Here is a 72,089-nt window from a genome sequence, read left to right on the forward strand (position 1 = left end):
GATCAACTTGGTTCAAGAGTCAATATCCTCATACAAAAAGTCTCTCCATCTTGGTGATTATTCATGATAGAAATAAAGTCATTTTTTCTTACCAATTTAATGCTCTCTTTTGCAACTCTTGTCCATGATTGTTTTTCAGTGTGTGAAAGCACTTTTTAGTTGGGGTAGATATGAACCCCATGTGGAATTAACATGTACTCATTACATTTTCTTGAGCTTGTTTCCTAAATATGTCCATTACAAGGCTTTGAACATGGGTCTCCATTAAGAGAACCCATGACTTTTATTAATTCACCCTACCCATTTTGACAACTTGTGTCCAAGATTTATTGATTCATTCTGTAATAATTGATTTGACAAATGTAATTAGAATTAGACCAAAACTAGTTGAATTGATCAGTTTGATTGTTTTCGAGGAGTTTTTGATCAAAATTGGCCATTCAAAACCAAAAATGACCAATTCCATACAACATATTGGTGCTCATGGGCTAACTAAGCTCACCTAAAAAAAGCCTAATCTAAAACCCTTAACATTGCATATTTGTGTGATGGTTTGGATATATATATATATATATATATCTAGTTTTTGGTGGACTAGTATTTACATCTATTTTTTCATTGATTCTAGTCTAATTTTAGTTTTTTGGGTCAACAAATTTTGATAACACTAGATTTGGCAAAGGGTCAAGCCTAATGAATCTAAGTTGTGGATTTAGTTAAGTTTTAAACCCTCAAATTTGATGGTCATAATGTCAACTAAAAATGGTAAATAATTTTGTAAAGTTTTTAAAGAGTGCTTCACATTTGCTTTAGCTTTGTATATCCGTGGTATTTTAAAGGTTTCTATGCTTATTGAGAAATGGAACCAATTTCAAAAAACAATAAGGGAGAACAAAGACAAAATGATCTAGCAAGAAATAAGCTTGATATAATGAGATAATTGCAACTACCTGTCCTATCTTTATTACTGGTTGAGATCCTTAACTAAGATGGGAGATGTTATCACTACAAACCATATTAAATTTTAATCCATTAAAACTTAAGAAATATGGTCAATGAAATAAGAAAGGTAAAGTCAATTCATATTCTAAATATTTAAAATTATGGTTCATGAAGCATGGACCTATTTATGAAGCCATGTTATCTTGGCTTTAACCTACATATTTAGTCTTTGCCACAGGTCCTTATATGGGTTAATGAATAAAATAACATCCTCCCCTTGAAACTTTGGGGTTTCCAAAATCTACAAACCATTTGAGATGCTTTAGGTAAGTTCATTAGGAGTTCCAAAATTGATAACTTGGATACAACACTTGTTTCTAGATTTGTAATTTATGTTGATCTCAGTGAAGGATTTGGTGACCAAATTCCGTTTGAGAGTGGATATTATAGTGAACACAAATCCTAAACTACAAACGCATTTCCTTTCCATGCATAACATATTTTGATCATGGACATGCAACAAATTCATGTCTAAAGGCATATTTTTCATAAAATACAAGACAAAAAATAGGAATCCCATGGAAAAAAGGCTCAAAGATGGATCACCGTTGGGTTGAAATCACACAAGACCTTAGAGGAACCTACACCTACAACTTTGTATAACACTCTCATTCCATATCTATGGGATGTGACATATATGTTGATATGGTCAAGACTTTGGAGTGAATTCTTTTCCAATTGGTTCACTACAAGAAGACTCCTTTAAGAAGGTGAAGAAATGAATGAGTTTAAGACAAGGATCTAAATATTGTGGGTCCATTATATGAGCTAAGGAAATTTCTTGTGATAAAAACTCAAATAATACCCAATCACTTGGTTATCAGACAAGAACACTGAACAATCAAGGGAAAAATCACAAAAATGAATTCAAGTCAAGACATGGCCTCTAAGATAGAAATCAACTATTAATTATATATATGTAGGCATATTATATGTCTAGTATTATACATCAAATATATGAATCCACTTGAAGACCTCATACTGAACTTGAAGGATCACCAAATTTATATCTTTTGTAATTTTTCTTTCTTTCTTTTTTCCTTTTGCTTTTCATCTCTTTTCTTTATAATTTTCCCAAAGGTTGCAAAACACATTTTAACTTAGTGATAAACCATGAATGAGGACAACCACCTTTCGTTATTATCCATGAAAGTGGGATGACTCATCACCATTATTCATGGAAAACCACACCACCTAAAATAACTTGTTGATGGTATGTAGGGGAGAAACATTTCACTCTTTCTAGAAGTTGTTGGTTCTTGGGCAATGTCACCACTCAAACTCTTTCCTAGAAAAAGTACTAATCTTAGTGGAAGAGCCTAGGAACACTTTCAAACAAGACACCCATTGTCACTTTAGTGGCCTTGTTCTAGTCTTTATACCAAGGAGTCCTAGCCTAGGTGGGAAATCATAAAGTCAAATATCAGCCAAATCTTGAGTGTGGAACATGGAAGCCTTAGCTTAAATACCAAAATTCAATTAATCAAATCAACTCACTTAACAAAGGTGTGAATATTGCAAATTAACAAGTTAGAAAAATTAAATATGTTGTTTTCATAGTAGGTTACATATCTAGTAGTTTGGTTTAAATTACATACATAGTGGAACAATCCTAACATTAAAATAACTCTACTGCATATGATATGAGGTGTTGTCTTTCATGGTGATGTTTATGCATGTGAATTTTGTAATCTTGCAATGATATTGAAATAATAATTGATAGTTTACATTTGAATATCATTTTTTATTTGCTAAGCCATAGATAAATAATAGGTTTATGGTTAAATTTGGAATGAATATGGGCATTGGTTTAAAATAATTGGTTCACAATAATTTAGTTGTCATTGCTTGCTTTCATTATTACTTCAAGGAGTGTCATCATTTGGATCATCTTGGACTAAGAATTATAATCATTCTTTAAGCATTCTCATTGAATAAGTAATCTAGTTTTTCATGGATGAGCCTTCGAATCTAAACATTTAATTTGTTGCTACAAACACTACATTACATTGGGTTCTAGTGGGGGCTAGTGTTGCATTCACATTTTCTTTAGGAATCAATCTAGCACTTCATTATTTGGAATATCCGCACCTTTTTAAAAATGAGAAAATTTGATTAACTTAAGGATGAGTTTGTTAATTTGAGCTAAAGATCCCCCATTTCACACTCAATAACTTGGCTGAGATTTACCATAGGGTTCCCCCCCTGGGCTAGGAATCCTTGGTCTAAAGATTGAAGCAAGGCACCAAAATGATATTAGGTGGCTTTCTTGAGAATGCCCCTAGGCTCTTTCATTAAGGTTAGGACCTTTCCTTGTACACAAGAGTTTAAGTGGTAACTTTTGGCATCATTGTTGGGAACAAAGTGCATTCCCTTAATATTTGAAGTTGTAGCTTTAATTTTCCTTTTGGTGAGTAGACATTTCAAGGATTACTCACCTGACGACTCCATCAAAAGATAACTCAAGTAGGAATAGCTCAACAGGAAGATCCTACCAAACCCTCTACCATAGTTTCTCTAATATTGAAAAAGATTATAGGAGGAGATTGAAAGAGGTTTCTCAATCTTCCTCTCGCAACAATCCTATAAATCCAATTCATTTTATATTTCACATAAGGAAAGTCACTATGACTACCCAACCATGGGTTACAAATGTTTATAAGCCTCTTAACATGTTTAGAATCTGAACATGTCCCCATGATATTCCCAACAAGTATGACATATAACATCCTAAATTCTCAAGAAATAATGTCATTATAACTAAGGAGCATATCCCAAAATTTTATTTTTTCTCTTGGTGAACACTTAGTCCCTAATGACAATGAAGATGTAGTAATGAAGTTATCTTCATTTTCATTAAAAGAAAATATTATCTTGCTACACTAGTTTGGTTGCCAATAATTTAGGATTTAATAATAATTTCATTATGTATTCATCATATATAGTCAATAAGAAAATATGGAAACAAAATGTATTGTGTTGTTGGTGGAAACTTAGTCTTTGATGAGACTGAAGATGTGTTAATGAAGTGATTTTCATTATCCTTAGAGGAAAATGTTAAGTTTTGGAGCAATGGTTTGGTTGTTAATAACATTAGGACTTGGTAAGAATTTCATGATGCATTCATCAAGAGGCGGGTCATAATAAATAATAGTAGATTAATGCTTGTAAAATTGCATGAAATGAAGAAGAAATATATTGAAAGCCTAAAAGAATTTGAGATTTGAAAATTGTTAAGGTATTTTCCTAACATCATGAAACAAAGTAATGGAGTAGCCTTGCTACATTACATAAATGCCTTTGAGGGCCAATTTGGAGACAAGTATCCAACCACTTTGGAGAGGCTAAGGGGTATACAAGGGACCGAAGAGAACTAGCTATCTTCCAAAGTATAACCTTTCATCACATCAAGGGCATCTTCATCAAAGAATGTGTCAAAGAAGGGGGTAGTCAACACCACTGGACATACACTAATATGATGAAATATTTAGCATATGTTATAAAGTGAATGGAAGCTAGCTTTGATAAAAAAATTGAAACTCTCCAATAATAGAATCAAGCTATGCAAAACAATATCAATCAATTGGAAAGACAAAGTAGATTGCAACCTTGAGGAAATGTTATTTGGCATAAGTCTAGACAACCTCAACACAATTAAAGGGTCCCAACTCCTCTAAGTGGAAGTAATATTGTTCGTTAAGATGACCTTTGTTTGTGTAACCCTTGTGACTTTCCTCATAGTCAATATACTTGCTTATATGGTAAGGAAATTATGCAACATACGAGTGAGAGCAATAAACAAGCATCAAGTGATTGGGGAGATGGCCAAGCATAATTAATAATGTCCATATATTTTCAAATGATCAAGACAAGCTTAAACCAAAATACTCTTGCAATATATTTAGCACCTAAACCTTCCCAAGAGGAGATTAAAAGAAGGATCACAGAGAAGGATTGGGTGACTTGGAAAATAAGGGTTAAGAAAATGTAACAACAACCCTAATATTCCCAAGGTCAATGACCTCAAAGTTCCCAAAGTTAAAAAATATGTAAGGAAATTCAGCCAACAAGGAATCGATATGGTTACTCAATATCAAAAGTGTATAACAATGCAAGTATGGAGACCAACATTGATTTAGATGCTTACCTTGCTAAGTCTTATATTAATGTTCCTTTCCTTGAGCTCATAAAATTGTAACAACCCCAAGTTGATTTTTTAAATAAAATATAGGACCAAAGTCATGGGAAACGTATTCTAAGCTGAATGTTGGGAAAAACATAATGATGGGTATCACTAGTGATTAATTAGTGGAAAAGGCATTAGAAAAGGCAAAGTGGAAATAATTGGCATTTTATTTATTAAATAAAGGAAAATATGAGAAAAGGAAGGTGAAGAGACATAGATTTGCATGAGGGGGAAATTGAAGGGAAAATTAAGGAAAATGAAGAAAATAGAGGCCTCGATGATGAAAAGGCTTTTGTGGATAAGTTCACAATATTTTGTCAATTCAGTTTTGGAGTTCTCTTTCATTTTTGTCATTCTCTCACACTCTTGCACACTTAGAGAAATCTTAGAGCATTCTTGGAGCATGCTTGGAGTACTCTAGCATTCACTTAGATTTGGAGAAAGAAGTAAGGGAAAGTAGGAAAGCGCAAGGGAACAATTGGATAAGAAACTACAGTTGGTTTGCTTTGCAGGTAACAGGTTGCATGTGTGATTTCCTTACTGATTTCTAGATGCATGGCATATGCATGTGATTTTATGGTTATTTGTTTTCATTGGAATGGATATTTTCCCCGGGTGACAACGATTTTAGCCTTGCCTTTCCATTTCCTAGATAGCCATGATTTTGTGGGTTTTCCCATAAGATTATTTTCTTATTGGTGCTCATGTTCCTTATGGTTGTGGGTTGGAGAAAACACTCTAGAAGCCCTGGAACAACTTGGTTTGAGTTACTAGTCATGGATCCTAATTGGAACAAATGCTTGGTGGATTGTGTTACTAGTCCTTGGAGTCGGGTTGGAAAAATGCTCTAGAGCCCTGGAAGGTTGTGGGTTGAGTTACTAGTTCCTGTCTCCTCAGATAACTTGGATAGAGACCGGTCTGGTTGGTGTTGGTGATGTCCAACTGTGGAGGTGGAATCATTATGGTTGAGGGTCGAGGTGGTTTAGCCTTTGGAAGCCCTGGTTTGGTTTTGTTTTGGTTTATTCCATGAGATCCCACATTCGTGCTTGGAATATGGCGTGGGGGTGATTGGCTGAAAGAGGGATTTGGTTTCGCCCAATCTATGGTTAGGTAGTACATGGAAATCCTTGACTTGGTTGGTATTTTCATAAGTTAATATGAGACATTTCCTTATTGTGATCTATGAGAATTTGTAGTGATTATGGTGGTGATATTATGGTTGAGATTCCATGGTCTCTACGTTGGTTATTTTCTAGTTATATGTTGGTTATATGATGTGTCTTATATATGGCTCTTGTCATGGATTGTTTAGTTATTGATCGGTTGATGAATGTATGGACTAATAAGTGTTGTTGCATCTATGTGGAGAGGTCATAAGGCCTTCTTGTTGATTCTCATACTATTATGATTAGATATGAATTCATGACCTACACCTTACATGTTTTCCATGTGTTTTACGAAATGTTTGTTATGAACTAGGCATGTCCTCGGTCAATTCTTGTTCAAGTTTTGTACGAAAATATTTGTTATTATCTCATTTATTATTCTGAGAAGTTACAGGAAATTAGGCAGTGGTTTGGAGGCTGGCCTGGAAAAGTGGCTCAAATCTCAGGACGCACCCTCTGAACTGGATATTTTGGGTTATAACACATCGAGGCAGTGTTGTGCATATGATTGGAGGCATATAACCATACCTTGGCCTTGTCATGCATGCAGTTTTGGGCTTATGGTAGTGAAAAAGAGTCCCATCTCAAGTTTGGTCATCTGGGGTGGTCCTTTGGCCCTTGAGTGTCTTGTATCCTTGAGGGATGTTGTGAGTTGTCAATTTGTCGCCCCCTCTTCCATACATAAAGCTTGGAGGTCGGGTCATGTCATAGTAACTCTTTGTCTCATGTTTACCCTAGCAGACTGGCTAAACTGGGTAAATGTGGTAGGGGTGGTTACATGGTGGTATCAGAGCAAGGTTGCAACACTGGACCTCAAGGTAGATGTTTATCATACTTGCCTTTAGAAATATTACTCAATTGGGACTGCTATTACACACTCCCTTTCTCTTTACCTGCACCAACAACTAGACCTGGTACGGTAGCCCTGTATCTTTACTTAGGCTTTGCAGGCCTCGAGACCCCATCGGCTCGACTGTTAAGGAGAGGGAGAGGACCTACTATTTATTCCCCTCAAACTTTCAGGATGCGGAAGCAGGCTCGACCATAATCCCCCCCACCCAATAAGTAAATTGAACCCTTCGCTATGCTCTTTGAGGGGCAGGGTGAGGGATTTATCGCTCATCCATCATATGGATGAGGGTGAGCTTGTCGAACTCTCGACCTATGGGAGAGGTAACGAACGCTCGACTTTTAAGGCCGCCATTGCTCGACTGTTAAGGAGAGGGGAAATGCTCTTTCTTTATATACGTTACACCAGAAATGCCAATGAGGTTGTGGGCCGGGCATTGAATTGCCTCCACCTACCGGCTCCTTTCGCTGTATGCATCTCTAATTTTATATGTGTTTGACATGCATGCATGTTAGTTGTCAATGTGTTTACTGTTCACGCATTGTGATGGTCATTGTTGTGGTCTTGTATCGTCATGATGTTGAGGTTGAGATGATTGATATGTTAATTTCATTATATATATATATGTGTGTGTGTGTGTGTGCTAATATGGATTGACTGTGCAGACGAGATAGTGATGCATGAGTATCCAGCTCAGCAATTTCATTGTATTTTAGTAGACATAGGGGTCCTTGTGTTTTCAAGGAAGTTGGTTTCCTGAGTATTAAATTAATGTAATTTTAATGTTTTTAAGTAATTTTATGAGACATATTAAGAATAGGATTTAATTAATTATTGTGAGGCATATTTGTAAATGTTCTCGAATGTTGGAGAACATGAGAGAATTAAGATAGTTGAGAGATTGAGAGATTTGGGAATTAATTGTAAATCTTAGATTAGGAATTGGATTCATGGTTTGTGGAACTAGAGAGGATCCTTAGGGATTAGTTGAGTCAAAAGTGGACTTAGAGGATATTCATGATTTAGTTCAAAAGATTAAGTATCTGAACTGAAATGGGTTACAAAACTTTTTGTATAAATGTAAGCCTAAAAGGCATAGAGAGAGTTAGTTAGTTAGAGAGTAGTGAGTTAGTGAGAGAGTGAGAATTAGAGTTCATAGATTAGGTAGCGTTTGACTGTAAGCCTACGGGCAGAAAAGGAAAAAGGCCACTGATTAGAAAATCAGGCCAAGGAGAGAGAGAGAGACTCATTATGTAATTATTTGTTTATATATACACAAAGATTTTAATTCTAAATTGTGCAAGTGTGGATTGAGTAATTGAATTATAAATTGTGTGTGGATTAGAATAAATATGTGTAACATAGGTTTGCAGGTGTGCAAAACCAGAGACAAAATACAGAGAGGAGTGTTATGGGCTTGCACACAGACAGCATTAGAGAAAACCTTTAATGTTACAATGAAGGTATAATTGCAAGGTTTCCTAAAAACCTAAGGATTTATGAAGGAAGCGTAAGGTGCGAAGGAGTGAAGTAACGGAGCTGAAGATCGGGATTAGAACAGTTGAATACCATAAGCAAGAACAAATACACATGCAGAAAGCCAAATGGGCTATTACACAGTAAGAAACAAAAGGACGTAGCAGCAAAGTACAGTCGTTGGATCAGTCAGATAAACAAACGAGTGTGAGGGAGATAGACGGCTAGGATTAAGTCACGCAAAATAAAGTCAAGAGTGAATGGATCAGATTAAAACCACACATTAACCAAAGGATGGAGCGGTCTTTGCAAATGGTTAGCGGTATCTCGTGCGCCCTAAAAGCTGTAAATGGTATTCTACGATTTCACACAATTAACTTGAGGGGTTGACACGTAGCATGGGAAAACCACTTTTCTCATGCGCTCTCAATCTAATATCGGTTGTGCATGTAATCACGCAATATGATGAGATCACCGTTGGATTGAGGTAGGATAAATAAACAGTGGAGATTGGCCACGCTAGTTGGTGCAAGATATTGCACGATAACCGTCAGATTGAGGAATGAGATCGACGACGAAGATTTAATGCACCAAAGAGAGCATCAATATATGTGCAAAGGTTTGTGGAATGGAGGAAAGGTAAGGTTTAAGTGTGGTTTATGAAGTATTTCTATCATACGGAAATTATAATAGAAATAAGCGGGTTTTTAACTAGAGTCAAAAATCCATGGTATGGTTAATATGCGCGGGTAATAAGAATTAACCAAAGATTATGAAGGACTTAGAAGGTTCTGCTCAAAGGTTTATAAAGGTCCAGACTTCGGATAGTTAAAATAAAACGTTTCCGCATAGAGTTTATTGAAGGAGCATTAAACCTTGGTTTAAGAAGGTTTTACTAGGTAGGATTATTAAAATCCCTGAGACATAGTGTGACATGCAATTTTATTTGCATAATGTGGGTAGATGCGGCTTTTGCTGCGTCATTTTTGGTATCAGATCCGAACAAGGAAATTTTGCATGGAGGTATGTATACAGGCAAGAGGAGATCAGATTTTAAATCTGACAAACAGTAGGCACACAGAGATAAAGTATCGCAGAATTTGCAGACACAAAGAAACAACGAACAATCCATTCAAAGTGCAGGTGCATGGGAGAACAAGATCATGCAAAGATCTTGAAGGTGAGATGATATGTTTTTGTTTTAATTTGGTTTGAAGATTGTGGTTGCAGAATTCAGGTTGTGGAAAAAAGAAGGCATCTCGGAAAAAGAAAAGAAGTAGTAATGAAGGAAGCTAGTAAAAATTTCTGAGTGAAAGAAGAGGTGGCCAAAACCTAGTATTTCGTTTGTGATTGAAATACAAGAGGATAATTGTGTTCTTAAAAGGTGCAGATGAGTTGAAGCCTAGAAGGAGCAAAGAGAAGTGCTCAAAGAGGTTCAAGAGAATAGAGAACCAAGTGCTGGCCAAAAGACCAAGTACAAAGGAAATCTTGGTGAGGTAAGTGACAACAGGGAGGACTTGCTATTGTAGAGGCTTTAATACAGTTCATAGTAAGTGAGTGAGGAAATCATGAATATAGAGAAGGAGATTACTACTGATAGTCATAATAGAGATAACAAAGGTTATGAGGAATACCACAGTAGAAGAAAAGTGAAGAAGGAGGATTCCAAGGCAAATGGCCTACAAAGACAATTAAGTGAAGAAGAATATGAGAGGGAGAGGGCTGAGATTGCAGTTCATCTTGAGTTATTGATGGATATATTGCAGATGAATAAAGAAGACCAGAAGCGTGGTTGTGTCATGGGGAAGAAAGTAAAGTGGTAGAGGCTACAAGAGAAGAGAAATCAGCAGGTGAATATGTAGTTAGCAGAAGATCTTAAGAAGCTTGAACATGTAATGAATGTTCAATTGAAGTCTGAAGAACTCAGAGAAGCTGAGTTGAGAATGGAAGTTTCTATTTGTGAAGCAGAACAAGGTGAAGTTCTGGGTGAAGATGAAGATTGGAAATCTGTGAAAGATCTTATGAACCATTATGTGAATTCAAGACAACAAGAAGGTTACTTTGCTGAAGAAGGAATTATTGATGATTTTTTGAACTGTTGGAAAAATTTAGATCAACAGGAGGATATGAAACCTTGTATATTTGAATCTAATAATTTTGATGTGATTGCAGGTTTTGTAGAGGATGAGAAATCTTTTGAAGTTGTCAAAAGTATGGAAGAGTATCTTTTAGAAGATAAATACTCTAAAGTAAAGAATGATGGAGAATGTCTCTTGAATGAGAATAGGAGTGAATTATTGATGCAGAAAAATTTAGTAATACATTGATGTTTGAAGTTTTTTTTTCCCGGTGTTTCACGGGTACCCTTGGTCATTGGGTAGCCGCTACGTCCACAGTAATTCTGGGTAGATTGACCCCAAAGGGGGATCACATCCCCTCAGCCTATGTACTAACCTGACCCGAAGGGCTTTCACGTAGGATCGAACCTGTGACCTCGCATATGGAAGTTATTACAACACATGAATAATTTCTTGTGAAAGAAGGAGATGAGATTCAGTCTAAAGAGTTGATATGTGAAGCAGCAATTGAGACTGTTGAACCTTGTAATTTTCAAACTGATAAATTGTGTACAAATGCAATAATTATAAGTGATAATGAAATACTTATGAAGTTTCAAAGAGAAATTGAATTGTTGGAATATTTTCTAGAAAACTCAGAGTATGAAAGTGTGATTACAGAAGAAGGAGTTCACTACAGTGGACAAGAGAAGAAAGATATCATTGAATCAGATGGTGTGGAAGAGAGACTTGCTGACAGTTTTGAGAGTCCTTTGGAGAATTCTTTAAATAGGTTGAGTCAGCATATTGATGTGCTGATAGAGAAGGAAAAGTCAGAGCAGCAAACTGATGTGCTGATAGAGAAAGAAAAGTCAGAGCAGTATATTGAGTTGTTGCCAGAGAAATAAGAGGTAACGAGGCCTTATATTTTTAATTCTAATAATTGTTTTATGATTGCAGGATTTGATGAAAATGAGACAAACATGTTTCAAGTTGAAGAGTTAATTTTAGAATTGAAGAAGACTAGAAGTTGCCAGGTCGGACATGCTGATGAGGAAAAAGAAAAGCATGAAGATACTGTGCTTGAAGAAATAAAATTGACTGTTAGAATCAATGAAGGAAGTGAAGGAAAATTACTGAGGGTTGTCAAAGAAAAGAAAGGAAAAAATGTTGGAATTGATGAACAACATAGTGATGTATTTGAGAGGAATCAAGTACAAGGGGAATTGGAGGACCATTTATAGTTTGAAATTAAATTTGCATATATTGAACAAAGGTTGTTTGGAAAGTCACAAGAGGGTAAGGATGAAAGGGCGGTAGTAAGATGAGTGAACAGAGTACAAAAATAAATGTCAGAGTATGTACCAGCCCAAGGATGTGTTGAAGATAGAGATTGAAGAATTATGGTAATTAATGATGAAGCATTCCAGATGGAGGAGATTGACAACAACATGAAGAGTGATCAATCAGAATTTGAACCTGATTGACAAGGAGAGGAAAATGAAACAGAAGACAACAAACATATAGCAACAAAAAGGGAACAAAGCATTCAGACAACTACAAACTAAAGTTTGGGACCCTAGAGGTTTTCTATCAACATATGAGAACACATGATCTAGAGATCATGATTATTTTAACCTTGGGAGTCTGATGCAGGAGCATCCATCTCAGCAATTTCATTGTATTTTAGTTGACATAGGGGGTCTTGTGTTTTCAAGGAATTTGGTTTCCTGAGTATTAAATTAATGTAATTTTAATGTTTTTAGGTAATCTTACGAGAGATATTAAGAATAGGATTTAATTAAGTATTGTGAGGCATATTTGTAAATGTTCTCGAATGTTGGAGAACATGAGAGAATTAGGATAGTTGAGAGATTGAGAGATTTAGGAATTAATTGTAAATCTTAGATTAGGAATTGGTTTCATGGTTTGTGGAACTAGAGCGGATCGTTAGGGATTAGTTGAGTCAAAAGTGGACTTAGAGGATATTCAGGATTTAGTTCAAAAGATTAAGGATCTAAACCAAAATGGGTTACAGAACCTTTTGTATAAATGTAAGCCTAAAAGGCATAGAGAGAGTTAGTTAGTTAGAGAGTAGTGAGTTAGTAAGAGAGTGAGAATCAGAGTTCGGAGATTAGATAGGGTTTAACTATAAGCCTACGGGCAGGAAAGGAAAAAGGCCACTGATTAGAAAATCAAGCCAGGGAGAGAGAGAGAGAGACTTATTATGTAATTATTTGTTTATATATACACAGAGGTTTTAATTCTAAATTGTGCAAGTGTGGATTGAGTAATTGAACTATAAATTGTGTGTGGATTAGAATAAATATGTGTAACATAGGTTTGCAGGTGTGCAAAACCAGAGACGAAATACAGAGAGGAGTGTTATGGGCTTTCACACAGACAACATTAGAGAAAACATTTAATGTTACAGCAAAGGCATAACTGCAAGGTTTCCTAAAAACCTAAGGATTTACAAAGGAAGCGTAAGGTGCGAAGGAGTGAAGTAACAGAGCTGAAGATTGGGATCATAACAGTTGAAGACCATAAAGCGATAACAAATACACAGGCAAAAAGTCGAATGGGATATTACACAGTAAGAAACAAAAGGACGTAGCAGCAAAGCACAGTCGTTGGATCAGTCAAATCAACGAACGAGAGAGAGGGAGATAGAAGGCTAGGATTAAGTCGTGCAAAATAAAGTCAAGAGTGAATGGATTAGATTAAAACCACGTGTTAGCAAAAGGATGGAGCGGTCTTCGCAATGGTCAGTGGTATCTCGCGCCCCCTAAAAGTTGTAAATGGTGTTCTATGATTTCACGCAATTAACCTGAGGAGTTGACATGTAGCATGAGAAAGCCACTTTTCTCACACGCTCTCGATATAATATCGTGCATGTAATCACGTGATATGACGCGATCACCATTGGATTGAGGTGGGAGAAATAAATAGTGGAGATTGGTCAGCCTAGTTGGCACGAGTTATTGCTCGATAACCATTGGATTTAGGAATGAGATCGACTACGAAGATTTAATGTGCTAAAGAGAGCATCAATATATGTGCAAAGGTTTGTGGAATGGAGGAAAGGTAAGGTTTAAGTGTGGGTTGTGAAATATTTCTATTATACATAAATTATAATAGAAATAGGCGGGATTTTAACTAAAGCCAAAAATCCATGGTATGGTTAATATGCACGAGTAATAAGAATTATCCAAAGATTATGAAGGATTTATAAGGTTCCGCTCAAAGTTTTATAAAGGTTCAGACTTTGGATAGTTAAAATAAAGCATTTCCGCATAGAGTTTATTGAAAGAGCATTAAACCTTGGTTTAAGAAAGTTTTACTGGGTAGGAATATTAAAATTCCTGAGACATAGTGTGACATGCAATTTTATTTGCATAATGTGGGTAGATGTAGCTTTTCTTGCATCAGATGGCCTCCCGTGTACTTCACTGAGGTATGTTGTATTATGTTTATATTTGGTTATCGACATGGTACATTTGCAGGAAGTAGAAGATCAGAGATGACAAGAAAAATGGTGGATTACAGTTCACGTGACTCTCCTTATAGATCATATGAGTAGGAAAGAGGTGAGTACTCTCCTAACATATCAGATACCTTGACAAGTTTAAAGGCAAAGATCGTAAGTTGTAAGGAAGATAATGATAGGATCATTCAGTCACAAGAAATACTTGACAGGGCACATGAAAAGAAAGTAGAGGTCAATGCATTGATTCTTCAGAGTTTATCAAATTGCAGCAACAAGGACAACCATGGATCAATTATGGATAGGAGGAAAGGAATAATGGGGTGTATGGTAGTAGGTCTCATGGAGGACACATGTCAGACATGGATGACACAGTTAGAGGTGATAGATGGATTGATTGACCTGGCAGGAGAGGTAGTGGTTATGGGTTCTATTCTAGTTTAGGATTAGAGAGACATCATGGTCATCATCGTTATCACCATTACAAGAGGAATGAGAAGCAATACTTATCGGATGAGTTCAAGAAATCCAAGCCTCCTACCTTCGATGGAGAGATGAAGAAACCAGAATATGTAGAAGCATGGTTGCTTGAGATAAAGAAGTTTTTCAAGTTGCATGACTATACAGAGAATATGGAAGCTAAGATAGCCATTTTAAATCTCAAGGGGAAAGCAGACATCTGGTGGGAAGATGTAAAGCATGTTAGAGGCATCAAGATAGAGGATTTGAGTTGCAATTTGTTCAAAAGAATCTTCAGGAAGAAGTACTTGTCAGAGAGATATTATGACGGTAACACTAAGGATTTCTACGAGTTGAATATGGGATCTATGAAAAATGATGAGATCATGACTAAGTTTTTGGAGCTATTAAGGGATGTACCATATCTTAAGGATGAGAAGGCGAAGGTTAAAATATTCATTAGTGGATTATTGTTAGCATTTAAGGATTAGATTGAGTATGATGAGCCTTGGACATTGGAGGAAGTAATTGGGAAGTTGAAACATTGTTATCAGCACTGTAAGCATAAATCAGAGCCTAAGCAGGGCTGGAAGGGTAGTAATAAGACTATAGGAAAATGGGATAAGAAGCGAGGAAGACCTCAGTATGCAGTTAATAAGGAAAATGCAGTGTCGTACAAGAAATTCAATGCAATTGATAGAGGAGAGGGATTTCAATCTGAGGAGCAGAACAAGGGTGATGACATGATGCATTTGCAGTGTTGGACTTGTCGTGGAGATAATTGTAGGAGATATTGTCCATAGCATCAGGGTGGTAGACCTCATACTAATAGTGCTTAGGAGGCACAAATAGCTAAAGATATTGAATAAATTATTCCTCAAATTTATGGAACATTGGATGATAGGCAGGTTGATCACCAGCCATCTATTATTGAGATCGAAGGTAAACTTTGTGATCAAATTGTTTCTATTTTTATTGACCTTAGATATAACTAAATTTATATCAATCATGGCTCGATGGATAAGTTTTTCTTGAATAAATAAGTGCATGCAGAGTCTTGGTTGGTGCAGCTCATTGCAAGTACTAAGAAAAGAGTTCATCATTGAGTGAGATCTTGCGCATTTGAGTTGAACGGTATATCTACATCAACGTATCTAAATGTGCCTCTATTGGGATCATACAATATGTTGTTGGCTATGGATTGGTTGTATATTCACATGACTAAGGTAGATTACTATGATAAGGTTGTTGAGTGCCTATATGATGATGGAGAGAAGAGAATCTTGCAGGGTAAGAAGAAGCCTACATCAGTGAGAATGGTTACAACTATGCAGGAAAAGCAAAGTAGAAGGAAAGTGTGTGTATTGTTTGCAATTCATATTTCCAGTTACAAAGGGAAGGATGTTGAGGATGTTGAAGTATTTAAGAGGCACCCGATTTTGCAGTAGTTTCAAGATGTATTTCCAGCAGAGATTTCAGAGTTACCGCCTCATAGGGAATGGACTTTTCTATTGAGTTGATGTCAGGAGTAGCACCAACATCGAAGGCACCTTCAAGGATGAGCACTTTGAAATTAGAGGAATTGAAGTTGCAGCTTGAGGAAATGCTTGATAAGGGATAAATTAGGCAAAATGTGTCACCTTGGGGTGCACTAGTATTGTTTGTGAAGAAGAAGGATGGTAATCTCAGGTTGTGTATTGATTACAGGAAGTTGAATAAGGTGACGATCAAGAACATGTATCCTTTGTAATGGATTGATGGCATGTTTGATTATTTGAAGGGAGCAACCATGTTCTCAAAGATTGACTTGAGATTAGGATATCATCAGGTATGCATCAAAGAAGAGGACATCTACAAGACTGCATTTTGTACTGGGTATGGGAATTATGAGTTTGTAGTGGTTCCTTTTTGTATTAGTAATGCTCCAACCATTTTTATGTGTTTTATGAATAGTGTGTTGTGCCCTTATTTGGACAAGTTTGTGATAGTGTTCATTGATGATATATTGATATATTCTAAGAAAGAGGAAGAGCATGCAGAACATCTAGCAGCAATGTTAACATTGCTAAGAGAGAATCAATTGTATGCCAAGCTTAGTAAGTGTAGTTTCTTTAAAAAAAAATTTCATTACTTGGGACACGTTGTTTCCAAGGAATGTATAGCAATGGACAAGGAAAATATCAGAGTTATCATGGAATGGCCAACTCCTAGGAATGTGGATGAGGTCAAATCATTTATGGGACTAGCAAGTTATTATAGATGGTTCATCAGGAAATTCTCATTGCTTTCCTATCCTATTACATATTTGTAGTGAAAAGGGAAGAAGTTTGAATGGATTGAGGAGTGTTCAACTAGTTTTGAGAAGTTGAATAATTTGCTTACAAATGCTTCAGTTTTGAAGATTGCAGATCCTAAAAAAGAGTTTGTGGTATGTACAAATGCTTGCAAGAGAGGACTTGGTGGAGTCTCGATGTAGGAAGTACATGCAGTATTCTATAAGTCAAGGAAGATGAATGAGAACAAGTAGAACTACATGACTCATGATCTTGAGTTGGCAGTTATCATTCATGCATTAAAGATGTGCAAACTTTATCTTCTTAGCGGGAGGTTTGTCTTAATGAGTGATCACAGTGGGTTGAGGTACTTGTTTGACCAACCTAATTTGAATGTCAGGAAATCTAGATGGTTGGATACTCTCAATGAGTTTGATTTAGAGATTAGGTACATTAAGAGAAAAGAGAACACAGTTTCACATGCTCTTAGTAGAAGAGTGCAAGTGAATAACATTGCAGTAGTGAGTTCTTATGGGACAGACTTGTAGGAGCAGATCATGCAAGTAGGACAACATGATGACAAGTATCAGTAGTTGAAGCACATGTTACAATAGCAAGGTGAAGGAAATAGGGATGAGGAGTATCACCTCACAGCAAATGGCTTGGTCAGATTCAGGAACAAGATTTATGTACCAGATGACAATGAGCTCAAGAAGCTTATCTTGAGGGAGTTTCATGTTAAGTTGTATTTAGATCACTTGGGATATAAGAAGACATTGATAACAGTTAAGAAATTATATAATTGGATGAATTTGAAGAAAGAGGTGGTTGAGTTTGCTGCGAGATGTTTGTACTTTCAGTAGGTAAAAGAAAAGTGTAAGGATCTAGGTGGTTTATTACAGCGAATCTAATTCCAAAGTGGAAATGGGAGGTAATTTCCATGGATTTCAATACAGGTTTTTTCAATGACATTGAATCAGCATGAGTCCATGATGGTTGTGGTTGACAGGTTAAGTAAGTTATCTCATTTCATTACAGTTAAGTCTACATATTCAGCTAGTGAGGTAGCTCATATTTTCATTAGGGAGATAGTGAGATTACATGGTGTTCCTAAAAAGATTGTATTCGACAGAGATTCCAAGTTCACTTCCAGGTTTTGGAAAGAGTTATTTGCAGGCTTGGAGATAGAGTTGGCTTTCAGTCCAACTTGTCATTTGCAGATAAATGGACAAACAAAGATGGTCAACAGGATTCTTGAGGACATGTTGAGGATGTATGTCATGCATCAATATAGGAAGTGGAAGGAGTATCTACCACTGGTAGAGTTTTCTTATAAAAACAAGTATCAGGAGTCCTTGAAGATGAGTCCACTTGAGGTTACTTATGAGCAAAGTTGTAATACTCTTATCAACTGGAGTGATCCAGTGAATAGGGTGTTGATTGAACCACATATGTTGGCATAGATGGAACATGAAATGTGGGTTATTAAAAGGAATTTAAAGGAAGCACATGACAGGAAGAAGAGCTATGTAGATCAGCACAGGGTGTTTAAAGAGTTTCAAGTTGGGGAACATGTGTACTTGCACATCAAGCATAAGAGAATCTCCTTAAGGATCAGATTGTGTGCCAAGATGACACCTCGGTATTGCAAACCTTTCGAGATCCTTGAGAGGATTGAACTGGTGGCCTACCAACTTGCACTACCTTTGACAGTGAAAATCCATGATGTTTTCCATGTTTCATTTCTTAAGAAGTATGTACAAGATGTTGATCATGTGATTGATAGGTTTGTATTGTAGGTGGAACCAGAGGGAGAATTCCAGCCAGAATGACAATGCATATTGTAGTGGAAACAACTCATTCTTTGAAACCAAGCAATCGAGTAGGTTAAAGTGTAATGGAATCACTTTGGGCCTAATGAAGTTACATGGGAGATGGTTGATCAGATGTAGGCTATGTATCCTTCATTATTTGTTGGTTGGGAAAATGATTTTTTGGTATATGTGTATCTATATATGGATGGTGTTGTAGATGTTGCAATGAGATGTGGTATAAAGCTCCAATAAGCAGTATGATTATCATGTTTGTTATGTTGGTCATGGTTTGTAGTAGTTATTTATTGTAAATACTGAATCGAGCTATGTTATAAAGTTCCATGGGTAGTATGTTTTGTTTTCAACGGTTTGTTTTTCATAGGTGTCATAGAACACCGAGGACAGTGTTCTCCCAAGGGGGGTGGGTTTGTAACAACCCCTGGTTGATTTTTTATGTAAATAAAATATAAGACCAAGGTCATGGGACACATATTCCATGTTAAATGTTGGGAAAAACATAGTGATGGGTATCACTGGTGATTAATTAATGGATATGGAAATTGGCACATGCAAAGTGGCAATAATTGGAATTTTATTTATGAAATAAAAGAAAATAGGAGAAAAGGAAGGTGAAGAGACACATATTTGCATGAGAGGGAAATTGAAGGAAAAATGAAGAAAATAGAGGCCTCAATGATAAAAAGGATTTTGAGGATAATTTCACAACCTTTTGTCAGTTCATTTTTGGAGCTCTCTTTCATTTTCTCATTCTCTCACACTCTTTCAATCTTAGTGAAATCTTGGAGCATTCTTGGAGCATGCTTAGAGCACTCTAGTATTCACTTGTATTTGGAGAAATAAGGCAAGGGAAAGCATAAAAGTGCAAGGGAATAGTTGGATGAACAACTACAGATGGATTACTTTGCAGGTAACAGGTTGCATGTGTGATTTCCTTATTGATTTTTGGATGCATGGTATATGCATGTGATTTTCTAGTTATGTGTTGTCATTGGCATGGAGATTTTCCTGGAGTGACAATGGTTTTAGCCTTGACTTTCCATTTCCTGGATAGCCATGATGTTGTGGGTTTTTCCACTTGATTGTTTTTTTAGTGGTGCTCATGTTCCTTGCGGTTGTGGGTTGGAACAAAAGCTCCAGAAGCCCTGAAATAGCTTGGGTTGAGTTACTATTATTGGAGCCTAGGTTGGGACAAACACTTTGGAGCCCTTGGTGGGTTGAGTTACAAGTCCCTGGAACTAGGTTGGACAAATTCTCTAGATCCCTGGAAGGTTGTGGATTGAGATACTAGTTCCTGAAGCCCTAGAAGGTTGTGGGTTGAGTTACTAGTTCCTGGAGCCTTGGAAAACTTGTGTAGAGACTGAGCTGGTTGGTGTTGGTGATGGTTGACCATGGAGGTGTAATCACTATGGTTGAGGGTTGAGGTGGTTTAGCCTCTAGAATCCTTGTTTTGGTTTATTCCATGAGATCCCACATTCATGCTTGGAATATGACACTGTCGTGATTGGATGAAAGAGATATTTAGTTTAGCCCAATATATAGTCGGGTGGTACATGGAAGTCCCTAAATTGGTTGGTGTTTTCATATGTTAATATGAGACATTTCCTTATTGTGATCTATGAGCATTTATACTAATTATGTTGGCGATATTATGCTTGAGTTGCCATGGTCTATATGCTAGTTATTTTCTGGTTATATGTTGGTTATGTGATGTGTATTATCTATGGCTGTTGTCATGAATTGTTTAGTTATTGATCAGTTGATGAATGTATGGGATAATAACTTTTATTTCAATTATATGAAGATGGCATAGGGCCTTCTTTGTGATTCTCAAGTGAATCTCAAACTATTATGATTAGATATGCATTCATGACCTGTAGCTTAGATGTTTTCCATGTGTTTGATGAAATGTTTGTTATGAACTAGGCATGTCCTAGGCCAGTTCTTGTTCAAGTTTTGTATGAAAAGCTTTGTAATTATGTCATTTATCATTTTGAGAAGTTACAAGGAGTTTTGGGCAATGGTCTGGAGGTTGGCCTATAAAAGTGGCTCAGATCTCTCGACCTCACCACCTGAACAGGAGACTTTGGGCTATAACTACATGGAGGCAAAGTTGTGCATGTGTTTGGAGGTCTATAACCGTACCATAGCCTTTTCATGCATCCGGTTGTGGACTTAGGGTAGTGAAAAAGAGCCCCAACTCAGCGTTTGGTCACTTGGGGTGGTCCTTTAGCCCCTGAGTGTTTTGTAGTCTTGAGGGATGTTATGAGTTGTCAGTTTGTCGGCCCCACTTCCATAACTCGAGCTTGAAGGTCAAGTCATGTCATAGTAACTCTTCGTCTCATGTTTACCTTAGCAGGTTGGCGAAATTGGGTAAATGTGGGAGGGATTGTTACAAAAATCCCATGACACTATAATAAAGTTGAAATAGTTATGGTTTTGCCAAATAATAGTGATTATCCTTCTAAGGAACCCTATATAATATTGTAGACAACTAATCGAGAATAACCTAATGGTAAGTATGACCCTTTTTTCATATTGTTGGGAGTAAACCAATTGATATTGCACAATTTCATGTTGGATGTTAGGGAATCAACTAATGTTATGCCATTGGAGGTCTTGAAGCAGTTAGGTGTCACAACTACTAAAAATTACTTAAATTTCAATTCCATGGATATAAGAGAGGTCAAAGTGGAGGATGTTATCAAAAATTTCCTCGTGAATTTTGTGGCTAATCCCAATATTCAAGTATTATTCAAGTATTCATGGATATTATGGTAATTGATGTGCTAGATTCTTGGGGTATGCTCTTATCTAGAAAATTTAGTCATGACTTATGGGGGGCTTTGCAAATGTACCTCTCTTATGCTACTATCCATTCCTATGGGGGGAATATTTGTGACCATGGCACGGGGTCCTTACTTTGTTGATCAATATCTTACCATGTTCCTTCAAAAAGGGGGTTTCAACACTATGAACAATAGAGTCAATATATTGTAGATATTGGGGGAGAGTTGATGTGGTTTAGGGGGGCTTATAGGTATTGGAGGGCATAAAAAAGGGAATTCAATAAAAATAGTGGATAGAAATTGGAAATATTTGTTATTTTTAATAGAAATATGAATTCATGTCTGTGGGCGGGGGGCTAACAAAAGGATTTTGGGAGGTTTTTATCAATATCTAGTGAGACTAGAAGTATTCTTTAATACGCCATGAATATAGGTATTGTGGCACAAGTCAACTGAGTGGAGACCTTGTGGACCTTATTGTTGGGGAAATAGTTGACATTGATGTCGAAGGAGTATTCATTGATGTCAAGGAGTAGTTATTGATGTTTGCATATTCTTGTAGTGACCTATCTTTGAATGAATTTTGTTTGCAATGGATCAACTCAAATACTCTTGCAAATTGCATAGTCGGATAGCCCTCTAAGAGACCTTTCTAACAATATATGGTACTTAGAAAATATCCCAAGGATCTAGGAGAAAATGCCTGTTGAAGTTAAGGCATAACTGAGTAGTTTTTTGTTTGAAAGTCATCCAAACTTGTCCATGAATTCAAACTTATCGAGTCCATCTAGGTCTTTGGATATATTTGGGGCACAAACAGATCTAGACACCCATACTAGAGCAATTCATCTAGACTTGACCGAGAATCCAGACTTATCGAGTCCATCTAGGCCACTGGAGAAATCTAGGGCACAAACAGATTTGAAAATGCAAACTAGAGAAATGCATCTGGATATCCTAATATCCAACATCCATCCCTAAAGAAATTTTACAAAGGAAAAATGTGAAATACACCCAAATCCAGACTTTATTCCATACTAAGTATAGGTGGCAACAATGACATGTGGCCTAACAAGATTGGATGAGGTTAATGATGTGGAAATGCTTAATGGGGATGATATGGAAAGTGATGATGTAGAACCTCGATAGTGTGAGACATGGCAGTATTTTTGGCATTTTTGGGTGGCTAAGTGACCTATTTTTGTATGACACATGGCACCACTTAGAGGTGGCCATGTGCAATGATGACATCACTATAATGTAAGCATGATGCCATCTGATGATGTGGCACATTCTTCGGATCCATGCCAAGAGGTTAGTTTGTAAGTAGTTGTCTGTGTTAAAGGAATTTCCGAAAAATGTGTGGTGATGAGGCAATGGGCATACATCCGACTTAAATGGTCATTTAAGCATCTAATCCTTAAGAAAATTTGGTGTATGAGAAATGATTTCAACTTCTAGATATTTGAAGCACGCAAGACCCAACGATTAATCATATGAAATACAGTTAAAAGCCTCAGGAGCTAGGAAAAGTAATCATCCCCATAAACAAATCTAGGGGTGCTGAGAATTTGCACAATGGAAAAGTATTGAAAGACCCAGATACTGGATTATGTGTTAAAAAGTTTAATCATTTGGTTCTCACATAAGGTCCTATGGACCAAGGAACCGACCTCAAGGAACTCATAAATTTGGTGTTCTGTAAGAAAATTTGGTGTTTTATATTCCAAAAAATTGTTTTTTCTGTATATTAAATAAATTTGACATTTTGTTGTTTTCAACATTAAAATGATTTTTGATGCTTAGTGCTTCATTTTTCTTTAAAATTTGGTGTTGTGTTCAGTGTGAACATGAAACAAAGAAACGAGCACACTCAAAAGTCATGATCTAAGGCAATTTAGTTTTTTTGATATTTTGTGAATGTGAAAAGACACAACTGAGGCTGATATATATTGATTCTTCAAGTTACAATAAAAAATTTGGCTCTTATTTTAATCAAATAAAAAGTGTGAGAAACTGAGAGAGATTTTTGAAACAATAAGATATTGAAAAATTTATTAAACGTCAAAAGTTTGAAGCACACAAATAATAGAAGGACAAAAGCAAAGTCTTTATGAAGGGATTGAGTGAATGTTAAAGATTTTGTAAAGAAAAGTGCAGAGGATCAGAAATAGAGAGATTGTTGCTAAAACGAGATCATAAGACTGTGAGAACAAATATTTTCCTCATTTATCAGGGGATTGGTGTCTCCTCCATGTAGGTGTCAGAAGACAATCAACAGGTTGATATCTATGAACAGTGGGAGTTGGTGCTTCTGACAATTGGGTTCTTGCAAAGAAAAAGAGAGGCTAGAGCCTCATGTAGGTTGGTTCGTGCATAATATGAGGTAAAAAATAATTTGGTGCTCGCATCAAAATAAAAAAGATGGGTGGTTTTCTCCCTTTCTGTGTTTCCATGCATATATGGTGTCTCTATGTTTTTCTTATGTGTATGATGTTGATATTATTGTTGTGTATTGATTTCATGGTTGATTGTTGAATATTTAAATAACTATGCTCATTGTTAAAGGAATTGGCTAAATTTGTTAAAATTTATGAAATATTGATTCATGCCACGGCGCCCTCTTCAGTATTTTCCTAGTTTCCAACAATTGGTATCAGAGCTGGCACCTTCAGCATCAATATAACAACTAGAAGGGAGATCTAAACCTGAGACATGGCCAGCCATGAAGGATGTTCTACCAACAAATATACTCTTTTTAATGGAATGAACTATAGCTTCTAGAAAGTGAGAATGAGGACATATAACACATATTTCATTAAAATTGGAAAATTTTTATTACAAGGACATCATTAGAAATGATTTTTTTGGTTATTTTGGAATTCTAGATCCACTGTTTAATTCCAGATTTATTGAAATATGTGTTATATCTAATGTCCCTTTGGGTATATGTCTAGGACGTAGTGGTGAATGACTATGAAAATCCACGTGTAGTAGTTGACAGAGAAGACATGATTGGGTTCTCATTTAATTCCAAAATAATGAATGAAATCCTAAGTGGATTATTTGAATTACAATTTGTTAAATTTATGCACTGCAATAATGCAAAATAAATGTGGGACAACTTAAAGAACAACTATGAAGGTGATGGTAAAGTAAAACAGACCAAACTACAAGTCCACAAAACGCAAATTGAGTTGTTAAAAATGAATGAGGATGATGATATAGCCAAATTTTACTAAGAGTGGATGAAATAATGAAGGTCATGAGAGGTCTTAATGAAACTATGAAGGAGTCCATTATAATTCAAAAGGTGTTAAGATCTCTTCTTGCTAGATTCAATGCCAAGGTATCAACCATTGAGGACATGTCTCACCTCAAAAAATTAAAAATGGATTGATTCCTTGGAATATAACAACCTATGAAATGAGAACTACAAAAGTAAAATCTACATCAAGGGAAGAAACATTTAAAGCAAACAAGAAAACCAAAGATAACCAAGAATGCTCAAGTTCTAGATCGGATGAAGAAGAGGCTAAGTTTGTCAGATGATTGAATAAAGGAATTGGAAAAAATAAAGGTAAGATGTCCATCAAATGTTGTAATTGTGGAAGGGTAGGTCATTATGCATCACAATGGCCATTCAAAAAGGGATATAATAAACTTGATGGCAAAGAAAAGAATAAATATAGGAAAGTTAAGAAGGAGAAGAATTTCAAAAGAAAATATTTTATACCCAAGAAGACAACAACTCCCCAAAAGATGAAAATGAATAATCTTCTGATGAAGAAGGAATTAGTGACTTCATGTTCATGGCCTTAGAAACCCAAAATGATGGACATAATGAATGTGAATTAAGTGAAGAAGAGGTTGAAGTAGACTTGGATAGTGAATTAATCAATGCCTTAGAAGAAATCAATAGACTTAAGAATAAGAATATGAAACAAAAAGAGTTATTGATCAAGTATGTAAAAGAAGAACCTGAATTTGAAGACTCGTCACTCCCTCTACTAAACGTAGAGTTAGAAGAAGCTAAAAAGGTTGAATATATTATAATGCAACGACTAAAAAAGAAAGGTAAGGAATGTGAAAAAAACGAAGAAGAGGTAGTCTCTCTAAGAAAGGAATTGGAGAAAACTCGAGCTCAATTAAAACCACAATCTAAAGCCTATTAGAGGATCTGAAAAGTTAGATGAAGTTATTAATTCTCAGATATCCCCTCTTATAAAAATTGGCTTTTTTAATGAGGGAGCAACTAGCAAGAAGAAACATGAAGATAAAAGAGCTATCAAATTCATCAAAGCACTCATAGAAAGTAATGGAAATGGAATTCAAGGGAAGTACAACAATCATCAATCATAAAAATAAGAAAAATGACAATAATTCATCACAACAACAGACAGTGAATATTGACAACATCAGACACACTGAACAAGTGAAAAATCAACAACACCATAGTAACATTACAAATTAGCAGTAGCCGGGAAAGTTTTATAACAAAGTTTTGAGCAGCTTTTAAGATTAGGCAACAACTTAGCAAAATCCTTGCTTCCCTCAAAGAAAAATTCATCAAATTCCCTGGAGATCACCTTCACAAAGACAAATCATCAAATTCCCTAGAGATCACCTTCAAAAAGACAAACTACTCCGAGGTACATAAATATCTTCTATGGTTATTGTTATATCTGTAAGAATTTTAGTCACAAGGTTGTCAATAACAAACCATATCTTAGAATAAATGAGACAAGAAATAAAAGAAATTTTTATTACCATTCGAATAGACATAACATATTTACACATTCAAGTAGAAATAATCTGAGGGAAAACACTATTTTTTCTCCCTTATTCAATATTATTGAATGTTATATTTGTCATCATTTTGGCCACAAAGTAGCTAAATGTAGAATTAGAAAATTCAGACCAACTCCTTGGAGCAAGCAAATGCAAGAAAAACCCAAGTTTTAGAAGAAGAAAAAGGAGGAAAAGAAAGACAAATATTTCGTCTATAGATTTAATGGGATTTGGCTTAATCAATCCCCACAAGTGGATTTTTGATACGTGGAAACCCCTCTTGACTGATGATTTGAATATTTGACCTTTGGCTTAGGGTTTTGTTGTTGTGGCTTTTGATAATATTGAGGATAAGCAAAATATTTATGAATATGGGCAGTGGTTTTTTGGAAATGCTATCATTTTCATGCAACCCTTAATATTTGAAGTTGTAGCTTTAATTTTCCTTTTGGTGAGTAGACATTTCAAGGCACTCACCTAACAACTCCATCGTAAGAGAACACAAGTGGGAACTACTCAACAAGAATATCCAACCAAACCCTCTACCATAGTTTCTCTAATATTGAAAAAGATTATAGGAGGAGATTGAAAGAGGTTTCTCAATCTTCCTCTCGCAACAATCCTATAAATCCAATTCCTTTTATATTTCACAAAAGGAAAGTCACTATGACTACCCAACCATGGGTTACAAATGTTTATAAGCCTTTAACATGTTTAGAATCTGAAGATTTCCCCATGATATTACCAACAAATATGACATATAACTTCCTAAATTCTCAAGAAATAATGTCATTATAACTAAGGAGCATATCCCAAAATTTTATTTTTTCTCTTGGTGAACACTTAGTCCCTAATGACAATGAATATGTAGTAATGAAGCTATATTCATTGTCATTAAAAGAAAATATTATCTTGGTACACTAGTTTGGTTGCCGTTAATTTAGGATTTAACAATATTTTCATTATGTATTCATCAAGATATAGTCAATAAGAAAATATGGAAACAAAATGTATTGTGTTGTTGGTGGAAACTTAGTCTTTGATGGGACTGAAGATGTGGTAATGAAGTTATTTTCATTATCCTTAGAGGAAAATGTTAAGTTATGGAGCAATGGTTTGGTTGTTAATAACATTAGGACTTGATAATAATTTCATGATGCATTCATCAAGAGGTGGGTCATAGTAAATAATAGTAGATTGATGCTCATAAAATTACATGAAATGAATAAGAAATATATTGGAAGTCTGAAAGAATTTGAGGTTTGAAAATTGTTAAGGTATTTTCCTAACAACATGAAACAAAGTAATGGAGCAGCCTTGCTACATTACACAAATGCCTTTGAGAGCCAATTTGGAGACAAGTATCCAAGCACTTTGGAGAGGCTAATTGGTATACAAGGGACTGAAGAGAACTAGCTATCTTCCAAAGTATAACCTTTCATCGCATCAAGGGCATCTTCATCAAAGAATGCATCAAAGAAGGGGGTAGTCAACACCACTGGACCTACACTAATATGATGAAATATTTAGCATATGTTATAAAGTGAATGGAAGCTAGCTTTGATATAAAAAAATTGAAACTCTCCAATAATAGAATCAAGCTATGCAAAACAAGAGCAATCAATTGCAAAGACAAAGTATATTTCAACATTGAGGAAATGTTATTTGGCATAAGTCTAGACAACCTCAACACAATTAAAGGGTCCCAACTCCTCTAAGTGGAAGTAATATTGTTCATCAAGATGACCTTTGTTTGTGTAACCCTTGTGACTTTCCTCATAGCCAATATACTTGCTTATATGGTAAGGAAATTATGCAACATACAAGTGAGAGAAATAAAAAGGTATCAAGTGATTGGGGAGATGGCCAAGCATAATTAATAATGACCATATATTTTCAAATGATCAAGATACAAGCTTAAACCAAGATACTCTTGCAATATATTTAGCAATATTGGGTGTCTTAGAAAATAAGGGTTAAGAAAACATAACAACAACCCTAATATTCCCAAGGTCAATGACCTCAAAGTTCCCAAATTTAAAAAATATCTAAGGAAATTCAACCAACAAGGAATCAATATGGTTACTAAATATCAAAATTGTCTAACGATGCAAGTATGGGGACCAACATTGATTTATATGCTTACCTTGCTAAGTCTTATATTAATGTTCCTTTCCTTAAGATCATAAAATTGTAACAGCCCCAAGTTGATTTTTTATGTAAATAAAATATAGGACCAAAGTCATGGGAAACATATTCCAAGCTAAATGTTGAGCAAAACATAGTGATGGGAATCACTAGTGATTAATTAATGGAAAAGGCATAGGAAAAGGCAAAGTGGAAATAATTGGCATTTTATTTATTAAATAAAGGAAAATATGAGAAAAGGAAGGTGAAGAGACATAGATTTGCATGAGAGGGAAATTGAAGGGAAAATGAATAAAATAGAGGCCTCGATGATAAAAAGGATTTTGTGGATAAGTTCACAATATTTTGTCAATTCAGTTTTGGAGTTCTCTTTCATTTTTTTCATTCTCTCACACTCTTGCACACTTAGAGAAATCTTAGAGAATTCTTGGAGCATGCTTGGAGCAGTCTAGCATTCACTTAGATTTGGAGAAAGAAGTAAGGGAAAGTAGGAAAGTGCAAGGGAACAATTGGATAAGAAACTACAGTTGGTTTGCTTTGCAGGTAACAGGTTGCATGTGTGATTTCCTTACTAATTTCTAGATGCATGGCATATGCATGTGATTTTATGGTTATTTGTTTTCATTGTAATGGATATTTTCCTCAGGTGACAGTGGTTTTAGCCTTGCCTTTCCATTTCCTAGATAGCCATGATTTTGTGGGTTTTCCCACAAGATTATTTTCTGATTGGTGCTCATGTTCCTTATGGTTGTGGGTTGGAACAAACACTCTAGAAGCCCTGGAACAACTTGGGTTGAGTTACTAGTCATGGATCCTAATTGGAACAAATGCTTGGTGGATTGTGTTACTAGTCCTTGGAGTCAGGTTGGACAAATGCTCTAGAGCCCTGGAAGGTTGTGGGTTGAGTTACTAGTTCATGTCTCCTCAAATAGCTTGGATAGAGACCGGTCTGGTTGGTGTTGGTGATGTCCAACTGTGGAGGTGGAATCATTGTGGTTGAGGGTTGAGGTGGTTTGGCCTTTGGAAGCCCTGGTTTGGTTTTGTTTTGGTTTATTCCATGAGATCCCACATTTGTGCTTGGAATATGGCGTGGGGGTGATTGGCTGAAAGAGAGATTTGGTTCTGCCCAATCTATGGTTAGGTGGTATATGGAAATCCTTGACTTGGTTGGTATTTTCATAATTTAATATGAGACATTTCCTTATTGTGATCTATGATAATTTGTAGTGATTATTTTGGTGATATTGTGGTTGATTTTCCATGATTTCTACATTTGTTATTTTCTAGTTATATGTTGGTTATATGATGTGTATTATCTATGGCTCTTATCATGAATTGTTTAGTTATTTATCGGTTGATGAATGTATGGACTAATAAGTGTTGTTGCATCTATGTGGATAGGGCATAGGGCCTTCTTGGTGATTCTCAGACTATTATGATTACATATGAATTCATGACCTACACATTACATGTGTTTATGAAATGTTTGTTATGAACTAGCATGTGCTCAGTCAATTATTGTTCAACTTTTATATGAAAATATTTGTTATTGTTTCATTTATTATTCTAAGAAGTTATAGGCAGTTTTGGGCAGTGGTTTGGAGGTTGGCTGGGAAAAGTGGCTCAAATCCCGAGACCGCACCCTCTGAACTGGAGATTTTGGTCTATAACCACATGGAGGCAGTGTTATGCATGCGGTTGAAGGCCTATAACCACACCTTGGCCTTGTCATGCATGCAGTTGTGTGCTTATGGTAGTGAAAAAGAGTCCCATCTCAAGGTTTGGTCATCTGGGGTGGTCCTTTGACCCCTGAGTGTCTTGTAGCCTTGAGGGATGTTGGAGTTGTCAATTTGTCGGCCCCACTTCCATACCTAAAGCTTGGAGGTCAGGCCATGTCATAGTAACTCTTCGTCTCATGTTTGCCCTAGCAAACTGACTAAATTGGGTAAATGTGGTAGGGGTGGTTACATGGTGGCATCAGAGCAAGGTTTCAACACTAGACCTCAGGGTAAATGTGATTAATATGTATGCATGTCTGATTATCTATGTGTTTGACATGCATGCATGTTAGTTGTCAATGTGTTTACTATTCACACATTGTGATGGTCATTGTTGTGGTCTTGCATCGTCATGATATTGAGGCTGAGATGATTAATATGTTGATTTCGTTATATATATATATGTATGTTGTGCTAATATGGATTGAATGTGTAGACGAGATAGCCTCCCATGTACTTAACTCAGGTATGTTGGATTATGTTTATATTTGGTTATCAACATGGTACATTTGTAGGAAGTAGAAGATCAAAGATGACAAGAAAAATGGTTGATTACATTTCACGTCACTCTCCTTATAGATCATATGAGCAGCAAAGAGGTGAGTCCTCTCCTAAAATACTGGATACCTTGAGAATTTTAAAGGTAAAGATCATAAGTTGTAAGGCAGATAATAATAGGATCATTCAGTCACAAGAAAGACTTAACAGGGCAAATGAAAAGAAAGCAGAGGTCAATGCATTGATTCTTCAAAGTTTACCAAATTTCAACAACAAGGACAACCATGGATCAATTATGGACAGGAGGAAAGGAATAATGGGGTGTATGGTAGCAGGTCTCATGGAGGACATAGGTCAGACATGGATGACACAGTTAGAGGTGATAGATGGATTGATACACCTGCCAGGAGTGGCAGTGGTTATGGGTTCTATTCTATTTCTATTTTAGAGAGACATCATGGTCATCATCGTTATTACCCTTACAGGAGGAATGAGAAGCAGTACTTATTGGATGAGTTCAAGAAATCCAAGCCTCCTACCTTCGATGGAGAGATGAAGAAACTAGAATATGTAGAAGTTTGGTTGCTTGAGATAAAGAAGTTTTTCAAGCTGCATGACTATACAAAGAATATGAAAGCTAGGATAGCCATTTTCAGTCTCAACGGGAAAGCAAACATCTAGTGGGAAGATGTAAAGCATGTTAGAGGCGTCAAGACAAAGGATTTGAGTTGGCATGTGTTCAAAAGACTCTTCAGGAAGAAGTACTTGTCAGAGAGATATTATGATGGTAAGGCTAAGGATTTCTACGAGTTGAATATGGGATCTATGAAAAATGATGAGAACATGACTATGTTTTTGGAGCTATTGAGGTATGTACCATATCTTAAGGATGAGAAGGCGAAGGTTCAAATATTCATTAGTGGATTATTGTTAGAATTTAAGGATCAGATTGAGTATGATGAGCCTTGGACATTGGAGGAAGTAATTGGGAATTTGAAACATTGTTATCAACAGTCTAAGCGTAAGTTAGAGCCTAAGTAGGGTTGGAAGGGTAGTAACAAGACTAAAGGAAAATGGGATAACAAGTGAGGAAGACCTCAGGATGCAGTTAATAAGGAAAATTCAATGTCGTACAATAAATTCAATGCAATTGACAGAGAAGAGGGATTTCAATCTGAGGAGAAAAACAAGGGTGATGACAAGATGCCTTTGCGGTGTTCAACTTGTTGTGGAGATCATCGTAGGAGATATTATCTGTTATGAAACCAGCTCACAAAAAGATAGAAAAGATAGATCAATGCCTTAGAATTCAGCCTCTTCAAGGGGGCAACCTCCTTTACATTACACAAATGAACAATTCTTGAACAATTCTTGGATGATACAAATGACAAGACCTCCTTTCTATATATAGGAGTCTAAGGGGTCATAATATAATCAGAGCCGACATAACAATAATAATGTAAGGGCACAATAATAAAAATAGTGGGCTTCTATGGGGCAGAATAATAATAATATGGGGACTAAATGGGTACAACAATATAATGATGGGATTGTACTAATAACAATAAGGGGTTACACTAGTAGTATAGGGGCCTAACATGCCCCTCTCCTTCAAAAAGTGTTGTCCTCAATGCTTGAGTAGTTCTTGATGCTTATGTATAAAATTATTGTCCTCCTATGTGGAATCTTTATCGGGTAAGTTCTTCCACCTGATGAGATACTTTGAAATTGATCGATTTCGTAGCTGTCGGGTTCTTGTTTCTGTGACTACTCCAGGTTCCAATATGATTTTTCCTTCCTCTTCAAGTTCTGACAATATTGTTTGAACTGGGATCTTCTACAACTTTTGAATGAGTGGCCACACTTCTTCATCCTTCTTCCATTCATCCCTTGCTTCATTTATCCAATCTAGTTGGATAATATAAATAGCATAAAACAATGCTTCCACATCCTCATCCTTTCTTGAGAGTGAATCTGCAACAACATTTTTCTTCCCTTTTTTGTAGATGATTTCATAGTCATAACCCAACATATTTGTGACCCATTTTTTCTGTTCTTCTAAAGATAATATTTGTTCTAAAAAGTATTTAAGACTATCATAATCCATTTTTACCTTGAAGTGTCTTCCCATTAGGAAAGGTCGTCGTTTCTTAAGTGCATGTAGTATTGCCAACATTTTCTTCTCATAAATAGCTTGCTTGAGATGTAGCCGTAAAAATAACCAATGACCTACATAAAAGCTTTTTTCACTACGATGTTGATATGCCTGTTGTTTCATTCGATTCTACACCAAAGTGGCATTATCCTTTAAAAGTTGGAGAACTTGTTCTTGATGCTCGATGTGATCCTTCACTGCTTGAATCTTTTTCTTCTTTATATGTCCTTCTATATTGAGAGTTTTAGGAGTGGTAATTTCTTCCAATGCATTACAAGATATGGTCAGATTCATTTTTTGATGCTCGATGTGATCTTTCACTTCTTGAACATTTTTCTTCTTGATATGTTCTTCTATCTTGATAGTTTGAGGACTGGAAATTTCGGCCAATGCATTACAAGATATGGTCGGATTCATTTCTTCTTTCTCGATGTGATCTTTCACTTCTTGAACCTTTTTCTTCTTGATATGTCCTTCTATCTTGAGAGTTTGAGGAGTGGTAATTCTTGCCAATGATTTACAAGATATGGTTGGATTCATTTCTTCTTTCTCTGGGGTTGGTTCCTAGTGTATATCCTCTTCTTTTAATGTTCCTTGATCCTTTTTTCCTCCTCTTCACAATCAATGTAAAATAATTTCTTCTCATCGCACTTATCACCTTTAATGTATTTGTTATCACAATTTTAACAAAGTCCTTTTGCTCTTTTTTCTTCCAATTGTTTTGGTGTCAACCTTGTAGGTTGTGGAAGGCTAGGAGAAACAACACTTTCATCTTTATAATTTTGAGGGGTAGAATTCCTTGTTGCCATAATTTTGCTTTCCACTTTTCTTGCCAACCTGAATGCCTTCTCCAATGAAGCAGGTTCCCAAAGATGAACCTCATGTTGAATGTTATCCATTAAAGTCCCTATGGAGACATCAATCCCCTGCTTCTCTGGAATACCATTTCCCTTATATTCAATTTTTGAAAGTCCTCAATGTGCTCTACCATTGAACACTTTTGTTTGAGATTTATCAATTAGCTAAAGAAGGTGTTTATCTTTGTATCCTCATAATGTGCTATCATTTCCTTCATGAAAATTGACCACGTAACAAGTGGTTTACGAGAACAAAGCCCTTTATACCATAAAAATTGATCCAATTATAAATATGAAGATGCAATATGTACCTTTTGTAATAGTTTCACCTCATGTAGATCAAAATATTGCTCCATCTGTAGTAACCAATTTACCGGATCCTTGCCATCAAACTTCCTCATATCGCCTTTTCTTGATTTTAGGAGCTCGATATTGAAATGATTGAAACTCTGTAATTTCGGATCTTCCATTTCTGAAATCGAGACCCCCAATATCCCTCTGTGTCCTCTTTCCAATGCCACCAGTCTGATCGAAATTGGATTCTCCAAGAAAGAATTATGCACAAGCTCCCAAGATGACCTGATTATATACCTTTTCAGAAGAGCGAACTTGTATGAAATGGAACGTGTCATTGTTTTGACCTTCAGATCTGAAAAATATACACAGAAAACAACAGTCTGTTCCCTTTCTGCAACTTCTTACGAAATTTCAATCTGATGCTCAGAGAGACAGTTACGACGATTTTACCCAGGTGGCCTGTTTGGAGTGTAATTCCGGGGTTTGCAAAAACCCTAATTTCCTCAGATTATGTATCCGAAAATATAGCGAGACAAGATCTGAAATTCGGAGCCGAGTTTCAGACCGATTTCCTCTAAAATGGGTTTTTTTTAGCTTCTGAAAATTCATAGTGAAAGAGTTATAGCAAAAATTCCACGATGACATGTTTTAGATGAAATTCTGGAGCTTGCAAAAACCCTAACTTCCTTAGATCATATCTCTGAAAATATAGCGAGATAAGATATGAAATTCAGACCCGAGGTTCAACAATATTTCGTCTCAAATTTTTTTTTTTTCGCTTCTTAAACGTCACAGAAAAAATTTATAGCGAAAATTCCACGATGACCTGTTTAGAGCAGCGAAACCCTAGAATCCAAAGCTCTGATACCAAATTTTATGAAACCATCTAACAAAAAGATAGAAAAGATAGATCAATTCCTTAGATTTCAGCCTCTTCGAGGGGGAAACCTCCTTTACATTACACAAATGAACAATTCTTGGATGATATAAATGACAAGACCTCCTTTCTATATATAGGAGTCTAAGGGGTCATAATATAATTAGAGTCGACATAACAATAATAATGTAAGGGCACAATTATAACAATAGTGGGCTTCTATGGGCACAATAATAACAATATGGGGACTACATGGGTACAATAATATAATGAGGGGATTGTACTAATAACTATAAGGGGTTACACTAGTAGTATAGGGGCCTAACATTGTCCATAGCATCAGGGTGGCAGACCTCATATTTATAGTGCTCGGGAGGCACAAATAGTTGAAGATGTTAAATAAAGTATTCCTCAAATGTATGCAACATTGGATGATAGATAGGTTGATCATCAACCATCTATTATTGAGATCGAAGGTCAGCTTTGTGAACAAACTGTTTATCTTTTTATTGAGTCTTGGTTGGTGCAATTCGTTGTAGTTACTAAGAAAAGAGTTCATCATTAAGTGAGATCTTGCGCATTTGAGTTGAACAGTCTATCTACATCAATGTATCTAAATGTGCTTCTATTGGGATCATACAGTATGTTGTTTGCTATGGATTGGTTGCATATTCACAAGACTAAGGTAGATTGTTATGATAAGGCTATTGAGTGCATATATGATGATGGAAAGAAGAGAATCTTGCAGGGTAAGAAGAAGCCTACATCAATGAGAATGGTTACAACTATGCAGGAAAAGCATAGTAGAAGGAAAGCGTGTGTATTGTTTGCAGTTCATATTTCCAGTGACAAAGGGAAGGACGTTGAAGTCTTTAAGAGGCACCCGATTTTGTAGTAGTTTCAAGATGTATTTCCAACAAAGATTTCAGAGTTACCACCTCATAGGGAAGTGGACTTTTCTATTGAGTTGATGTCGGGAGCAACACCAACATAGAAGGCACCTTAAAGGATGAGCACTTTGAAATTAGTGGAATTGAAGTTGTGGCTTAAGGAAATGCATGATAAGGGATACATTAGGCCAAGTGTGTCACCTTGGGGTGCACTAGTATTGTTTGTGAAGAAGAAGGATGGTAATCTCAGGTTGTGTATTGATTATAGGCAGTTGAATAAGGTTACGATCAAGAACATGTATCCTTTTTCATGGATTGATGACTTGTTTGATTAGTTGAAGGGAGCAACCATGTTCTCAAAGATTGACTTGAGATTAGGATATCATCAGGTATGCGTCAAAGAAGAGGACATCTACAAGACTGCATTTCGTACTGGGTATGGGCATTATGAGTTTGTAGTGGTTCCTTTTTGTATTAGTAATGCTCCAGCCACTTTCATGTGTTTGATGAATAGTGTGTTGTGCCCTTATCTGGACAAGTTTGTGATAGTGTTCATTGATGATATGTTGATATATTCTAAGAAAGAGGAAGAGCATGCAGAACACCTAGCAACAATGTTAAGATTGCTAACAGAGAATCAGTTGTATGCCAAGCTTAGTAAGTGCAGTTTCTTTCAGACAAAATTTCATTACTTGGGACACGTTGTTTCCAAGTAATGTATAGCAATGGACCTGGAAAATATCAAAGATATCATGGAATGACCAACTCCTAGGAATGTGGATGAGGTCAAATCATTTATGGGAATAGCAATTTATTATAGATGGTTCATCAGGAAAGTCTCATCGCTTTCCTATCCTATTACATATTTGCAGTGAAAATGGAAGAAGTTTGAATGGATTGAGGAGTGCTCAACTAATTTTGAGAAGTTGAAGAATTTGCTTACAAATGCTCCAGTTTAGGAATGTGAAAAATCAAAGAAGAGGTAGTCTCTCTAAGAAAGGAATTGGAGAAAACTCAAGCTCAATTAAAACAAAAATATAAAGCATATTAGAGGATCTGAAAAGTTAGATGAAGTAATTAATGCTCAGATATCCCCTCTTATAAAAATTGCCTTTTGTTATGAGGGAGCAACTAGCAAGAAGAAACATGAAGATAAAAGAACTATCAAATTCATCAAAGCACTCACAGAAAGTAATGGAAAAGGAATTCAAGGGAAGTACAATAATTATCAATCATAAAAATAAGAAAAATGAAAATAATTCATCACAACAACAGTCAGAGAATATTGGCAACATCACACACACTGAACAAGTGAAAAATCAACAACACCATAGTAACATTACAAATTAGCAGTAGTTGAGAAAGTTCTATAACAAAGTTTTGAGCAAATTTAAATATCAAGCAACAAATCAGCAAAATCCTTGCTTCCCTCAAAGAAAAATTCATCAAATTCCCTGGAGATCACCTTCACAAAGACAAGTCATCAAATTCCCTACAGATCACCTTCAAAAAGACAAACTACTCCCAGGCACATAAATCTCTTCTATGGTTATTGTTATATCTGTAAGAATTTTAGTCACAAGGTTGTCAATTACAAACCATAACTTAGAAGAAATGAGACAAGAAATAAAAGAAATGATTTTTACCAGTCGAATAGACATAACATATTTACACATTCAAGTAGAAATAATATGAGGGACAACACTCTTTTTTCTCCCTTTTCAATATTATTGAATGTTATAATTGTCACAATTTTGGCCACAAAGCAGTTAAATTTAGAATTATAAAATTCAGACCAACTCCTCAGAGCAAGCAAATGCAAGAAAAACCTAAGTTTTAGAAGAAGAAAAAGTAGGAAAAGAGAGACAAATGTTTCATCTATAGATTTAATGGGCTTTGGTTTAATCGATCCCCACAAGTCGATTTCTGATACGTGGAAACCCCTCTTGACTGATGATTTGAATATTTAACCTTTGGCTTAGGGTTTTATTGTTGTGGTTTTTGATAACATTGAGGATAAGCATAATATTTATGAATATGGGCAATGGTTTTTTGGCAATGTTATCATTTTCATGCAACCCTTAATATTTGAAGTTGTAGCTTTAATTTTCCTTTTGGTGAGTAGACATTTCAAGGATCACTCACCTAACGACTCCATCAGAAGAGAACTCAAGTGGGGACTACTCAACAAGAAGATCCAACCAAACCCTCTACCATAGTTTCTCCAATATTGAAAAATATTATAAGAGGAGATGAAAGAGGTTTCTCAATCTTCCTCTCACAACAATCCTATAAATCCAATTCCCTTTATATTTCATATAAGGAAAGTCACTATGACTACCCAACCATGGGTTACAAATGTTTATAAGCCTCTTAACATGTTTAGAATCTGAAGATTTCCCCATGATATTCCCAACAAGTATGACATATAACTTCCTAAATTCTCAAGAAATAATGTCATTATAACTAAGGAGCATATCCCAAAATTTTATTGTTCTCTTGGTGAACACTTAGTCCCTAATGACAATGAAGATATACTAATGAAGTTATCTTCATTGTCATTAACAGAAAATATTATCTTGGTACACTATTTTGGTTGTCAATAATTTAGGATTTAACAATAATTTCATTATGTATTCATCAAGATATAGTCAATAAGAAAACATGGAAACAAAATGTATTGTGTTGTTGGTGGAAACTTAGTCTATGATGAGACTGAAGATGTGGTAATGAAGTGATTTTCATTATCCTTAGAGGAAAATGTTAAGTTTTGGAGCAATGGTGTGGTTGTTAACAGCATTAGGACTTGGTAAGAATTTCATGATGCATTCATCAAGGGGCGGATCATAATAAATAATAGTAGATAGATGCTCGTAAAATTGCATGAAATGAAGAAGAAATATATTGAAAGCCTGAAATAATTTGAGGTTTGAAAATTGTTAAGGTATTTTCCTAACAGCATGAAACAAAGTAATGGAGCAGCCTTGCTATATTACACAAATGCCTTTAAGGGCCAATTTGGAGACAAGTATCCAACCACTTTGAAGAGGCTAAGGGGTATACAAGGGACTGAAGAGAACTAGCTATCTTCCAAATTATAACCTTTCATCACATCTAGGGCATATTCATCAAAGAATGCGTCAAAGAAGCGGGTAGTCAACACCACTGGACCTACACTAATATGATGAAATATTTAGCATATGCTATAAAGTGAATGGAAGCTAGCTTTGATAATAATAAAATGCAAACTCTCCAATAATAGAATCAAGCAATGCAAAACAAGATCAATCAATTGGAAAGACAAAGTAGATTTAAACCTTGAGGAAATGTTATTTGGCATAAGTCTAGACAACCTCAACACAATTAAAGGGTCCCAACTCCTCTAAGTGGAAGTAATATTGTTCATCAAGGTGACCTTTGTTTGTGTAACCCTTGTGACTTTCCTCATAGTCAATATACTTTCTTTTATGGTGAGGAAATTACGCAACATACAAGTGAGAGAAATAAACAAGCATCAAGTTATTAGGGAGATGGCCAAGCATAATTAATAATGTCCATATATTATAAAATGATCAAGATACAAGCTTAAACCAAGATACTCTTGCAATATATTTAGCACCTAAACCTTCCCAAGAGGAGATTAAAAGAAGGATCAGAGAGAAGGATTGGGTGGCTTAGAAAAGAAGGGTTAAGAAAATCTAACAACAACCCTAATATTCCCAAGGTCAATGACCTAAAAGTTCCCAAAGTTAAAAAATATCTAAGGAAATTTAGCCAACAAGGAATCAATATGGTTACTCAATATCGAAAGTGTCTAACGATGCAAGTATGGAGACCAACATTGATTTATATGCTTACCTTGCTAAGTCTTATATTATTTTTCCTTCCCTTGAGCTCATAAAAATTGCAACAACCTAGGTTGATTTTTTATGTAAATAAAATATAGGACCAAAGTCATGGGAAACGTATTCCAAGTTGAATGTTGGGCAAAACATAGTGATGGGTATCACTAGTGATTAATTAATGGAAAAGGCATTAGAAAAGGCAAAGTGGAAATAATTGGCATTTTATTTATGAAATAAAGGTAAATATGAGAAAAGGAAGGTGAAGAGATATAGATTTGCATGAGAGGGAAAATGGAGGGGAAATGAAGGAAAATGAAGAAAATAGAGGCATGGATGATAAAAAAGATTTTGTGGATAAGTTCACAAAATTTTGTCAGTTCAGTTTTGGAGCTCTCTTTCATATCTGTCATTCTCTCACACTCTTGCACACTTAGAGAAATCTTAGAGCATTCTTGGAGCATGCTTGGAGCACTCTAGTATTCACTTATATTTGGAGAAAGAAGTAAGGGAAAGTAGGAAAGTGCAAGGGAATAATTGGATAAGAAACTACATTTGGTTTTCTTTGCAGGTAACAAGTTGCATGTATGATTCCTTACTGATTTCTATCTGCATGGCATATGCATGTGACTTTATGGTTATGTGTTGTCATTGGAATGGATATTTTCCTGGGGTAACAGTGGTTTTAGCCTTGCCTTTCCATTTCCTAGATAGCCATGATTTTGTGGGTTTTTCCACGAGATTATTTTCTGATTGGTGCTCATGTTCCTTATGGTTGTGGGTTGGAAAAAACACTCTAGAAGCCCTAGAACAACTTGGGTTGATTTACTTGTCATGGATCCTAATTGGAACAAATGCTTGGTGGATTGTGTTACTAGTCCCTCGAGTCGGGTTTGACAAACGCTCTAGATCCTTGGAAGGTTGTGGGTTGAGTTACTAGTTCTTGTCGCCTTGGATAGCTTGGATAGAGACCAGTTTGATTGGTGTTGGTGATGTCCAACGATGGAGGTGGAATCATTATGGTTGAGGGTTGAGGTGGTTAGGCCTCTGGAAGCCCTGGTTTGGTTTTGTTTTGGTTTATTCCATGAGATCCCACATTCATACTTGGAATATGGCACAGGGATGATTGGATGAAAGAGAGATTTGGTTCCGCCCAATCTATGGTCAGGTAGTACATGGAAATCCCTGACTTGGTTGGTATTTTCATAAGTTAATATGGGACATTTCCTTATTGTGATCTATGAGAATTTGTAGTGATTATGTTGGTGATATTATGGTTGAGTTTCCATGATCTCTACATTGGTTATTTTCTGGTTATATGTTGGTTATATGATGTGTATTGTCTATGGCTATTGTCATGAATTCATGGACTAATAAGTGTTTTTGCATCTATGTGGTGAGGGCATAGGGCCTTCTTGGTGATTCTCAGACTATTATGATTAGATATGAATTCATGACCTACACCTTACATGTTTGCCATGTGTTTACGAAATGTTTGTTATGAACTAGGCATGTCCTTGGTCAATTCTTGTTCGGTTTTTGTATGAAAATATTTTTTATTATGTCATTTATTATTCTTAGAAGTTACAGGAAGTTTTGGGCAATGGTTTGGAGGCTAGCCTAGAAAAGTGGCTCAAACCTCGGGACTACACCCTTTGAACTGGATATTTTGGACTATAATCGCATGGACGTAGTGTTGTGCATGCAGTTGGAGGCCTATAACCACACCTTGGCCTTGTCATGCATGCAGTTGTGGGCTTATGGTAGTGATAAAGAGTCCCATCTCAAGTTTTGGTCATCTGGGATGGTCCTTTGGCCCCTAAGTGTCTTGTAGCCTTGAGGGATGTTGTGAGTTGTCAATTTGTCGGCGCCACTACATACCTAAAGCTTGGAGGTCAGGTCATGTCATAGTAACTATCCATCTCATGTTTACCCTAGCAGACTGACTAAATTGGGTAAATGTGGTAGGGGTGGTTACATGGTGGAGCAAGGTTGCAACACTGGACCTCAGGGTAAATGTGATTAATATGTATGCATGTCTGATTTTCTATGTGTTTGACATGCATGCATGTTAGTTGTCAATGTGTTTACTATTCACGCATTGTGATGGTCATTATTGTGGTCTTGTATCATCATGATGTTGAGGTTGAGATGATTAATATGTTGATTTCATTATATATATATATATATGTGTGTGTGTGTGTGTGTGTGTGTGTGTGTGTGTGTGTGTGTGTGTAATTTGTGCTAATATGGATTGAATGTGCAGACGAGATAGCCTCCCCTATAATTCACTAAGGTATGTTGGATTATGTTTATATTTTCTATGTGTTTGACATGCATGCATGTTAGTTGTCAATGTGTTTACTATTCACGCATTGTGATGGTCATTGTTGTGGTCTTGTATCATCATGATGTTGAGGTTGAGATGATTAATATGTTGATTTCATTATCTATATATATATATCTATATATATATATATATATATATATATGTATGTATGTATGTATGTATGTATGTATGTATTTTGTGCTAATATGGATTGAATGTGCAAACGAGATAGCCTCCCCTGTAATTCACTAAGGTATGTTGGATTATGTTTATATTTTGTTATCGACATGGTACATTTGCAGGAAGTAGAAGATCAGAGATGACAAGAAAAATGGTGGATTACAGTTCACGTGACTCTCCTTATAGATCATATGAGTAGAAAAGAGGTGAGTACTCTCCTAACATAATAGATACCTTGAGAATTTTAAAGGCAAAGTTCATAAGTTGTAAGGCAGATAATGCTAGGATCATTCAATCACAGGAAAGACTTGACAGGACACATGAAAAGAAAGTAGAGGTCAATGCATTGATTCTTCAGAGTTTATCAAATTGCAGTGACAAGGAGAAGCATGGATCAATTATGGACAGGAGGAAAGGAATAATGGGGTGTATGGTAGCAAGTCTCACGGAGAACACAAGTCAAACATGGATGACACAGTTAGAGGTGATATATGGATTGATACACCTGGCAGGAGAGGTAGTGGTTATGGGTTCTATTCTAGTTCTGGATTAGAGAGACATCATGGTCATCATCGTTATCGCCCCTATAGGAGGAATGAGAAGCAGTACTTATCGAATGAGTTCAAGAAATCCAAGCCTCCTACCTTCGATGGAGAGATGAAGAAACCAGAATATGTAGAGGCATGGTTGCTTGAGATAAAGAAGTTTTTCAAGTTGCATGACTATATAGAGAATATGAAAGCTAGGATAGCCATTTTCAATCTCAAGGGGAAAGAAAAAATCTGGTGGGAAGATGTAAAGCATGTTAGAGGCATCAAGAGAGAGGATTTGTGTTGGCATGTGTTCAAAAGACTCTTCAAGAAGAAGTACTTGTCATAGAGATATTATGACAGTAACGCTAAGGATTTCTATGAGTTGAATATGTGATCTTTGAAAAATGATGAGAACACGAATATGTTTTGGAGCTATTGAGGTATGTACCATATCTTAAGGATGAGAAGACGAAGGTTCAAATATGCATTAGTGGATTATTGTTAGCATTTAACGACCAAATTGAGTATGATGAGACTCGGACATTGGAGGAAGTAATTGGGAAGTTGAAACATTGTTATCAACAGTCTAAGCGTAAGTCAGAGCCTAAGTAGGGTTGGAAGGGTAGTAACAAGACTAAAGGAAAATGGGATAAGAAGCGAGGAAGACCTCATGATGCAGTTAATAAGGAAAATGCAGTGTCGTACAAGAAATTCATTGCAATTGACAGAGGAGAGGGATTTCAGTCTAAGGAGCAGAACAAGGGTGATGGCAGGATACCTTTGCAATGTTGGACTTGTCATGGAGATCATCGTAGGAGATATTGTCCATAGCATCAAGATGGCAGACCTCATATTTATAGTGCTCAGGAGGCACCAATAGTTGAAGATGTTGAACAAAGTATTCCTCAAATTTATGCAACATTGGATGATAGGCAGGTTGATCATCAGCCATTTATTATTGAGATCAAAGATAGGATTTGTGATCAAATCGTTTCTAATTTTATTGACCTTAGATATTACTACAGTTATATCAATCATGGCTCGGTGGATAAGTTTTTCTTGAATAAAGAAGTGCATGCAGAGTCTTGGTTGGTGTAGCTCATTGCAGGTACTAAGAAAAGAGTTCATCTTTGAGTGAGATCTTGCGATTTGAGTTGAATAGTATATCTACATCAACGTATCTAAGTGTGCCTCTATTGGGATCATATAGTATGTTGTTGGCTATGGATTGGTTGTATATTCACAGGACTAATGAAGATTACTATGATAAGGTTGTTGAGTGCCTATATGATGATGGAGAGAAGAGAATCTTGCAGGGTAAGAAGAAGCCTACATCAGTGAGAATGGTTACAACTATGCAGGAAAAGCAAAGTAGAAGGAAAGTGTGTGTATTGTTTGCAATTCATATTTCCAGTTACAAAGGGAAGGATGTTGAGGATGTTGAAGTATTTAAGAGGCACCCGATTTTGCAGTAGTTTCAAGATGTATTTCCAGCAGAGATTTCAGAGTTACCGCCTCATAGGGAATGGACTTTTCTATTGAGTTGATGTCAGGAGTAGCACCAACATCGAAGGCACCTTAGGATGAGCACTTTGAAATTAGAGGAATTGAAGTTGCAGCTTGAGGAAATGCTTGATAAGGGATAAATTAGGCAAAATGTGTCACCTTGGGGTGCACTAGTATTGTTTGTGAAGAAGAAGGATGGTAATCTCAGGTTGTGTATTGATTACAGGAAGTTGAATAAGGTGACGATCAAGAACATGTATCCTTTGTAATGGATTGATGGCGTGTTTGATTATTTGAAGGGAGCAACCATGTTCTCAAAGATTGACTTGAGATTAGGATATCATCAGGTATGCATCAAAGAAGAGGACATCTACAAGACTGAATTTTGTACCGAGTATGGGCATTATGAGTTTGCAGTGGTTCCTTTTTGTATTAGTAATGCTCCAGCCACTTTCATGTGTTTGGTGAATAGTGTGTTGTGTCCTTATCTGGACAAGTTTTTGATAGTGTTAACTGATGATATATTGATATATTCTAAGAAAGAGGAAGATCATGCAGAACACCTAGCAGCAATGTTAAGATTTCTAAGAGAGAATCAGTTGCATGCCAAGCTTAGTAAGTGCAGTTTCTTTCAGAAAAAATTTCATTACTTGGGACACGTTGCTTCCAAGGAATATATAGCAATGGACCTGGAAAATATCAAAGCTATCATGGAATGGCCAACTCCTAGGAATGTGGATGAGGTAAAATCATTTATGGGACTAGCAAGTTATTATAGATAGTTCATCAGGAAAATCGCATCGCTTGTCTATCCTATTACATATTTGCAGTGAAAAGGTAAGAAGTTTGAATGGATTGAGGAGTGTTCAACTAGTTTTGAGAAGTTGAAGAATTTGCTTACAAATGCTCCAGTTTTGAAGATTGCAGATCCTGAAAAAGAGTTCGTGGGATGTACAAATGCTTGCAAGAGAGGACTTGGTGGAGTCTCAATGTAGGAAGTACATGCAGTGTGCTATAAGTCAAGGAAGATGAATGAGCACAAGAAGAACTACGTGACTCACGATCTTGAGTTGGCAACTATCACTCACGCATTAAAGATGTGGAGAGTTATCTTTTTAGCAGAAGGTTTGTCTTAATGAGTGATCACAGTGGGTTGAGGTACTTGTTTGACCAACCTAATTTGAATGTCAGGCAATCAAGATGGTTGGCTACTCTCAATGAGTTTGATTTAGAGATCATGTACATTAAGAGAAAAGAGAACAGGGTGTTAAATGCTCTTAGTAGAAGAGTGCAGGTAAATAATATTGCAGTAGTAAGTTCTTATGGGACAGACTTGCAAGTAGGACAACATGATGACAAGTATCAGTAGTTGAATCACATGTTATAGTAGTAGGGTGAAGGCAATAGGGATGAGGAGTATCACCTCACAGCAAATGGCTTGGTCAGATTCAGGAACAAGATTTATGTACCAGATGACAATAACCTCAAGAAGCTTATCTTGAGGGAGTTTCATGTTAGGTTGTATTCAGATCACTTGGGATATAAGAAGACATTGATAACAGTTAATAAATTCTATAATTGGCCGAATTCAAATAAAGAGGTGGTTGATTTTGTTTCTAGACGTTTGGACATTCAGTAGATAAAAGCAGAGTGTAAGTATCTAGATGGTTTATTACAACCAATCTGATTGTAGAGTGGAAATGGGAGGTCATTTCCATGGATTTCAATACAGGTTTTTTTGATGACATCGAAGCAGCATGAGTACATCATGGTTGTGGTTGACAAGTTAAGTATGTTATGTCATTTCATTATAGTTAAGTCCACGAATTCAGCTAGTGAGGTAGCTCATATTTTCATCAAGGAGATAGTGAGATTGCATGGTGTTCCTAAAAATATTGTTTCTGACAGAGATGCCAAGTCCACTTCTAGGTTTTGGAAAGAGTCATTTGCAGGCTTGGGAACAGAGTTGGCTTTCAGTACAACTTGTCATCCGTAGATAAATGGACAGAAAAAGATGGTCAACAAGATTCTTGAGGACATGTTGAGGATGTATGCCATGCATCAATAAAGGAAGTGGAAAGAGTATCTACCATTGGTAGATTTATCTTATAAGTATCATGAGTCCTTGAAGATGAGTAAACTTGAGGTTATTTATGGGCGAAGTTGTAATACTTTTATCAACTGGAGTGTTCCAGTGAATAGGGTGTTGATTGAACCAAATATTTTGGCATAGATGGAACATGAAATGCGGGTTATTAAAAGGAATTTAAAGGTAGTACACGACAAGAAGAAGAGCTATGTAGATCAGCACAGGGTGTTTAAGGAGTTTCAAGTTGGGGAACATGTTTACTTGCACATCAATCCTAAGAGAAACTCCTTAAGGATTAGATCATTTGCCAAGATGGCACCTCGGTATTACGAACCTTTCGAGATTCTTGAGAGGATTGAACTGGTGGCCTACCAACTTACACTGCCTTTGACTGTGAAAGTCCATGATGTTTTCCATGTTTCATTACTTAAGAAGTATGTACAAGATGTTGATCATGTGATTGATTGGTTTGTATTGCAGGTGGAACCAGAGGTATAATTCCAGCTAGAATGACAATGCATATTGTAGTGGAAACAAGTCATACTCTGAAACCAAGCAATCGAGTAGGTTAAAAGTGTAGTGGAATCACTTTGTGCCTGATGAAGCTACACGGGAGATGGTTGATCAGATGCAGGCTATGTATCCTTCATTATTTGTTGTTTGGGAAAATGATTTTTTGGTATATGTGTATCTATATATGGATGGTGTTGTAGATGTTGCAATGAGATGTGTTATAAAGCTCCAATAAGCAGTATGATTATCATGTTTGTTATGTTGGTCATGGCTTGTAGTAGTTATTCATTGTAAATATTACATCTAGCTATGTTATAAAGTTCCATGGATAGTATGTTTTATTTTCAGTGGTTTGTTGGTCATAGGTGTCATAAAACACCAAGGACGGTGTTCTCCCAAGGGGGGTGGATTTGTAACAACCCCTGGTTGATTTTTTATGTAAATAAAATATAAGACCAAGGTCATGGGACACGTATTCGATGTTGAATGTTGGGAAAAACATAATGATGGGTATCACTGGTGATTAATTAATGGATATGGAAATTGGCACAGGTAAAGTGGAAATAATTGACATTTTATTTATGAAATAAAGGAAAATAGGAGAAAAGGAAGGTGAAGAGACACATATTTGCATGAGAGGGAAATTGAGGGAAAAATGAAGAAAATAGAGGGCTCAATGATTAAAAGGATTTTGAGGATCAGTTCACAAACTTTTTTCAGTTCAGTTTTGGAGCTCTCTTTCATATTTCTCATTCTCTCACACTCTTGCACACATGGTGAAATCTTGGAGCATGCTTAAAGCACTCTAGTATTCACTTGGATTTGGAGAAAGAATGCAAGGGAAAGAAGAAAAATGCAAGGGAATAGTATTCACTGAAATGTAAGAATGATTACATCTGATGATGTGGCACATTCTTGGGATCCATGCCAAGAGGTTAGTTTGTAAACAGTTTTCTGTGTTAAGGAATTTCCGAAAAATGTGTGGTTATGAGGCAATGGGCATACATCCGACTTAAATGGTCATTTAAGCATCTAATCCTTGAGAAAATTTGGTGTATGAGAAATGATTTGAACTCCTAGATATTTGAAGCACGCAAGATCCCAACGATTAATCATATGAAATACAGTTAAAAGCCTCAGGAGCTAGGAAAAGTAATCCTCCCCATAAACAAATATGGGGTGCTGAGAATTTGCACAATGGAAAAGTATTGAAAGACCCAGATACTGGATTATGTGTTGAAAAGTTTAATCATTTGGTTCTCACATAAGGTCCTATGGACCACGGAACCGACCTCAAGGAACTCATAAATTTGGTGTTCTGTAAGAAAATTTGGTGTTGTATATTCCAAAAATTTGTTTTTTGTATATTAAATAAATTTGACATTTTGTTGTGTTCAACATTAAAATGATTTTTGATGCTTGGTGCTTCATTTTTCTTTAAAATTTGGTGTTGTGTTCAGTGTGAACATGAAACAAAGAAACCAGCGCACTCAAAAGGCATGATCTAAGGCGATTTCATTTTTGATATTTTATGAACGTGAAAAGACATAACTGAGACTACTATGTATTGATTCTTCAAGTTGCAATCAAAATTTTGGCTCTTATTTTAATCATATAAAAAGTGTGAGAAACTGAGAGAGCTTGTTGAAACAATAAGATATTGTAAAACCTATTAAATGTCAAAAGTTTGAAGCACACGAATAATAGAAGGAGAAAAGCAAAGTCTTTAGGAGGAGATTAAGTGAATGTTAAAGATTTTGTAAAGAAAAGTGCAAAGGATCACAAATAGAGAGATTGTTGCTAAAACAAGATCATAAGAATGTGTGAGAACAAATATTTTCCTCATTTATCAGGGGATTGGTGTCTCCTCCATGTAGGTGTCAGAAGATGATTAACAGGTTGATGTCTATGAACAGTGGGAGTTGGTGCTTCTGACAAGTGGGTTCTTGCAAAGAAAAACAGAGATTGGAGCCTCATGTAGGTTGGTTCCTACATAATATGAGGTAAAAAAGAATTTGGTGCTTGCATCAAAATAGAAAGATTGGTGGTTTTCTCCCTTTATGTGTTTCCATGCATATATGGTGTCTCTATGCGTTTCTTATGTGTGTGATGTTGATACTATTGTTGTGTATTGATTTCATGGTTGATTGTTGAATATTTAAATAATTGTGCTCATTGTTAAAGGAATTGGCTAAATTTGTTAAAATTTATAAAATATTGATTCACGCCCCCCCCCCCCCCCGGGGGCCCTCTTCAGTATTTTCCTATTTTCCAACAATTGGTATCAGAGTTGGCACCTTTAGCATCAATATAACAACTAGAAGGGAGATGTAAACCTGATACATGTGTTGGAAATAATACTGAGAGGGGGGGTGAATCAGTATTATCAGGTCAATTATTTTTCATTTCACAATCAGATTCGTATACACTACTTCAGTTAGAAAATACCGCGTATGTACGCAACTTCAGTTAAGGAAACAAGCATATATAAGCAAACTTGTAATTTAAATTATTCTTTAGATGTTGATCATTAATCTGTGCATCAAACCATATGAATAGAAACCAAGAACAGTAAAACAGAACAGGCGATCACACATAAGAACACAAGATATAAGGTGGAAACCCAATGTGGGTGAAAACCACTTGCTGCAATTCGTCTCTATCTTCTTTCAATTAGAAACTTCTTTTTACAATGTTTTTGTACTGGTGCAGTCTTATACCAATACGCAGGCTGCTACCTACAGAAGGCTACAACCTTCTCTCGTTCTCCAGCTTCTACTGGAAGGGAGCTACAATCCCCTTAGCTCTTTTACTAACTAAGGTACTAGTATGTAGGTGCTGACCCACAAAAGGCTACAACCTTCTCTTTTCTTCTAGGGACCACGTTTCATAAATTTTCATACTAGATCCATGAATATCAATCAAACATCAAGTATATCTACATTAACCAAACTCCTTTGTACAAACAAATACTGAATCAACAAATAACTTCTCAGAATGTTGTAACCAGAAAACAATACCAGTAACCAAACACCAATTCCGAACCCTGAGCACTGCAACAATAAACAGAAGTAGCTAAAACATATTTCATGAGATGTACGCTACTTCAATATGTGAAACCTGCGTGCATACGCTTCTGTATCAAGGCCAACCAGCGTATACGTTGTTTTAAGTTAGTGAACCAGCGTGTATACGCGCCTCTACTGCGCTGAACCTGCGTACAGATCTATAAAAGATAATTTATCCTTTTTACTTATTCAGACATTAGTTATACCCAGATTATCATATTTATAGATCACGTCATGCACCAAATATAAAAAATCACACAAAGATACTTCTCTTCAAACCGCCTTAAGATCTTGACTCATCAATAGGACTTATTCTTCTCCTTACGCTCAGGTTCCAGCTTGATTCAGATCTAGTTATGCACCATAGCCCAATGACAGCATTCTAGATCTTGATCTTCATAAGATATTCAATACTTCAGATGATTGCCTTGCCAAATGATCTCCTTCCCTTTTATAGACTTAGGCCTTACTCAAACCATGGTCCAAAACCATAGAGATCCAATACTAGGACTAAATACCTGGGTTCAACACTTTGGATGCAATACCAAGGACCAAAACCATAGGTTCAAGTACGTCGAATTAAATACCATGGACCAACCATAAGTTTTCCCACATATACGCGCTTTTCTTTGCATGAAAGTGCGTGCATACGTATACTCGCCTTTTGATCGGTACACCCGCGTTTATACGCGATTTTGTTAAGAGGAACTTGCGTATACCTCATTTTCTTTCATTTTGAGAGCCTGAACTGTGATCTACCCTTTGAGTGAGTTGCAATCAATGACAACACCTATGTCATAGTGCCAAACCTGTGACATAATGCCAACAATCTCCCCCTTTGGACTTGATGGCAACCCCAAGTCACTCAAAATCATTCTCCCCCTTTGACATCAAGGGAAAAAGGTTATGCTCCCCCTGAATACATGCTGAAATTTCTACTCTGCTGAGTTGTCCAAGCTCCCACTGACTGTAGGCAAGGTCTACAAGAAGATGTTCTACAAAAGAAACATGACTTTATACATTATAAATGACCTTCCTGTCACCAAAGACTCATACATCCATCTCCCAACCAAGTGGGGATACACCAAGAATTTACACATAATAACAACAAGAACATTACTTCATCCATCCCAGTCATAGTGGGGAAACCAAGATAGGCCATTACATGGCCTTGATAGGAAAATAAATACATGACATAGAGACAAAATATCTACAGCAAGACTAGCATTTTTCAATCATCAACCATCATAACCATCAATCATCATTCAGACCAGCAACCATGCTCTTCCTCATGCACTTGTTCCACCTGAAATTAAAACAACTATGAATGTAAACCAAGATCTTCTAAGATAATGCCAACAATGCTCCCCCTGAGCCTGTGCCAGATGGTCTCTACCAGACATATATCAGACTCTTTTCATCCTGAAGCTGGCCCATTTTTTTTCTTTAAACCAACATATATGCGACTGTATCTTCATAAACTGACGTATGTACGTGGATCCTCCTAATGAAACTCGCGTACAACAACTTTTCTCTGAAACAGACAAGATTCAGCAGCAAGATGATGCATCAACTACCCCCATCTTCTGTCTGAGGTATTCAAATGTCTCCCTGGGCAGTGGTTTGGTGAGTATGTCAGCAGCTTGTTCCTTAGAGGCAACATACTCCAATTTAACCTTTTGTTTAAGCACTTGTTCTCGGAGAAAATGATACTTGATAGGTATTTGCTTAGTCTTTGAATGCATAACAGTGTTCTTTGAAATATTGATTGCACTTGTATTATCAAAAAAAATGGAGATAGGTGGAGTACAAGTGATTTGTAGGTCTTGCAATGTTTGCATCATCCAAAGGAGTTGTGTGCAACAAGATGCAGCAGCTATATATTCTGCTTCAGCTGTAGATAATTCAATTGAACTCTGTTTCTTGTTGAACCAAGATACTAATCTAGGACCCATAAAGAATGCACCACCACTAGTGCTTTTTCTATCATCCATTCTTCTTGCCCAATCTGCATCTGTATATGCATGAAGTGTGAGATCTGTATCTCTAGGATACCATAAGCCATAGTTTTGAGTTCCTTGAAGATACTTGAAAATTCTCTTAACTGCATGAAGATGAGTTTCCTTTGGATTTGCCTAAAACCTTCCAACTATTCCATGCATGCATAATGTCTGGTCGGGTACCTATTAGATAGAGTAGACTACCAATCATGGATCTATAGGTTGGTTGATGTACTGCTGCTGATTCATCATTTGCGCTGACGTTGCATCCTGTTACCATAGGGGTACACACTGGTTTCGAATCCTCCATCCCATATTTCTTCAAGATCTGCTTGAGATACTTGGTTTGTGAAAAAGAAAATGTCGTCTTTGTTTTGTTGGACTTGTAAACCAAGAAAATATGTGAGCTCACCAAGCATGGACATTTCAAACTCTTTTTGCATCACCAAGGCAAAATTTTGACTCATGTCTTCTTCATTGCTACCAAATATGATATCATCAACATACACAACAAGTATTAGCAACTTATCATTGTCAATTTTTATATATAGATTGCTATCTGTGGATCCTTTTATAAAACCTTGTTGATGGAGGTACCTATCCAACCGATAATACCAAGCCCTTGGAGCTTGTTTAAGGCCACAGAGAGCCTTTTTTAGTCTGCATACAAGTTTTGGATCATTTCCAAGAATAAACCCATTTGGTTGTTCAATATATACTTCTTCATCCAAGTCTCCATTCAAGAAGGCAGACTTCACGTCCATTTGAAATACTTTGAACTTCTGAAAACTAGAAAGAGCAAGGAACATTCTTATGGCCTCAGGTCTAGCAACTGGTGCAAAGTTTTCTTCAAAGTCTATACCTTCTTGTTGAGCATACCCTTTACAAACAAGTCTGGCCTTGTTTCTAATCACATCTCCGTTTTCATTCAGCTTATTTTTGAATATCCATTTTGTTCCTATGACATTCTTATCTTTTAGTCTAGGAACCAACTCCCAAGTGTTATTCTTTTCAATCTGCTCAAGTTCTTCCTCCATGGCCTTTACCCAACATTCATCCTTGCATGCCTCTCTTACATTTTTTGGTGCAGTGGAGGAGAGTAATGCTAGATAACTTGAAGCTTCTGAAATGGTTCTTCTTGTTTGTATACCTGCTTCCTTTTGCCCTAAAATTTGGGTTTCTGGATGATTCTTCTGAACATACATGGATGGAGTCTTTTCTTCTATTCTTATATGTTCTCCTGGTGCCTCATGGGTTTCTTCTTCATCATGAATCTGATTTGATGTTGAAGGATAGTCTTCATCATCTTCGAAATCTTCAGATTTTACTTGCCTAGGAGAATGCCTTCATCTGCTCTAGGTTCAAACTTGCCAAGGTTTTCATCAGTCTTTTTGATGTAGCATTTGCTTCCAAAAATTTTGAAGTATTTAACTGTGGCAGTCTTACCATACCAAAGTTCATGAGGAGTCTAAGTGCTGTTTACCCGGATGTTTGTCTTATTAAGAATAGTAACTGCAGCAAATGTGGCTTCACCCCAGAAGGTTGCGGGAGTTCCAGACTCATCAAGCATAGCACGAGCCATTTGTTGAACCGTTTTTTTCATCCTTTCCACTACTCCATTTTGATAAGGGGTCCTTGCAATAGAGAATTCCCTTCTTATTCCATGTTCTTCACAAAAATCAAAGAATTAATCTGAGGTAAATTCCCCTCCTCGATCAGACCTGAGGCATTTGATTCTGCGATCTGATTCGTTTTCAACCAAGGCTTTGAATGCTTTGAATTTTTCAAAGGCATCATCTTTATGCTTCATAAGTCCTAACCAACACATCCTGGAAAAATCGTCAATGAACAATATAAAGTATTCTTCTCCTCTAGGAGACCTTTTCCTAGATGGACCACATACATTAGTATGGACAAGTTCAAGTGACCTACTAGCTGATCCTTCCTTCTCGGGGAAATTAGTTCTGGTTTGCTTACCAAACTGACATGATTTGCATATTATATTGTCTAGAATTCTAATATCAGGGAGATCACGAACCGCCTGATATTTGCATGCTTTCCTTATCTAAGAGAAGCTTAGATGCCCCAATATTTTGTGCCATAACCAGTGTTCATCATTCTTGCTTAGATAGCATTGTTGTTGTCCTCCCTTGAGTATGTATAAATTATTTGAAGTTCTTATGCCTTTGATCACTGTTTCTCTTGTATCAAGCTCACGAACAATGCATCCATTTGATCGAAATATTACTTCATTTCCTTGATCACACATTTGACTGACACTCAATAGATTATGCTTCAAGCCATCAACATACATAACATATCTAGCCTTGACCTTTTCTTTCAAAAACATAGAACCTTTACGTTTTATGAGTACAGGGGTGTCATTTCCAAATGAGACCTTCTTTTCCTTTTCTAAGGCACTATATGACTGAAGTTTTTCTTTATCACCTGTCATATGTTTCGAGCATCCAATGTCGATGTACCACTGATTTTCCTATCCTTCTGCATATAAGGGTATCCCACATCTTTCTGGTTGCGATTCTTTATTTCTCCATGTTTTAGAATTCAATGAAACTTTCTCCTTCTGAGTTGTTTGCCGAAACCTACTCCTGCATTTAGAGTCTTCATGATTGAAGTTGTTACAAATAGAACATTCTACTTGATTCTCAAGAGCAAAAAAGTTATTGTAGGTCCTTTTCATGATCCCAGTCATACTCCTTTGTCTTTGAGCTTCTCTAGTCATGATGGTCTTATAGGCAACACATTGAGTAGCTTTGTGACCAAAGTTATGACAAGAGAAACATTGGCCATTGAAGTAATTTCTGTGATTATCAAACCTACCAACCAAATGAGTGTAGTTTCTATTGACGTCCATTCTTGAGGTAAATTGAGAATGATTTACCTGCGATTGGTTGAAGTTTTTGTTCATCCTTGAAGTAGATTGCCCCCGATTTACTTGGTAATCTTTGTTCATTTTTGAAGCAAATCGTCCCTAATTTACTTGGGGATTTGCATTATGTTTTTGTTATTTATTGTCAATCTCTTCACTTTTCTTGCTACATCAAGATAACTTTTGGAGGTGGATTGCTTCTATGCTTGAGATGCTTCTTCAGTATATCCAAGATCTGTCTTGATTAGAGGAGAACGCTGCACTTTGATAATCTCATCTAAAGTTTTAGATCCCTTAGCAAATCTAAGATTAAGAGCTTTTGATTTCTCAATATCTTTTCTAAGTCCCACAATTTCACATTCTAAATTTTCATTGTGTTTTTCTCTTTCAGCAAGCTGGAATGTCAAAGTATCTATAATCATAATTTTTTCCTCTAAACAAATTTTGAGTTTAGAAATTTCTTCATAGAGACCTTCTTCATCTATAGCATCCAAGAAATCATCATCTTCAAAAGCCATCAAAAGTTTATAATCATTACGTTGTTCATATTCATCACTATTTGAATATCCATCACTGTCTTCATGTGTATAATAGCTCTTCTTACTTACATTCTGTTTTCTATTCCATCTAACTGGTTCCTTACCTTTGTCAAGTTTATCTTTATGAGGACACTTGGCAGCATAATGACCAACTCTTCCACAAGCAAAGCATTTGAAAGGCAGCTTACCTCTGAATCTTCTAGTTCCCCGTTGAAGGTTCTTGACAAAATTTGATTCTTCCTCTTCTTATGACATATGTCCTGACTCAATGTAATCTCCTTTTCCTGAGGCTTTGAATGCAGCTTCTCTCCTATCCGATGGTCCCCCTTTTCTCATTTAGTAAGTAGTTAGAATTTCGTGCAGCTGTGACATGGTAATGCTCTGTAGATTATGTTTTTCTTCTATGGCAAAAACTTTTGAATCAAACTTAGGAGACAAAGATCTTAGAACCTTTTCAACCAAAACAACTTCTTTTATTTCTTCACCCAAGTTTTTCATACAATTAACAATCTTATCTATACGTAAGAAGTAGTTATCCACGCTTTCATCATTGTGCATTCTGAGATTTTCATATTGAATTCTGAGAGTTTGTAGTTTTACTCGTTTTACCTGTTCATCTCCTTCATAGCTCAAAACGATCTTGTCCCATATTTCTTTTGTGGTTTTGAACTGCATAACCTTGACGAATTGTGATTGAGATAGGCTCCCTAATAGAGTATTGACAACCTTTGCATTTGTTTCATACTGCTTCTTACCAGTTGTATCTGTAGGAGTTGTTGATGGAAAAGTGTATCCTGTTTCCACAATATCCCAAACTTCTATACCAAGAGATTGAAGATAGGCAGTGATTCTTACCTTCCAATAGACGAAGTTGCTCCCATCAAAAATTGGTGGCCTGATTGATGCTTCTTTTTCGTAGTTGCTCATGATGATAGATCTTCCTTCAAGCGATCAAGCTTCTTCTGAAGGACCGGCTCTGATACCAATTGTTGGAAATAATACTGAGAGGGGGGGTGAATCAATATTATCAGGTCAATTATTTTTCATTTCACAATCAAATTTGTATACGCTACTTCAGTTAGTAAATACCGCGTATGTACGCAACTTCAGTTAAGGAAACAAGCGTATATAAGAAGATTTGTAATTTAAATTATTCTTCAGCTTTTGATCATTAATCTGTGCATCAAACCATATGAACAGTAACCAGGAACAGTAAAACAAAAAAGGAAATCACACATAAGAACACAAGACATAAGGTGGAAACCCAATGTGGGTGAAAACCACCTGCTACAATTTGTCTCTATCTTCTTTCAATTAGAAACTTCTTTTTACAATGTTTCTATACTGGTGCAGTCTTATACCAGTACGCAGGCTGCTATCTGCAGAAGGCTACAACCTTCTCTCGTTATCCAGCTTCTCCTGGAAGGGAGCTACAACCCCCTTAGCTCTTGTACTAGCTGAGGTACTAGTACGTAGGTGCTGACCTACAGAAGGCTACAACCTTCTCTTTTCTTCTAGGGACCACGTTTCATAAATTTTCAGACTGGATCCATGAATATCAATCAAACATCAAGTATATCTACATTAACCAAACTCCTTTGTACAAACAAATACTGAATCAACCAATAACTTCTCAGAATGTTGTAACCAGAAAACAATACCAGTAACCAAACACCAATTCTGAACCCAGAGCACTGTAGCAATAAACAGAAGCAGCTAAAACATATTTCATGAGATGTACACTACTTCAATATGTGAAACCTGCGTGCATACGCTTCTGTATCAAGGCCAACCAGCGTATACGCTATTTTAAGTTAGTGAACCAGCGTGTATACGCGCCTCTGCTGCGCTGAACCTGCATACATATCTATAAAAGATAATTTATCCTTTTTACTTATTCAGACATTAGTTATACCCAGATTATCATATTTATAGATAACATCATGCGCTAAATATAAAAAATCACACAAAGATACTTCTCTTCAAACTGCCTTAAGATCTTGACCCATCAATAGGACTTATTCTTCTCCTTGCGCTCAGGTTCCTCCTTGATTCAGATCTAGTTATGCACCATAACCCAATGACAGTATTCTAGATCTTGCTCTTCGTAAGATATTCAATACTTCAGATGATTTCCTTGCCAAATGATCTCCTTCCCTTTTATAGACTTAGACCTTACTCAAACCATAGTCTGAAACCATAGAGATCCAATACTAGGGACTCAATACCTGGGTTCAACACTTTGGATGCAATACCAAGCACCAAAACCATAGGTTCAAATATGTCGGACTAAATACGATGGACCAACCATAAGTTTTCCCACATGTACGCGCTTTTCTTTGCATGAAAGTGCTGCATACATATACGCGCCTTTTGATCGGTACACCAGCGTGTATATGCGATTTTTTTAAGAGGAACTTGCGTATACCTCATTTTCTTTTATTCTGAGAGCCTGAACTGTGATCTGCCCTTTGAGTGAGTTGCCATCAAGGACAACACCTATGTCATAGTGCCAAACCTGTGACATAATGCCAACAACATGGCTAGCCAGGAAGGATGTTCTACCAACAAATCTAACTTTTTTAATGGAATGAACTATAGCTTATGGAAAGTGAGAATGAGGACATATCTAATGTCCCTTTGGGCATATGTCTAGGATGCAATGGTGAATGACTATGAAAATCCACTTGTACTAGTTGACAGAGAGGACATGATTGAGTTCTCATTTAATTCCAAAACAATGAATGCAATCCTAAGTGGATTATTTGAATTATAATTTGTTAAAGTTATGCACTGCAATAATGCAAAATAAATATGGGACAACTTAAAGAAAGACGATGAAGGTGATGGTAAAGTAAAACAGGTCAAACTACAAGTCTACAAAATGCAAATTGAGTCGTTAAAAATGAATGAGGATGATGATATAGCTAATTTTTTACTAAGAGTTGATGAAATAATGAAGGTCATGAGAGGTCTTGATGAAACTACGAAGGAGTCCATTATAATTCAAAAGGTGTTAAGATCTCTTCCTGCCAGATTCAATGCCAAGGTATCAACCATTGAGGAGATGTCTAACCTTGAAAAATTAAAAATAGATCAATCACTTGGAATATAACAACCTATGAAATGATAACTACAAAAGGAAGCAACATTTAAAGCAAACAAGAAAACGAAAGATAAGCAAGAATTCTCGAGTTCTAGATCGAATGAAGAAGAGGCTAAGTTTGTTAGATGATTGAAGAGAGGAATTGGCAAACATAAAGGTAAAATGTCCTTCAAATTTTGTAATTGTGGAAGGGTAGGTCATCATGCATCACAATGTCCATTCAAAAAGGGATATAATAAACTTGATGGCAAAGAAAAGAATAAATATAGGAAAGTTAAGAAGGAGAAGAATTTCAAAAGAAAATATTTTATACCCAAGAAGACAACAACTCCTCAGAAGATGAAAATGAATAATCTTCTAATGAAGAAGGAATTAGTGACTTCATGTTCATGGCCTTAGAAACCCAAAATGAAGGACATAATGAATGTGAATTAAGTGAAAAAGAGGTTGAAGTAGACCTGGATGGTGAATTAATCAGTTCCTTAGAAGAAATCAATAGTCTTAAGAAAAAGAATAATAAACAAAAAGAGTTATTGATCAAGTACGTAAAAGAAGAACCTGAATTTGAAGACTCGTCACTCCTTCTACTAAATGTAGAGTTAGAAGAAGCTAAAAAGGTTGAAGATATTATAATGCAGCGGCTAAAAAAAGAAAGGTAAGGAACGTGAAAAAAACGAAGAAGAGGTAGTCTCTCTAAGAAAGGAATTGGGGAAAACTCTAGCTCAATTAAAACCAAAATCTAAATCATATTAGAGGATCTGAAAAGTTAGATGAAGTTATTAATGCTCAAACATCCCATCTTATAAAAATTGGCTTTTGTTATGAGGGAGGAACAAGCAAGAAGAAACATGAAGATAAAAGAACTATCAAATTCATCAAAGCACTCACATAAAGTAATGGAAATGGAATTCAAGGGAAGTAAAACAATCATCAACCATAAAAATAAGAAAAAAGACAATAATTCATCACAACAACAGTCAATGAATATTGACAACATCGTACACACTAAACAAGTGAAAAATCAACAACACCATAGTAACATTACAAATTAGTAGTAGTCGAGAAAGTTCTATTACAAAGTTTTGAGAAACTTTAAAGATCAAGCAACAAATCAGCAAAATCCTTGCTTCCCTCAAAGAAAAATTCATCAAATTCCCTAGAGATCACCTTCACAAAGGAAAGTCATCAAATTCCCTATAGATCACCTTCAAAAAGACAAACTACTCCTAGGTACATAAATATCTTCTATGTTTATTGTTATATCTGTAAGAATTTTAGTCACAAGGTTGTCAATTACAAACAATATTTGAGAAGCAATGAGACAAGAAATAAAAGAAATGATTATTACTAGTCGAAAAGACATAACATATTTAGACATTCAAGTAGAAATAATCTAAGGGACAACACTCTTTTTTCTCCCTTACTCAATATTATTGAATGTTATAATTATCGTAATTTTGGCCACAAAGAAGCTAAATGTAGAATTAGAAAATTCATACCAACTCCTCAGAGCAGGCAAATGCAAGAAAAACACAAGTTTTAGAAGAAGAAAAAGGAGGAAGAGAAAGACAAATGTTTTGTCTGTAGATTTAATGGGCTTTGGCTTAATCGATCCCCACAAGTGGATTTCTGATACGTGGAAACCCCTCTTGATTGATGATTTGAATATTTAACCTTTGGCTTAGGGTTTTGTTGTTGTGGGTTTTGATAATATTGAGGATAAGTAGAATTTTTATGAATATGGGCAGTGGTTTTTTGGGAATGCTATCATTTTCATGCAACCCTAATCTCCCACCTTTGATCCAGCTATAATGTCAATCTCTACAACTCCTATTTGGGTAAGGCTCCCGAACCTTCCCCTGCATCTTTGGAACCTCCCAATGTTATCTTCCATTATTAATGCGTTAGGAAATTTTTATTGCCACAACCCAAAATATGATAATTTTTATAAAACCACTTATGCTCAAATATGTGTTGAGATGGATTTCAACAAATGTTTTCCTGTTGAGATTAATCTAACAGCTCCAGACTATGTGTGGGTTCAGAAGATGGATTATGAAAATGTTTGATTTTAATGTTGAGCATGTTATGAAACGGGGCATGTAATAAAAAAATTCCTATAGTGTTTACAAAACAACAAAGTTCAAAAAAATAATCGAAGGCCCAAATGGTGAGAAGGGACTCAGAGCAAACACTAAACGATATATAAAGAAGAATAGAATCGTGGTAGGAGGGAAGAAAAGGAAATACAGGAAGAAGTTATTGACAAAGAAGATACATTGAAAGAAAGAAAAACTAGTCAGGAAGATGTGTATAACGATCCCCTAGATTTAGCAATAGTGGGAGCACAATATACCCTAGTGAAAGTCAGATCCCCCTTTGAATCCTCAAGGAAAATAACTAGAAAAATAACTTCTTAGGCAGATCAGGAAAATAAGGAAGAAATGGAAGACAACAATGCTCACACATCGAAGTGTAATACATCAGATATAACAAAAAATGTGGGTTTATTTCAAGTGGGGAAAAAGGGAAAAATTATTTCGCCAAGAAAAATGAGAAGCTAGTCAAAATTAAATCAAAAGTAGTGAAAATGGAATGCAGATGTATTTGGATCTTAGGAGGCTTTTGGAAAACAACTTAGCTAGAATGGGACTAGAATTTTTGTATCATGGGACAATTACTTGAGGGATTGGATATATCCATTGTGCTCAATCTCAAACCTACAAGGAATATTGGTAATTTTTAAAAAATGTAATGCTTCTAGGCTGGATCCTAGCTTTCCTTTTTAATAAAACTCGCATACCCATTTCTTTGAAAAAAATGGCGTTCTAGGTAAGATTATGGGCAAAGGCATAATGATTCTAGACAATGGAAAGGTAAGCTTAAGACATTATTTTTGTATGGACTCAAGCACAACATGTTGAGCATAAGCCAAATGTGTGATAAAGGGTATGATGTTCATTTTCACTCCCAAGATTGTGAAATAAAGTTAGCAAACACGAGAAAAATAGTAGAAGCAGCTATGAGAACCTCAAATAACGTATAAATTATATAGGAAGAAAATGAGGAGTATTATTTAGGGAAACTTTATGAAATTTGGTTATGGCACAAAATATTGGGGCACTTGAATTTTGATCATATTATAAAGCTGAATAAAAAAGGAAGCAGAAAGAGACCTACCAAAAATTACAAAGCCAAACAATACAATTTGCAAATCATGCCCAATGGGAAAGCAAGCCCGGGTACCTTTCAAAACACCTACAACCCTTTAAAACTAGTCCATACATATTTTTGCAGACCTTTCAGAATTGAGGCTCCAAGTGGTGAGAGATAATTAATGTTGATTATTGATGATGGCACCAACCTTACCTGGATCACATTCTTAAGGGAGAAATAAAAAGCATTTGAAAAGTTCAAAATTTTCAAATCCCTGGCTAAGAATCAAACTATCTAAAAAATAAAGTGTGTAAGGTGAGACAAAGTTGGGGAATTTACTTTAAGTGAGTTTTATGACTTTTGTGAAGAAAATGGCATAAAGAGACAATTTACAATTGCAAACAACCCTCAAAAAAATGGAGTAGTTGAAAGGAAGAACATATCAGTGCAATAAATGTAAAGAGCAATGATGGATGAAAGAAATTTACCACAGACATATTTTGTTGAATTTATTCATACAACAGTCCATATTTTAAACAAAGCATGTATCAATCCAAACAGTGACGAGACTCATTATTAATTATGGCATGGAAAACTAGCATCAATAAAACACTTCAAAGTTTCTGGCAGCAAATGTTACATCAAAAGTAATAATGAAAAATTAGATAAGTTTGATGCTAGAGCTGATGAAGAAATATTCCTAGGATATTCAACATAGAGCAAGGGCTACAAATGCTACAATAAAATATTACATAAAATAGTTGACTGTGTTGATGTAAAAGTTGATGAGGAATTACCTTGCAGAAGCAAGCAAATAAGATTCATTACCCCACCTGATCAGACCATCAGTGAAGAGGAAGAAGAACAAATTGACGAATTGGAAAAAGAAGAAGAAAAAGAGGCAGAATTTCATCATAATCCTCCCTCAAGATATGTACAAAAGAACTACCCTAAAAGTGAAATTCTTAATAATAAGGAAGTAGGGAATTCAAACAAGAAGAAAACTAGTAGACACTTCTAGTCAGGCACATATTTCCATGCTAACAATGATCAAACCTAAAAAATTCTCTCAAACAAGTGAAGACAAGTATTGGATAGGTGACATGAATGAGGAATTAGATCAAATTGAAAAGAACCAGACCTGGGAGTTGATTCCAAGACCAATAGATAAGAATGCCATATGTACAAAATGGGTCTTCAAGAACACATTAAATGAAAATCGAAAAATCATCGTAAACAAAGCTAGATTAGTGTGCAAAGGTCATGCTGAGGTTGAAGGATTGGATTTTTAAGAATATTTTTCTCTTGTAGCAAGATTAGAATCAATCATAATGTTCTAACATTTTTTCTATCATAAGAACTTCAAAGTATATTAGATGGATGTGAAATCGACATTCTTGAATGGAGAACTTGAAGAAGAGGTGTATATGGAATAGCCTAAAGGTTTTCAACTATCAGACAATCCAAATGATGTATGCAGGTTGAAAAAGGCATTATATGGACTCAAGCAAGCACCAAGGGCATCATACTCCCGATTAGACAAATATCTATAGAAGAAAGGTTTCAAGAGAGGGACAACTGACATTAATTTATATATAAAATCTGATAATGGGGATATTTTGGTTGTTTTTGTTTATGTTGATGATATAATTTTGGTAGTGATACAGATTCATGAAACCAAGGGTTTGCAGCTGAAATGAAGTCTGAATTTGAAATGTCTATGCTTGGATAAATATCATTATTTCTTTGTTTACATATTACACAAACTTCAGAACGCATGTTCATCTCCCAAGGAAAGAATCTAAATGAAATATTGAAGAAATTCGAAATGGAAGAGCTTTCACCTGTTAACACTCCTATAGTCATTTAGTGTAAGCTAAGTGAAGATAATGAGTCACCATAAGTTAATAAAAAATTGTACATATCAATGATTAGAAGGTTTGTTTTACCTAACAACCTCATGACAAGACATGATTATATTTGTCAGTTTGGTAGCAATATATCAATCAGCACCCAAGTAAAGCCACATGTTAGTTGCAAAAAGAATTTTTAAATATCTAAAAGGCACAACAGACTATGGACTATGGTATCCAAAGGGATAGAAATTATTACTAACAACATACACAGATGTAGATTGGGATAGTTGTATATATGATAGAAATATCACAAGTGGTGGTGCCTTCTTTATAGGAGACTCATTAGTATCGTAGCTAAGCAAAAAGAAAACCTTTGTCTCACCGTATATTGTTGAACTTGAATACATAGTTGTATCATGTTGCACTCAAATAGTGTGGAAGAAGAAGACACTTCAATACGGGTAACGTATGATGAACCTATGATGAACTTAGTGTTATAAGTGTATCAAATAATCATTTTATTCATTCAAAAACCAAACATATACCCATCAAGTATTATTTTCTTAGAGAACATGTAGTTGATCACATTGTAAAATTAGATTATATATCAACTAAGGAATAAATAGTTGATATATTCACCAAGCCCCCTACAAGAGAACCCTTTGAATACTTAAGACAAAAGTTTAGAGTGGTGTCTTCCTCATCGCATCACTAATTTCTTTTGAAAGAAGAAAATTGGTATAAATTAGTCAAGAATAGTTGTATCAAAGATAAGTAGGGAAAGAAAATTCAGAGTCTCAAGACCAACATGAACAATACAAGGTTAGTGAGAGCAACAAATGGTTATGCCCGGGGGGGAGTGATCAGCCTACAATTTCTCAAAAACAAAGAAAAACGAGTGAGCAAACATTAGTAGCACATTATACTTACAACATAAATGGAAACATTCAAAGGGAATTGTGCACAGTCACATGAGTAGCAACAATGACACTTGCAGCTTGGCTATAAGTATAGAGATGTATTAACAAATGGAAAGTGATTAGCCACTGGTTTCTCACAAGCAAAGGAGGAGAATGAATTTACTATAGTAGTGGAAAAGTGAGCAAAGATTGGAGATGGTAGTTGATTTCAACCAAAGGTTGTATCATAAACAACCTATTATATCCTCTCAAGGGGAGTAATTGCAGCAGTCACAAAGTGTCAATGGCTAGATGAACAGTCAACATAGATAGTATATGTTCAGGGGGAGCATGTACTTAAAACAACAATCATCGATGGCTTATTATATTTCCTCAAGGGGAGAATGATCAAGCCTGACCCTTTCTCATTGATGTCAAAGGGGGAGAATTAGCAGACATTGGAGAATGTGAAAATGTTTGTAGCGTGCCAAGAGGAGTACTACCAAGCAATATTGCCATCAATGACCTACAATGTTTAGTGTTGCCATAAATTCCAAATGGGGATATTGTTGGGAAAAGTGTTGACATTAATGTCAAAGAAGTAGTTATTGATGCCAAGGAGTAGTTATTCATGTTTGTAGTTGTTTGTAGATTCTTGTAGTGCCCTATCTTTGAAGACATTTTGGTTGCAGTGGATAAGCTCAAATACTCTTGCAAAGTGCATAGTTGGATAAGCCTCTGAGAGACCTCTCCAAAATTATATGGCACTTAGAAAATATCCCAAGGATAAAGGAGAAAATTCCTTTTGAAGTTAAGGCATAACTACACACCTTTTGGTTTGAAATTCATTTGGACTTGTCCAGGAATTTGGACTTATTGCGTCCATATGGTTTTTTGGAGAAATCTGGGGTGCAAACAAATCCAAACACTTGGACTAGAGTAGTGTATTCAAACTTGATTAGGAATACAAACTTATTGGGTCCATCCAGGTCATTGGAGAAATCTAGGGCTCAAACAAATTTGGACATCTGAACTAGAGAAATGCATCTCAATATACAGATATTTGGGTATCTGGATCTAAAGAAATTTACAAATGAAAAACATGAAATACACTTGGATCTTGATTTTGTTCCATACTAAGTACAGGTGGCAGGAATGACACATGGCCTAATGTGATTGGATGAGGTTGATGATGTGGTAGTGCCTGGTGGTGATGACATAGGAGGTGATGATGTGGCACCTTGATAGTGTGACATGTGGTAATAAATTGTGGCATTTTTGGGTGGCCAAGTGGTTTATTTCCATATGACATGTCGCACCACCTAAAGGTAGCCATGTGGCATGATAACATCATCGTGACATAAGCATAATGTCAGCTAATGATGTGTCACATTCCTGAGACTCGCACTAAGGGGTCAATTTGTAAGCATTTTGTGTGTTAAGGAAATTCCAAAAATGTGTGATGATGAGGAAGTGGGCCCAAATCTGACTTAAAGGTCCATTCAGCCATGTGAGCCTTGAGGAGATTTGATATATGAGAAATGATCTAGACTCCTAGATATATGAAGCACGTGAGACCCCACCATTGGTCATATGAAATACAGTTAAAATCCTTGGGAGCTGAGAAAAGTAATCCAATCCATAGAAAAATCTGGTTAAGCACTTGGTTCCAAATTCAAGATTGTGTATTAAAAAGGTTAAGCACTTGGTTATCGCATCAGGTCCTATGGACTAAGGATTCGACCTCGAAGAGCTTAGAAATTTGGCATTTTGTAGAGAATATTTGGTGTTTCTTTGTATTAAATAAATTTGGCATTTTGTTGTGTTTGGCATTAAAATTAATTTTGATGCTTTGTTCATTTTTATTCAAAATTTGGTGTTGCATTTGGTGTGAACCTGAAACGAAGAAACCAACAAAGCTCAAAAGGCATGGTCCAAGGCAATTTGATTTCTGATATTTTGCGAATTCAAACAGACATAGTTGAGACTAATACAAAATTGATGCTTCAAGTTGCAATTAAGATTTTGGCTCTTATTTTGATCCAATAAACAACGTGAGAAATAGAGAGAGATTATCAACACAAGAAGATAGTGAAAAATTTGTTAAATGTCAAAATTTTGAAGCACACAAAGAACATAAGGACAAAAGTAGATGTTGTTGGAGGAGATTGGGTGAATTTTAAGTTGTTGTAAAGAAAAGTATAGAGGATCATAAATAGAGAGAGTGTTGTTGAAATGAGATGATAAGAATGTTTCAGTAGAAATGCTTGCCTCATTTATTAGGGGATCAGTGTCTCCTTTAGGGAGGTGTTTGAAAAATATCAACAAGTTGGTGTCTATGAATAGTGGGATTTGGTGCTTCCAACAAGTGGGTGCTTGCAAAGAAAAAGAGAGGTTGGAGTATCCTATAGGTTGGTTCCTACATAATATGATGTAAAAAGAAGTTGATTCTTGCATTTACATCAAAATAAAAATATTGGTGGTTTTCTCCCTTTATGGGTTAAAGTTTTACACCTATATATAATGTCTTTACGTGTTTCTTATGTTTGTGATGCTAATAACATTGTTGTGTATTGATTTCATGGTTAATTGCAGAATATTTAAATAACTTTGCTCATTGTTAAAGAAATTGGCTAAAATTGTTAAAAATTATAAAATACTTATTCACCCCCCCTAGTATTTTCCTAGTTTCCAACACTTATATAGGGATCAACTTAGGAGATATTATGTGGAAGACTCCAAAGATCCTATGAATGATTTTTTATGTACCTTATATGATGACCTGGGAAATTATGCTATTACTTCCCATTCCTTAACCCATGAGATCTTTGAATAAGAAACCAATGGGATTGAGGATAAGATATGGACCATGTACTTTGATGGGGATCAATCACAATTGGGGATTGGGGATGGTGTTATTTTCATTTCACCCTAAGGGAATACCCTAAGTTTCTCTTATAGGTTGAATTTTAAGACTACTAACAATGTTGCTAAGTATGAAGCCTTAATCCTAGGGGTTGAGTCAACCAATAACATGGTTATTAAATTGTTGGAGTTTTTGGGGATTTTTAACTTATTATCCTCGAAGTCAAAGGTGTCTATTCTATAGAGGATAAAAGGTTGAATGCTTATAGTGAAGTAATGATTAGTTTGTTAAATAATTTTGAAGCCTTCTCTATTAGATTCCAAAAGGTTTGTTCCTTTTGAACATATTTTTTATATACATGACATGTAAAAGTAAAGGTTGATCCAACCAAACTTGAGGAATACAATGAGATCAACATTGGGTCTAAGAGTAGTCCTAGAGTAATTATGCTTAGGAAGTATACTACTAATATGGAAAAAAGGAAATCAAATAATTAATAAGGGTGCATTAGGATGTATTTGCTTGGTCATATGATGACCTAAAAGCTTACAAGGAAAATGTTATAGCACATACTATCCCACTTAAAGAAGGTGTCAATCCCTTTAGGAAAAAGTTAAGAAAAATGAATTCCAAGCTCCTTCCTTTGATAAAAAAAGGAGTCAGAAAAGATGTCAAGAGCACACAGCATTGCTCCAACTAGATGTTCATCTTGTCTAGCTAACTCAGTGGTGGTAAGGAAGAAAATTGGAGAAATAATACCATGAGTTGATTTCAGAAACCTTAGTCAACTATTCTTGAAAGATAATTACACTTTGTCAAATATGGAAAATTTATTACAAAGAGTTACAAGTGTGGGCGTGTTATCTATGCTTGATGGTTTCTTAAGGAATAATCAAATATTTGTTAATGAAAAAGATAGAAATAAAACCACATTCACAGCAGCTTAGGGAATGCATGAATATCTTAGGATACCTTTTAGCCTAATGAATGTTGGCTTCACTTTGCAAGGTGTCATGGATTGTGCTTTCAAATATTTGATTGGGAATATCATTGAGATATACCAAGATGATTTGATGGTTTTCTCTAAGGATAGAAAGGATCATGTATGTTATTTGAGACAAACTTTTGATATATGTAGAAATTTTGGCATATCCTTGTCCAATCACTTGATGTAGGATCTTCATAAGGGACTTTGTGGTGGACACCATGCTGCATAGACTACAACTCATAAGATACTTAGGAAGAGATATTTTTGGCCTACAATTTTCCGTGATGTTCATAAGCTTTTTAGGACATGCCAACAATGCCATCTCTTCATGAAAAACAACATCGAATATCTTTAACCTTGTAATTGATCGTAGTAAAAACACATTTTCGATAGTGGGGCATCAACTTTATTAGAGAATTCAAAGACTATGCTAGTAATGGGTCTAGATGGGCTCTTACTACTACCGATTATTTCACTTGATGATTTGAATCAATTCCTACCAAGTGAACAATTGATAGTGTGGTGAAGAATTTCTCATAGATAAAATCATCACTAGATTTGGTGTTCCTACCAAAATCACCAATGACAATGGCAATCCATTCAATTTAATTAACTTGTTTTTCTTTCTATTTTGGTTATCACATTATCCTATCTCACTCCTCTAACTATTATCCACAAGTAAATGGCCATACTGAGTCAAGTAATAAGAATTTGATGGCCATCATCAAAAAAATTGTGCATGACAATAAGAAGTTTTGGGGTAGTAATTCGAGTATGCTCTTTAAATAGAAAGAATCATAAAGAAACAATCCATTGGAAATATCCCTTTCAAGTTAGTGTATGGGAAGGGCATTACCTTGCCTATTCATTTGAAACTCCATGTATACCAATTTATTGAGACGAGAAGGAAGCCTTGCAATCCTGAATACATTAACTTATTGAGTTGGATGAGAATAATAAGAAATCCTTTGACCATTTAGTGGAAGATCAAGGAAAATTCAAGAGGGTTTTTGACAAAAAGGCGAAGCTGGGATGATTTAACTAGGAGATATAGTGTTGATGTGGGATAAACAAAGACAAAGACATGGTAAGCATGGTAAGTTTGATTTGTTTTGGAGAGTACCCTTTTGAATAGAGAGTGTAGTTGGGACTAACTCTTTCCACCTTAGTCACCTTGATGGCAAGAAGCTACCATTGCCTATAAATGGGTAGAGTTTGAAGTTGTACAATTCTAATGGTACCTAGTACTGGATTAGCATTAGGAAAAAAAAATTATTTTGAGAAATAGTGTAGATGTGTGTGTTTTCCTTTTCATTCATTATTTTGATGGTTCATTTTGCTTTACTTAGAATAATTTCCTTTCATGATATTAGAATAGTTGCTTAGACGTAGAAAATTTTCATTTATGCAAAGTTTAGATAGTATTTTATCAAGCATGGCAGGATCACCCTATTTATCATCTTTCCCCAAGTTTAGACGTGTGCATATTACATGTTTGATGTGATATTATGGAGTTATCATAAAATCTTATTCTAGGATAGCATGTCCTTAAGTAGGAGACAAATTTTATCCCTCAAGGTAATACTTATAGAGACACACTCATTTGGGTGTGATGTTACTACTTGGATGAGTTCTTATACTCATTTCTTTTTATTCAAGTTTCTTCTTCTAATTCTTGTAGAATTCCTGCAAAAACTCCGATAGATCTAGAATCTAATTAAATTAAACACAAGTAATTTGATGATATTCAAGAGAGGAGAGAAAGAATTTGCTCCATAAAATAAATGTATTAAATTAATGAACAATAGTAATACATGAGCAACCAAACCTCTAATCCCAAAGGGAGGTGGTTATATAGAAATTTTTGAATCTAGAAAACTAGGAAAAAACTAGTAAAAACTAGAAAAAGCTAAAGGGAGGCATAAAATAGCAACAATTACTCAAGACGACCTATGCCAACTATCAGCCACGAGCAAATCATGAGGAGGGGTGCATTTCCCAAGGAAGGCAACTTTAAAACATGGTAAAATGGTCTGGGGGACCAAATCCCTTAATTTAAGGGGGAATCTTCATGTGGGGTGCCAATCCTCAAATAACTCAAGTGGATGAGGTGTGGTTAGGTGTGAACATGCACTTAGATGTCTAAATGGTTTAGGAAATTGGTTGGACCAATATTTCCATAATATTAAGCCTTTAAAGGCAAAAAACAAGGGAAAGTTGGTCCACCGAGCTAGTTTACCAAAAACCAAGTGTGAACATGATTTTTAGTGCATGTGGCTAAGTCAAGGATATTTAGGCTAAAAAATAAATGTAGATGTTAGGATTATATTCCAACACCCCCCCTTCATCCTAACTCACTTATCTAAACTGAGTCCCGGCCAAGATGCCATGTTAGGTACTCAGGTACAATAAATAAAAGATCCTCATAAAATGAAGAAAGAGGGAAAACCTCGTGGGAACACCACCCCCCCCCCCCCCCCCCCCCCCAAAAAAAAAAAAAGAGGAAAAAAGGGCTAAGTGGCCAGAAGGGCCTACTCAGCTATCTCCACCACTCCAAGCATAGCTCTCAGTTCTGAAAATTTCTTTTCAGTGAAAGACTTGGTGAAGATGTCTACAACATACTGCTCAGTGGGCAGTACTACAGTGATATGACTCGGTCACGGATCAGCTCGCAGATGTAATGCATGTGAATCTTGATGTGCTTGGTCCTCTGCCTCTGAACTGGATCAATCAACATCTAAATGGACCCCTGATTGTCACAAAACATGACATTCAGAAGCGGATACTGAATAGCAAACTCCGAGAGAAGCCCCTACAACCAAACAGCCTATGTAGTTGCATTCACTGCACCTCTATACTTTGCCTCGGTTGTAGATAAAGAAATTGTGGATTGCTTCTTTCTAGACCAGTTAAAAGGCCCTGAACTAAAGCTGAAAACATAACCAGAGGTGGACTTGCGGTCTGTACCATCTCCAGCCCAATCAGAATTTGTGTACCCAATCAGTGAAAGTGGGCAATCTGCAACATAAAAGATACCAAAAATGGAAGTACCTTTCACATATCTAATGATTCTCTTTGCAACTTTCCAATGAAGCTCATGGGGCTCCTGCATATATCTAGAATAAACTCTTACTGCAAAACATATATCAGGTCGCGTGTGAGTAAGATACAACAAACTCCCAACCAACTGTCGATACAGTGTATTGTCCACCAAAGGTGTAGTACCCGCATCCTCAAATCTGATCCCCGGAAGAAAGGGAGATGCTGCTAGATTGCATTCTGTCATCTGAAAGTAGACAAGTAGATATGATGCATACTTAGACTGTGTCATCTTGTTAAATTTTAGGTATGTTCTATGCTAGAGAAATTTATTTCAATTTCTTTTCCAGATTAGTAATCACATCAACATAAAGTAAACTGCAGATAGAACATAAATATAAATCACAGAAGACAAGCCAAGACAAGAGGACACAAGATGTGGCGCCAGCCAGGGATAAACCCCAATGTCGGGAAACCCTTGATCAATTATTCTTTTATGTTCTTCAAAGTTCAGCAGAGGAAGTGAGAGAGATAATACATTTACAATAGAAGTGAATATTTTGACTTTTGATATCGCATGAGATCAATTGAAGACATATTGCTTCAATTGATTCTCTAAGGTGACTCCTTCACCTATCATAGTGTTGCCTTTCATCCATGTGTTGCATATAACCGTGTGACACCATGCTATACTGTCACATGTGTTGAACCTTGATGACTGAGTTGCTCTCATCTTCATGTTGCTCATCATGCTGCATCTTCCATGGTCTTATTCATCATCAAGCTGCCCATGCTCATAATCTCATTTATCATTATGCTACC

Source organism: Pinus tabuliformis, chromosome 8 (assembly GCF_031772625.1).
Source record: "Pinus tabuliformis cultivar Carrire ecotype Pingquan chromosome 8, CPIR1, whole genome shotgun sequence".
In the NCBI taxonomy this organism is placed as follows: Eukaryota; Viridiplantae; Streptophyta; class Pinopsida; order Pinales; family Pinaceae; genus Pinus; species Pinus tabuliformis.